This window comes from Trachemys scripta, chromosome 2 (genome assembly GCF_013100865.1).
Source record: "Trachemys scripta elegans isolate TJP31775 chromosome 2, CAS_Tse_1.0, whole genome shotgun sequence".
In the NCBI taxonomy this organism is placed as follows: Eukaryota; Metazoa; Chordata; order Testudines; family Emydidae; genus Trachemys; species Trachemys scripta.
The window spans coordinates 261904574-261976662 of NC_048299.1; the positions used below are offsets into that span (position 1 = coordinate 261904574).

A 72089-nucleotide genomic window follows, 5' to 3' on the forward strand; every position below is an offset into this window, starting at 1 on the left:
ATATGATTTTTTCCATATTTATGGTTGACACATCTAAGCAGAATATTGCTAGAGGTAATTCTGCTGTGCTTTATGGCATAAAGTAACTGCCTGAGGGAACTGCTTAATACTATGTGTATATTGTCCCAATGACTAGGTATATTTTGGGATAATGTTTGTACTCTTTTGAAGACTCATGTTCTGGCAACTGCCAAAGGCTAGAATCCAAGGTAGATCAATCAGTGGTCTGATCTGGTAGGATTAATGCTATGCTATGAATGTAAGTCTTACTATGAACATAAAGGCTTCACAGAAGTCATCCTCAAACAGCTTAATTTTGTAATTAACAGCTTCTTGGCTAGAGCCTCTCTCACTCACAGCGTGCAGATTGACACTGCTCAGCTAGATGCTTCTAAAAGTACTTTCTGGAACAAAAAAAAATAAAAATCTAAGAATGGCAAGCATGCTTTTTTGCCTTGGCTCCTTTTCTCATGTGCCCTTTACTCTCTTTAAAAGTCTAAAGTAATTCAACAGGGTTGGCTACTGGGAGAGAACAAAAATGCTAACAGCCAACTGGTAGAAGCAGCAACATCTGTACAAAATCATTCATACCCCTCTATTAAGCCTGTCAAGAATGAGAGCTAAACAGCAGCAACGCGAATATTTTTTCCTTTGAAATCTTTCAGCCATTCACTGAATACTGAAAACCAAGATTTCTTTTGAGCTGGAAGAATTTTAGAAAATGTCTATAGTATAGAAGCAAAAATAAGAGATCCGCCCATTGATATCAGTGCCTGCGACTGTAAAAATCATGGTAGATGCCATCCATGTAACTGAACTTCTCTGTATTAATTTGTGAAAGCCATTCATTCATTCATTCTTATATAAACTTTAGTGCTCTTACTAGTGGTGCCGGTGAAATGTGTGATTTTTCATATACCAGAGACACTAATACATTTTAAATGAGACCATGTAATTTCCTCAATATATTTATTTTAGTCACTTCTGTTAAAGTGAATGGCATCTGTGGCATTTGTTACTGTGCTTCAATTACTGAGAGCCAAGTAGTAAATCAAGTAAAGAGCCAAAATGACTAACGCAGAGTTCCAAAGGCTCATGAAACTGCATGCTTATGTGTGTATGCAAGTTATCAGGCACAAAGAAGAGTGCAGCTGGACTTTTTGCCTATATATTTGTCAGTTTGGCTGACTTTACTTCCTAAAAATTTTCACATTTAGTACCCATTTAGATACCTCCCCAGAGGTGAGAATGCCCTAACTTGAATGTACTCAACACGCTCACCTGTAGTACCTCATATGAAAGGAACCAAGGTAATCTGTTATAATTTAAGTGCCCAATTCCTGCATTGCTTATTTCAATGGGCATTTTGCCTGAATATTAATGGGCATTTCTCCCAAGGCCTGGACGACGGTCTAGTAAAGGAACACAAAAGAAGTTCACTGTAGCTAAAGCATTACATAAAACTCAGTAGTTTAATCATAGAATCATAAGACTGGAAGGGACCTTGAAAGGCCATCTAGTCCAGTCCCTTGCACTCAAAGCAGGATTAAGTATTATCTAGACCATCCCTGACAGGTGTTTGTCTAACCTGCTCTTGAAAATTTCCAATGATGGCGATTCCACAACCCCCGTAGGCAATTTATTCCAGTGCTTAACTACCCTGACAGTTAGGAAGTTTTTCCTAATGTCCAACCTAAACCTCCCTTGCTGCAATTTAAGCCCATTGCTTCTTGTCCTATCCTCAAAGGTTAAGGAGAACAATTTTTCTCCTTCCTCCTTATAACAACCTTATATGTATTTGAAAACTGTTATTTCCCCAGTCTTCTCTTCTGCAGACTAAACAAACCCAACTTTTTCAATCTTCCCTCAGAGGTCATGTTTTCTACAGCTTTAATCATTTTGTTGCTCTTCTCTGGACTTTTTGTCCAATTTGTCCACATCTTTCCTGAAATATGATGCCCCGAATGGTACACAATACTCCAGTTGAGGCCTAATCAGCGTGGAATAGAGCAGAATTACTTCTTGTGTCTTGCTTACAACACTTCTGCTAATACATCCCAGAATGATGTTTGCCTTTTTTTTTTTTTTTGCAAGTGTTACACCGGGGTGGGCAAACTTTTTGGCCTGAGAGCCACATTGGGTTCCAAAACTGTATGGAGGGCCGGGTAGTGAAAGCTATGCCTCCCAAAACAGCCTGGCCCCCGTCCCCTCTCTGCCCCCTCCCACTTCCTGCCCCCTGACGGTCCCCCTCAGAACCCCCAACCCATCCAACACTCCTGCTCCTTGTCCCCTGACTGCCCCCTCCCAGAATCCCACCCCCTATCCAACCTACCCCCGCTCCCTGTCCCCTGACCCCTATCCACACCTCACATGGTCAGCCTCACCTCAGTCCCTGAAAAAATCCATGAAGCAGGTCCTTAAGGAATCCATTTTGAAGCACTTGGAGGAGAGGAAGGTGATTAGGAACAGTCAACATGGACTCACCGAGGACAAGTCATGCCTGACCAACTTGATTGCCTTCTATGATGAGATAATTGGCTTTGTGGATATGGGGAAAGCGATGGACACGATATATCTTGACTTTAGTAAAGATTTTGATAGAGTATCCCACAGTATTCTTGCCAGGAAGTTAAAGTATGGATTGGATGAATGGACTATAAGGTGGATAGAAAGCTGGCTAGATCGTCGGGCTCAACAGGTAGTGATCAATGGCTTGATGTCTAGTTGGCAGCCGGTATCAAGCGGGGTGCCCCAGAGGTGAGTCCTGGGGCCAGTTTTGTTCAACATCTTCATTAATGATCTGGATGAAGGGATGGATTGCACCCTCAGCAAGTTTGCAGATGGCACTAAGCTGCAGGGAGAGGTAGATACATTGGAGGATAGGGATAGGGTCCAGTGTAACTAGACAAATTGGAGGACTGGGCCAAAAGAAATCTGATGAGGTTCAACAAGGACAAGTGCAGAGTCCTGTACTTAGGACGGAAGAATCCCATGTACTGGTACAGACTGGTGACTGACTGGCTAAGTAGCAGTTCTGCAGAAAAGGACCTGGGGATTACAGTAGACGAAAAGCTGGATATGAGTCAACAGTGTGCCCTTGTTGCCAAGGCTAATGGCATGCTGGACTGGTGATTATTCTCCTCTATTTGGCAATGGTGAGGCCACATCTGGAGTAGTGTGTCCAGTTTTGGGCCCTCCACTACAGTAAGGATGTGGACAAATTGGAGAGAGTCAAGCGGAGGGCAATGGAACGATTAGGGGGCTGGGGAGAGGAGAGACGAGACTGAGGGAACTGGGGTTATTTAGTCTGCAGAAGAGAAGAGCGAGGGGGGATTTGATAGCAGCCTTCAACTACCTGAAGGGGGGTTCCAAAGAGGATGGAGCTAGGCTGTTTTCAGTGGTGGCAGATGACAGAACAAGAAGCAATGGTCTCAAGTTGCAGTGGGGGAGGTCTAGGTTGGATATTAGGAAAAAATATTTCACTGGGAGGGTGGTGAAGCACTGGAATGTGTTAAATAATGAGGTGGTGGAATCTCCATCCTTAGAGGTTTTTAAGGCCTGGCTTGACAAAGCCCTGGCTGGGATGACTTAGTTGAGGTTAGTCCTGTTTTGAGCAGGGGATTGGACTAGATGGCCTCCTGAGGTCTCTTCCAACCCTAATCTTCTATGATTCGATGAATGACAAAAATACGAAGATATGTTTTGGTGATCATGTGTCACGGTTACAGGGTGAGCTGTGCTTTAGAGCCCTTTCAGTCCCTCTTAAGTGCTCCCCTCAGGTGACAGGCCTAGCTTCCAGCACCTCATTCTGGGTGGAACCATGCAGTCTTGCCACTCAGACTGACCTCTGGGCTGCAGCCCCATTTACCAGCTGCGTTAACCTGAGAGGCACCAATTGGGGTTGGCACATGTAAGCCCTCTTCCTCCAGAAGCCTGTGACGTAATAAGTTTGTAGTGACACTGAAACAGCTTCTTCAAAACAAAGTAATATTTATTTGCCAAAGGGAACTCAGCATTTAGGAAAAGGGGTTAAAGCAAAAAAGTGTCCTATATGTATCCTGACTTACCAATGCGCAGCCTTTCTATGCATAGCTGAGATAGGTTCCGCTTATTCCAGACCCCCCTTTTGAGAGTCAGTTCGCATCTTCACAGACCCTCTCAGTCTATCAGCCTGTCAGCCTCAGTCTGCTGACAATCCTCACTCCCCATCTCTTTCAGCAGAGCAAATCCTTTAACTGACCGAGTCTTTTGAGCTCTCTCTCTCTCTCTCTCTCTCTCTCATCAGCCTTGACAAAGCAGCTGTGTAACCTTATTGGCTCCAGATAAGTCGCTTCTTTACAGCTAATAACCTGGCTACTGTGTTTTGCTGGGACATTCCTTATCTAGGTGATTGTTTTCCTTTTCCTGCTTGGTTCCTCTAACAACCCCTTTTGATCTTACCCTATAGCAGGTAATGCATTATAAACACACTGACGTATGCACAATATTAATAAAAAATAAGATCTTTCCCAGTTTGGCACACACCATACTATCAAATGCATGTTCTTCGGTGGTTATTTCTAAAAAATGTCCCTGAATCTATCATGGGCAATGGAAGCAAAAGGAAGAACTCAAACTACAGTAATCACTTGAATCATTTGTTAAAAACATACTGATAATGAAATTTAAAGTTACAATAAAAGACATACCATTTCAGAATATAAAAACAATTTCACGTCTACCAAGTTTTAATGTTAAAGGCCCATTTTACATACAGTACAAAACTGATAGAAATAAATGAATGGAGTAAGAACAAAGTCTCTTAAAAAACTTGTACGGACAACATGGTAGTTCTTGTTATATGCTTGGTCTTTTCAAATCTGTGTTTTTAAGAACAGAGCCAGAGCACTCAGGATTGGCATTGGTCATTTACTAAAAACACATGCTGAGAGATTCACAATACTGAATAGGCACAAATCCCTATTTTCTCACTACTGAGGTACACAAGGGTTAATCCTGTAGCCTTGTTGAGCCATCCCACATACATGGTGACATCTAGCCCCACTGAAAACCGTGAGAGCTTCCCCACTGGTGACAAAGGTGGCAGGATTTCACCCACAGTTTTAACTATTTCTTTCCCAAATCCTGGGAGATTTAGGGGGTCACCTTCACGATCTCCCTGTCCACGGCTGGTCTGAGACACCCAAGACTATTTCCAACCACGGTGTTGCCTGCCCATTATAATTTTTCATGGCCAGCTCAGTAGTTTTAAAACAAAATCACATTAACTTCTTTGAAGATCTTTTAGTTCATCTTTTTTTGTTAAAAACATTGGTTGCAGAACAATAGTTTACCATACAGTATCAACAAAATGCACTCAATTTACATGCACAAGGTAATAAACAATGGTACATGGACTTAATATTGTCATTTTTAAATGACCACTACTACAACAGCTGAATTTAGCTACGTATTTGTTCTTGCAAGCTCTCAAAAATAATGAGAATGAAGTTAGTGTTCCAATTTTAATCAGTCAGTGAAGTACAGAAGCTTGAATATTGCCTAAAAATTTCAATACCAGTATTGTAATGGGAAACACTGCTGAAACTACTCCGTGCAAAGTACCATACGTTAGAGTATGGTACTTATCTTCAGCAACATGTTACACTTTGATAAATATTAATTTGACTGCTATCCAAAATGCATTTTATGTGTTCTCCATCTTAAAAAAAATAATAAATAAAAGGGACTAATTATAGCTTTGTAAAGAAAAAAAATAGGAAAGAACAGTAGTCAAAAGAAGAAAAGCTTCTTGCGAACTGAATACATATGCAGAGGAAGAAAATCAAAGTGTCCTTTCCAGACAAGACAACTACTACTAGGTGATCAATTTTAAAGCATCCAAGCACCACAGAAAACACAAACTTATACTGGAAGGAAGATTATACTATCCTAACAAGGGACATTTGAATTGATACTACAGATTAAGGGGATACTAACAGAAAGTTTATGAAAAGTCATCTTTATCTGGGAAGTGCAATTTTGAGACACAGCTTTATCAGTACTATCTCAAAGCTTATTAACAAGTTGATAGAATTTCTTGGTTCCTTCTTCATCCATTAGGATTAAAGGGCTGGTACTGCTGTGGCAGGGCCTCTGGAAGTGGTCAAGAGGGAGATGAGTTTTACCACCAAGGAGGCGAGCTGCTAATCAAACACGTTAAACAAATAAGGGCTGCAATAATAAAGTCTTTCCAACAGCAAACAAAACACTTAGTTTCATGGGATTTAAGGTAATTGTTACTATCTTTGCACAGATTAGAAAAACTCATCTAAGGATGCAGAGCTGCCAAAATAAAGTGCCCTAGCTCTACCCTGCTTTTGGGATCTTCTTCCATATTGTACATAGAGAGGATCCTCTTCTTTGTAAGCAACTATTAGGAATTTATGATTACAGTACAGATGGGTCATATACTGAAATATTAAAAATATTTAATATGGTAATTGCAACTATAACTCATCACTCACCAAGAAACATAAAAGATTATACAGGGATGCAAATAAGTAAAATTAATAAGGCAAAAAAAGGAAAAAACCCACAAATCTGCTTTTCCAATAAATGCCTTCACAGCTAAAGTAATAAACAAAGGTCTAGTTTTAACTGTGAATTATATTCTGCAAATCAGATCCACTAATCCAGACTGATTTTTTTCCCCAATTTGACTATCAGAGAAACCACCTGTTAAGCATTTTTGACATGAGCACTCATTCATCTTAAGATAGCTTTCAACAGAAAGATTGAGACCACCAGATTGAGTTTCTAAATGAGGAAACCATACCTGCAAACATTTGCAAATAAAAAACCCAGTAGATTTTAATTTAGCTATAGTTGCATGAACATGCATAAATATGCATAAATTCAGATATGTATCCATTTGTTCTACTCATGTCCACTTCATACATTCATTCCATACATCTCAACTAGCATTCATCTCTCACCACTTTCACTCCATCCCATCTTCCTACCCAACGTCGTTACTCATATACTACCCAGACAACTCACTCCTCCACCAACCCCCCCCATTCACTCCAGTCATTCTGCATACACACCCAATACCCACTCATTCTATGTATGCAGCCCCACACCCTCCGACTATACATGCACACCTGCCCACTTCACACACCCATGTATGTTCCACCCACTTGTGCTGAACAATCTCACCCACCCATTACATACACAAACATACCCTTGCACCTCATACCCAATGCAGTCCATGCAGTCATCCCATCACCCACAAAACCCTCTACCAAGCCAGCTCCCACATTACACAAGAGGAGGGAAAGCATACCATAGGCTTCACCGTTCATAGACAGAGCCCAGGGCAAGGATGGGGATTCCAAGCGTGGAAGTTCCATCCCTCCTGATAAACATCCCAGGCCTATGATTCCCTAATTCTTTTCCTTTCTCCCCCATTACTCCCCGTAATGGCCTCCCACACCTATGTGCCTTTGGGAGGACCGGCTACCTACTATCTCCAGTGTTTGGGGGACTGCCGGGGGGGGGGGGGGGGGGAACACTGTCTAATCCACCCCCTGACTCTGCAGGCATTAAGCTCAGCTGGCTCCAGCCCTGGCTGCTGAAGAAAGTTCCACCCCCATAGGAGGAGTTTGCCAGCAACAGTGGGGTATGGAAACCCCACCCACTGAGTAGAGCTACTCCTGAAGTCAGCAGAGCTCAGTGCCTGGGAGGCTATGTCCCTGCCTCTAAAGGCCGTGGGACTCTGTGGGATTTGGGAGGCAATGGGTTCACTGTTTGCAGGTCCCCAAAGACTAGAGATAGGGAGTCAGCCAGGTACCGTATTGAGACCTATGGAGGGGAGGGGCAGGTCATCAGGGCCCGTCCCAGAAGACTCCTAAGGTAAGAGGAAAGCTGGGGCCAGAGTGGATAGGGTGATGTCAGGGGCTAGAGACTCATGGGAGGGCAAATGCACGTAGGCAGATGGGGGAGGTCAAGGGGACATGGGGAGCTGCAGAGCTGGCAGGAAGCAGCAACTCCCCAGCCAGTTCTAAGACCAAAGAGCTGAGCATTTCACCAGCCCTCAAGCCTTTGCTTACCCAGCTAATAGATAGTGGAGCACAGTTCTTGTGCGCTCCGCAGACTGAAGGACCAGACTATCCATCAGCTTGTGTAGCAGCTCCAATTGGCTCTCCTTCCCCATGATGCAGATGAATAGGAAAAGACAAGCAAACAAAGACTATTTCCCATATATTTGAGGTTTTCCCCACAAATCCATATAATGGTTTGAAAATCTGTAGTCTACAGGAAAACATGTAGAACTGGCAGATCTGGAAAGTGTCCAGAGTTGGCACACTGAAATCTGATTTAATTTGACTGAAACCGATCTTCAAGTTATATCCTTCTTGGACAGGACACAGCACTGGTTCATACCCTTTGCACGAAGTGTTCAAAACAATAAGGGAGCAACCTCATTTTTTGTCCTGTGCACTCATCTGGAAGAGACTTCCTGTATCACCATCTCAAAGATAACTCTCCTTTTCCAATTTCATCTTAAGACATCCCTCCCTTGTCTACAGCTCTTCTCAACCTATCTGCTATTCTGTACAAAACAGTTTTATTGTTTTGATCCAGTTGCCAGTAGCACATAATTACTCCATTGGGGCTCAGCTGGAATTCCTGGAGTTTAGTTAAAGTTCAGAAAGAGAGGAAAGTTATGCTTACTGGAAGTAGGTGCTGTAACTTATTTGAGTAGGTGGGTTAGATGAAAGAAGGGATATTCCACAAACTAACTTTAAACTTGATTCTCAAAATACTGCTTCAGGAAAAAAAATAAATGGGTGACTGTGTATAAACTCTGAAGGAAGAACCTGGTAACAAGGCACCACCTATAAACACTTACCTCGTCAAGAAGTGATGGCGTGTAATGGATGGCTTGCAGGCAATATTAGCTAGAATTGTGAAGGAGTGCAAACCAAACAGTGGGGGGTAGCTGAAACAGGTCTATCCTCAGGCAATGTGAAATGGCGGCTCAAAGGAAAAAACTGCAAGAATGCTTTATGACCTCATTCCAAATCACCCGCCAACTGGCCCCATTGATAGTCTGGATTGGAGGACCTGAGCAGCAGCAAAAGGACCCTTTTTGGCATGCATTTACAAGTTAGGCAGCAGCCACGGAAACCCAAAATCTGCACAGTACATCCAGAGCAGGCAATTAAGTAATAATCCTGTTACAGGATGAAGGTGAGAGGGAATCGGTAAACGTCAGTTGCTACTATAAGTGAAAACATTTCAACAATTTACATTAAATAAAAAGCTAAATGGTATCTTATAAAAAGATGTACTGAATAAGACAAAGCTACAATAAATTAGTGTACTCATAAAACATGCTGAATGTTTTGTTCCCAAGTCTATACATTGTTACTGTCAGTTAATTCCTAAATATTCTGACAGCATAATTGAATAATTGAGGTACATTAGTTTACATTTTTATTTGTATTGTAAAAAGGTTAATTTTTCTCTTCCAGTTTTTTTTCTTCATCTCCAAAGAAGAACAAAGGAAACATTCCTAAAAGGCAGCCAATGGTCACTCCAATAGCTTTACCCTAAGGGAAAAAAATGGAGAAAAATTACCAGGGTTTTCACAGTCCAGTTGCTACACATTTGCACAGTGGTAGCACTCCCAATCAGGAAATAGGTCCTATTACACTAGCCACTGCAATAGCACATAATTAGGAACCAACCCTGTTCTGAAGTGCTTACAATACAGGAAGACAAAAAAGATATAAACACGCAAGGACAGCAATCAGGGTAACATGTCAAATTAATTCAATGGGTTTTTGTTTTGTTTTTTGCCCCAAGTCAGGCAACATACAAAGAGTGGTGAAGAGGAATATATATATGCAAGTGGACAAGGCTGGCAGTGGCAAGGCACAAAGAGTTGGATACACACCATAATAAAAGAAGACAGTGTGAATAAGTAGTGGGGGGGAGGGGCAGAACTATTAAGGGGCTTGAACGAGAGCCCAAGAACTTGAATTTCTTGTGATGGAGAAGATGACAACAGTGGAGGGATTCAAAAAAGGGGTGGCATGGTCATAATGACAGGCAAGGAAGATACCTTAGCAGCTGCACTTTGAATGGAATGGGAGGGAGTGAAGGAGGTGTCAGGGAGGCCAGAGAAGAGGAGGTTATTGTAATCAAAATGGGAGATGAGGGCCTGTAAGATTTTGCTGCATGTACACAAAGAAGTAGGTCAGATTTCACAGACGTTATGGAGGAAGAACCCGCAAGATTTGGGCCCACATGTCTAGGTCAAAGGAGAAGTCAAAGGTGATGTGCAGGTTAGATCATTGAGCAAAAAAAATACGGTCATATTGTGAAGTGACAAATAAGGGTGGAGTGGGAAGGTTTTGGGAGGAAATACAGTGAGTTCAATTTTGGCCATGTTAGGTTTAAGTTGATGGTACGAGACCTAGAAGATGTTGTCAAAGAGAGATGCTGGCTAGACGGAGACAGCAGAAAAACAGATTTGAGAGTCATCGGCATGAGAATGGAAGCTGAATCTATGTGAATGAATGAGATCTTACAAAAAGATGTGTAGGAAGAGCAGTAGAGTAGCTCTACAGTTAACTTCGTTTAAAGTTCCAGAAGTCAGACTCTCACAATTTTAACATTTGGGATTAGCAATTAGCATAGGAAAACCCTAAATGCTAGAGGCTGATGAGTGTGCCACTGAAAACATTTAGTAACTGTACATAAGGCTAGAGGATTCATTGCTTCTTTTGCTGCTGGTGGTGTTGCATACAAACACACACCCCTCCATAACTACTTTTCCTAGATAAATGCTGTAATTTTTTTTACCCTAATTTCCATCAAGGTAAACTATTCCTACATTACTTTTTCAGCTCTTGCTGGGATATTTCCTTCATCTTGCAGCTCTAGCCTTTATCTCATCACAATGAAATTTGTCAGTTTATTTCTGTGGCAATTAATTCCCCCCCATTTTAAATGAGTCAATATCAAATACTTCAATTTTTAATAAAATAAAATAGCCAATATTTTCTCTCTGTAAGATGATGAATATCCAGTAATTCTGAAAATGATTTCTATCCTCAGTCTAGGTAGTGGATATTCCTTTAACATGCACATTTTACTTAGAGGAAAGTTTTTTTTTTAACATACAGATTTATACATAAATTAAGGCTTGGAATTAGTTTTGTTCACACTACAGATATATTGCCAGAAAGCATTTAGTAAGTCTGACACGGACAATTAATATAGATACCAAACTTCCTAAAGGACAAGTACTGCCACCCATCACATTGACTGACTACCCACCTAATCTTACCATCACAGCCAGAGTTCACAGACATATGCAGATTGTGCGGCTATTTTCCACCCCATCCCTACTGCAGCCTGCCTCTAATCATCCAGACTCCTCCAGATCTACCGCCCCTCTCCCCCGGCCCGCTCCCTGGCCCAGATCTGCTTCCCCCCAACTTGACACAACAATATTTAGTATTTACCAAATACCAAAAGCTAAGTATTTGATATTTGGGAGGGGGGGGGGAAGGATTCTGCCCATCCCTGCTAATGACCAGTGAAAAGTACACACAAACTATACATAAATATATTTACCAGGTGTGCACTGAGACGTGTTTGCCACATATCTGCTTGCTTGGGTGTCAGATCAGGAATTGACAGGCCCATTCTCGAAGCCAGAGCTTCAACATAGCCTGCAAGACTAAAAAAAGAGCCACATGTTAGTAGTACTCAGGCTTTTGGATTTGAAAATATATTAGCTGGAGTAATGCACAACTGAAGTTAAATTATTTGTGCAAAAGTAGTACTAACTTATACTGAAAAGTTTTTCTTCTTGCATGCTGTACTGCTAACCCGCCAGTTTGGCATATAGAAGAAAATATTCAGACTTGAAAGTTCACATTTACATGGTAAGCGAATACTTTTGACTAATTCACTCCCTAATTAGTCAAACCTTCCAAAAAAACCAAACCTTCACGTAATAAGTCCTGGACATTATTGTAGTTTGGCACATTTTACAGTAACATTTATGAAAAAAATATTTCACCATTTAGCAATGTCTTTTTCAGTACTAGAAAAAAATCCAGAACATAAGAGCTTCCCTCTCAACAGTTATTCATGGAACATTCTATCATATCATATATATTTGTGCTTTAATAATCAGTTGCTGAGGCAGAAATTAATGTTCAATATGTTTTTTTCCTATGGAAAAGAAATCTGAAAAGTCACACACACTAATTTACCACTGATAACTACTCAAGTCTGGAGTCTAAAGACATCTTTCCCCCTCTTATGTACTATTACATTTTAAGAAAAAGGTATAACTGTAAAATAAAAGTTACATTCCATTGTAATTCTGAGTGTTCAGCATATTTACCATAACCCTTATCATACAAGTAACTACATGGCAAACAAAAGTTACCTTTTTTAAAATGGAACTGATAAAATAAGGGTTTCAGATAAAAGTTCTTCACAGAGTTAACTATCTATTTAGCCTTTTGCAGTATTACAGCTGTGTTGGTCCCTGGATACTAGAAAGACAAGCTATGTGAAGTAATATATTTTATTGGACCAACTTCTGTTGGTGAAAGAGACAAGCTTCCGTATTTACACAGATCTTGAAAGCTTGTCTCTTCCACCAACAGAAGTTGGTCCAATAAAAGATATTACCTCACCCACTCTATCACTTTTGTAATTCTCAAGGCACATTAATACTTGCAAAATACATTAAAATTCTATGAGGCACTGTATTTGTAGATTGCCCCTCCCAATACAGGTAAGTCATTCCAAAGAATTACTAGTTTATATGCAATTCTTCAAGTTTTTCAGTTTTCCAAGGGAAAATTGTTATTACCATGAAATTCTCTATGTAGAGATTCTAAAAGCCTGTTACCGCTAGTCAAAGCTTTGGCAATATTCCAAAGCTTGTCTGGAACTTTAGCCACTTGCTGGGAAACACTTGGTATTATCAGTGCAATGTTATCCCACTGAAGAGGAATGCAGGTTAGGAACGTTTTTTTTGCTTTTAACCAACTTATCTATCTGGAGGTTAGTCTCACTTTTATGGTTAGGTGCAGATAGCGGGCTGCTACATAGTAAAGGTGGTGGAAGTGAGTTTAGGAAGCACTTGGCCTGACAAATAAGCCTCAAAGAAAATAGTTATGGAGCTCTAGGTTGCACAAGTCCTCTGGAAATAAACACCATAAAAAGAAGTGTATTCCAAAGATGGAGGCCAGCTGAACAAACCTGCCTGAAAGCAGATTGTTGGGATGTTCCAGTTCACCTGTCTAGGCACACTAGTAAACTACATTAGATGGACTGAAAGATGCAGAGTCTATTCAAACTATAACAAAGTCAAGTTTATAGATTAGGACTGAACAGTTTATAACAGCTTCCATATTTTTTCCTGTATATGAAAAGTTATTTGAAGATACTAACACTAAAGGATTCTCACTGTGGGCTTTGTTCTTCCAGAATGAGACAGCGTTGAACTAACTGAGGGTAAGACAGCACATAATGCTATCCAAAGATCTTGCCCAAAGTCTCAAATACTGACCCTACACACTGCTGATGGCAACTTCATATTCTAGCACAGAATGTATGTCATGCTGAGATGATCAAGGAAATTTTTAAGAAACTGCTCTAAAAAAAGCATAGCATGAAAAATATTAAAATGTTGGATTTATGGCATTTTAGTTATGTTTCTCTTATCTGCACACAGTTTTTCACTTTCTGGCCATTTCATTACATTAATACAACTTGAACATTAACAAACTAACCTTAGGGTCAAGTTTTGAGCTGGTTCTCTACTGAGTCTCCACTTAGACATGCACAAAAACACATATATACATACAAACGTGGGTCCACACTTTGCAGGTACAAACATTTGTGCAAACACAATCCTAACCCTTACCAGTAGGCAATTGTTTCATATTTGCATCTACAGAACACATTGAAATGAATGGGTTTTGTGAACGCAAGTTCTGTTTGCAACAACGGGTGCAAATTCTATTTATCATCTGCAAGGTATGTGAATATACCTTTTAATGGATACAGCAAAACTTTTAAAGCTAAACTTTAGCTACTTTGCTATATTTTCGGAATGGCACAAAGGCTAAAATACATTCCGAAACGGGAAGAGAAATCAATGTGAGTAAAGATATCGTAATTCCAGCTACTGTAAGAAACAGATTAAGAACTTACTTACCTCATAGTAACTGCGGTTCTTCAAGATGTTCTGCACATGTGGATTCTACTTATGGGGTCCATGTGCCCCAGCACAGGAGTTTGGAACATTTTCACTAGCAGTGTCCAGTAGACATCACACATGTGCCCTGCATGCCCTCGTGTTCCTGCCCCCTCCAAAAGGCACAAAGGTCACAGCAACTTCAATCACTATTCAGTTCCTTTTGCCATCCAGAATCCTCATTTATAAGACTCTAAGCTGTGGGTCCGGTGGGTGTGCCATGGGATCCACATGTGCGGAAAATCTCAAAGAACAACAGTTACTATCAGGTAAGTAACCATTCCTCCTTCTTCGTGGTACTGCACATGTGGAGCCCATTTATAGTTATTAGCTAGCAGTTACCTGTAAGAGGTGAGAGCTAGGACTGATCGGAAATGAGACTGCAGAACAGCTCTACCAAAATAGGGATCAAATCTTGAATCAGTAACTAACGAATAACGTTTCGTAAATGTATGAGCTGAAGACATGGTAGCTGTTCTATATATTTCCTATATTAGAACCTGACTTAAGCACACTATCTATGAAGCTTATGCTCTGGTGGAGTGGTTCGAATGCTTGACAAATGTCTCTTCTTGTTAATATCATAAGCAGTTCTAAGACAGGCTATACCCATTTTTAAAGTCTTTGTGATGAAATAGCCATCCCTTTTGATTTAATCATCATAAGCAATGAAAAATCTTGACATTTTATGAAATGATCTGGTGCTATCTAGGCAATATAACAGGGACCTCACATCTAAAATACGTAATTTAGATTCAGCAGGTGAAGAATAAGGCTTTTGTGGGGAGAAACTGGTAAATGCCTGAACTAATTGATATGAAAATCTGATAGTAGTTTGGAAATAAAAGATGGATGCAGTCTCAGTTACTCTACCCACGTGAAAAAATGTGTATGGAGGATGAATCCATATGGCTTGAAATATGCTTCTTCTACCAGCTGATGTTAATTGGCACCAGGAATGCTACCTTCACTGTTAGTAGATAAATTGGACAATTTGATAAAGGTTCAAAGTGGAGATGTCCATAAGTGAAGAAAGCACTACATTTAAGTCCCATATTGAAGCAATCTTTCTCACAGAAGGAAAAAAAGTGTGAACAAGCTGTTTAATAAATCTATTCACTGATTTATGAGAAAAAAATGTATCTCCCTCTTCTGGAGAATGAAATACAGATATCACTGCCAAATGGACTTTGATTGAAGAGATAAATAGTCTTGAGTGCTTTAAAGATAAGAGGTAATCTAATATTATTGGAACTGAACACTGAGATGGAGCATAACCTTTAGACCTTGCCCATAAAGTAAAATGTTTCCATTTGGCTGGGTATTTAGCCCTAGTGGATAATTTTCTATTCTGAAGAAGAATGCTCTGTATGTCTGAAGAATGCTCTCTGTCTGTTGAGGACATCCAGATATCATCCAGGCTGTGAAAGGCAGAGAGGCTGGATTTGAGTGGAGACTCAGACCGTGATTCTATGATAACAGGTCTTCCAGAACTGTGAATGTGATCAATTGATGATATGATAAACTGATGACAGTAGCATTTGATCTGAGAATCAAAACTGGCAAGGTCAAGCCGGAGCCACCTGTATAATTCAAGTCTTTTCTTGCCATATTGTTTAACACTCTCGGAATTAGTGGAAATGGAGAGAAAACATACCTCAAACAGTGTGACCAAAGAAATCATGAATCGTCTGTTAGAGATTTCAGATTCTTTCCTGCTCAAGAGCAAAATATCACACATTTCCTATTTTGAACTGATGGGAAATAAGTCTATCTTGAAAAAATCAGTTTGCTATTGCATTTTTTAAATTCCCATTTGTGAGATAAGTACATTTTCCTGCTCAGTGAGGCCACTAGACCGTTTTTTCTTTTCTGGGAGATGAAGAGCTGTCAGTTTGATGTGATTCTGAATGCACCATTCCCAAAGTTTTATGGCTTCTTGGCAAAGACGACCTGATCTCGTGCCTCCGTCTGTTTAAGTAATAGGCAGCTATGGAATTGTCCACGAGAACTTGGATATAGTAATTCTTTATGACAGGTAGAAATGCTTTGCAAGCTAAGCTTACCACCCTTCATTCAAATACATTTATGTGAACTGTGGATTCTAGATACGTTCAGACTCATGGCCTCTGGTCTTGATTTGCATGTGTTCCCAGCCCATCTTGGATGCATATGTTATCAAAGTTTTGGATGCAATCAGAGGGGCAAATGGAATTCCTGCACATACATTTCCATGTATCAGCCACCATTCCATCGAGAACAAAATCTGATCTAGGATTAGTGTTCTGTTATTTTCTTTGTTGGCCCTGTCTTGTAGGAGGTGACTTCTGGGTACTCGTCTGGCTCTGTCAATCTGTTTTTCACTTCAGCAGGTGGGTATTGTATTCTGACAATCAAATGGCAAATCTTCAATTGTCACTTGCACTTCTTTTGGTAAACCTGATGCAGAGAACCAGGGTGAGCATTGCATCATGATACCTGTAGCCACTGAACAAGCACTCAAATCAGCAGCATCTAACGTAGCTTAAAGAGAGGTTTTAGCAATAAGCTGCTCTTCTTCACAAATAGCTTTAAACTCATCTCTACTCTGAGTGCAATTTGTCCTTAAACTCCGACAGTCTACCCACTGGACATAATCATATTTAGCATGATTTGATAATTTGCTATCCTGATCTATAAAAATGCTGAAGAGTAAATTTTCTTTAAAAAAAATTCAGCCTCCTTAGGGATAGATTTTCCAGTCTGTTTTGATCGTTCATTGGCTGCAGCAAGCACCAGTGGTGATGAAGCGAGATGATGATATGACAGTAAAGATACTCAAATCCTGGAGGGCACCTGATATCTATGATCAGCGTGTTTTGCAATCGCTGAAATGGAAACAGAGGTAGCCCAGAAATCTTTTGTTGGATCCGATATTCCTTCATTAATAGGTAGTGCAAACCTGCTTTGGGATGCTGACTGCAGAATATCAAAAAGTTTATGTTTTTCCTGAACTGTCACCATAGTAACTTCTAGTGTTTTTGTCATATACTTCCTCAAAGATTTAAAAATCATCAGCTGAAAGTGGTGTAGCCTATGAAATGGTTTCATCAGGTAAGAAAAAAGATCAGAAGAATTGTCCTGTTGGGCTGGTATTTCACCATCACTTACAATTTGTTATTTCTCTGCATCTTGAACTTCATGAGGAGAGAGATCAGAATTATAAGAGTTTGTAGCAGATGACTCATGAATAGATTTCATATACTGTGGGAGAACTTGTTCCTCAAAATTGCAACTATTGAGGCCATGAGGGACAAATATGGCCATGGTTGTGGACCATATGGAAAGAAGTGGAGGGAATCAAGGAGCATAGTAATAATTAGCATCCTCAGGCTAAATAGGAAGGTCCTTTCCATATGTCCGTCAAGACTTTTTTCTTTGCGTTCGTGCAATTTCCTTTTTGGTGAAGGATTCCTGTCAGAGTCTGAAGAGGAATCAGAGTCTTTGGATGAAGAAACCTCTAATGCAGAAGCCATAAAAGGGGGTGGAAGGATTTGAGTAGGACTTAAATCCTTAATTGTATCGACATGCTGGTTCAAAGCAATTTTCTTTAGCGGTCCTCTGGCTTCGTTTTGAGGAGGGGATGTGTTTGGTACAAAGATTGGGGAACTTCCAGGATTGGCGATTCCAGGTTTGGCAAAGACACAAAAGAAGCTTTTGGAACTGCAAATTTAGTTGTAAAAAGGTCCCTGCAGTGAGGGTGTTGTAGATGCCTCTCCCTGCTTTGAAGCTTCCTCAGCAGCTGAAACGCTTGCCCAGAAGGGACTTTGATCAATACTGCTGTGCCAACGAGGGAAACACTGCAGAAGACTGTAGTCCTGACCACTCTGATGCTGAAAGAGAGAGTGCTGCTGAAGCCTGTGCCAAAGAGGAGGAAAACAGGTGACTGTCTGAATTCTTCTTCCTTTGAGATCTTTTAGCTGAAGAGGAAGAGGAAGATTTCTGTCACAGCTTTGTGCTCTGCTGCAGCACAACAGAGCGCCACTGCACTCTCAGCACTGGCATAACACTGGCATAAGCTCCTTTGAAGAGCTCCCCTGCCCTCCCAGCCGCAGAGACAGGATTTGGTGCTGCGAAACGGAAACCTGGCCTACACTAAAAAAGCAGGTAAGTTTAACTACACTGGCCAGGGGTGCGACAGCCGCACCCCTGAGCAGTGCTATTAAACTGACCTAAGTCCCTGTGAAGACAGTGCTAGGTCAACAGAAGAATTCTTCCATCAACCTAGCTACCGCCTCTTTGGGAGATAGATTACCTACGCCAATGGGAAAACCCCTTCAGTCAGTGTAGGCAGTGTCTACACTGAAATGCTGCAGCAGTACAGCTGTGCCATGTCATCCCTGGGCTTGTCTACAATTGAAACACTACAGTGGCACAGCTTTAGCACTTCAATGTAGATGCTACCTACTCCATTGGAAGGGGTTCTCCTGTCAGCATACGTAATCCACCTCCACAAGAGGCAGTAGCTACGTCAATGGAAAAATTGAAGGGAAGCACTGTCTATACAGAGACTTAGGTTGGCTCAGCTACATTGCTCGGCAGTGTGGATTGTTCATACCCTGAGCGACATAGACGGATCAATCCCAGTTTTCTAGTGTAGACCAGCCCTTAGGAGTCAGAGTCACTCAGAGCAAGTCTACATTTAAAACGCTGCAGTGAACTGGAGGGCTTCTCCTGTCAGGGTACTTAAACTACCTTCCTAAGAGGCTGTAGTTACGTGAAATGGAGAATACTCCCGTCGACTTAGCGTGGTCTATACCAGGGAGTTAGGCTAATTTAAATGCGTTGCTCAGGGATGTGGATTTTTCACAACCCTAGGCGATGTAGTTATACCAACCTAATTTCCTAGTGTAGACCTGGCCTTAGTCCTCTGACAGCAGGGGTCCCTGGCTGCTCTGATGGACTCCGCTGAGTCTCTTTTGTCTTAATTTCTCCTGCGTTAGGTGCCACATTTCTGCTGACCGGAGCACCGGAAAGGTAAGTTGTGAACATCCAACACAGATCTCATAGATCTTTCCGTAAGAAAAAGTCTGGACTGCCTCTACTTTTCGTGCGCTACTTGAAGGACTTGCAAAAAAATCACACTCAGCGTGGCCATGTTCCTCACTTAGACAGTAAAGGCATTTATCGCAGGTGTCAGTCAGAGGAATGATCCCACCCCAGGAGAGACGTGGCTTGAAGCCTGGAGATCTGGGCTCTGCCATAAGCTGCTGCCTTTAAAAAACAACTACTGCTAACAAGCTAACTGAAAGGATAACCAATATACTCACAAATATAAATAAAGTAACTATAAACAAATTAACCCCCAACTATCAGAGCAATTACTAAATAATAAGATGGTTACAGAGGGACACTATGCGTATGACACGAGGGGTGGTGGGGAGAAGTGTGAAGATCTCTAAAACCTAAAAATGAGACGGAAGTACAGCAAACACTTTGACTATAATATTTAGTGAACAAGTGCATTGCTTTTCCAGTGGTTGTCTTAGATATTTCAGGCAGGAAAAGCCAAAACACAAGCTGACAGTATCTAGAAACAAAAAACTTCAGCCACTTGTTGTACATAATATAAATGATTTCCAGTTGTTATAACAGTCAAAGCATGGAAGGATGTTGACTAGTGAAATGCCTAAATATATGCTGTACCATATGAACTATTTAGAAGGAACTGAGTGGCAGTTGGGATCACTGTGCCCTTTATGTACTTGGGGAATGGGGGGGATGAGGGCATGCCGGGCAACCCCCTCCTGGACACTGCTACTGAAAATGTTCCAAACTCCTGCACTGGGGCACATGAACACCATAATTGAGAGCCACATGTGCAGTAATTCGAAGAACGCAGCTTTATTTCTGAGAAACACCAGGAGAGAAGGGCAATTATTTTGGTATCTTTATGGGTATCTGGTTTGTTAATACACATTTCAAGAATTAGAAACACCCAAAGGGATTTCTACAGTATATTAAGCTTTGTTGGGTGGGGGGGGTTTGTTTTGTTTTTTTTGAGATCAGGCAATAACATACTTCAAGCAAAATCCAGACTTACCCAAGTCCAGCTAAATCTGAAACAAGATTTCCCAAAGCCGCAGCTGAAAGATTGAGAAACAGAAAAGCATTATTTTACAAAACCCACTGACAAAAGAGGTACTAAGATATATAGCATGAGTATCCAGAGTAAGTTTCTTCTCTTACACTAGGATTTCTTTTAGCAGCACAATTTGTAACAGTAGATCTAGCAGAGCTTTAACACCATAGGTGGTGCACTTATTTTCTTGAATTTATTAAATTCAGGAAATTCACTCAGACCTGGGACACGGCATAACAAATTTTCAGTATGTAGTTAACAATGGCCATAGCCATCAGCCAACTTTGTACATCTGACAAGGAGCTAGGAGTCCTTAGTCTGAGTCACACAAAAAGGCTTCCAGTCAGTTAACAGAAACAGCAGCACTCGCACTAGAAGTTGTATAGCTAGGTATGACAGATATTCCAGTAAAGGCAGTGATATCCCATGGACATAGCTTCCGCCTCTCACTGAGGTCGAGTAATTATGCCGACAGGCTAGTGCTCTCCTATAGGCACAGCGAGTCTTCGAGACGCGCTACAGTGGTACAGCTGCATTGGTGCAGCTGTGCCAATGTAGCACGGTCATGTAGACTAGCTCTTATTCTGAGCAAATATATTCTATACATGCCTGAAAGAGTAATGTTTTCCATTACACACATTTAAAACCCTTATGTTGCAAGAGCAGAACTCACAAGCAGGTTTACTTTTTTGTTGTTAGATTTGTTTTTAATTAAATTAACATTAAAAGTCATTCTACCCAAGGCAAACCAATTCCTCTTGCCTTCTGGGCCACTGTCCCACATGTGCAGAGTACACACAACACTGAAAGTAAACCACAGGAAGTACCCCAACTTCAAAACTTATATTATTATTTCTTTATATCAGAAGTAAAAATAAAGGAGATAATTCAGACAGTCGGTGTAACATGTAGTTTGGTGCTGGGGGTATCCGTTAAATCAAACAACAGCTCACTTGGCCAATGTAAAGGCTGTAAGTCTATCCAACACTGAGTGGTCACAAAGCATTCCATGAGGACTGTAAAATACTAAAGACACCACAGTGCCTCCATAAAGCCCAAACCGCCTGTTAGGCTTTACTTGTCTGTTACTAAATGCCATTGGCAATGTCTAGACACAACTTTTTCAGATCTGGTGTAAAAATGTCTAAGACTGGTAATTCAGCCAGTATATACCAACATGCATACTGAATCTTGTATGGACAAGCAGAACAAAAAGCTTTAAATTGCCAAACTAATCTTAAGGATAGTTCTAATTAACTTAGATTTTCTTCCCAGTTAAATGAATGAATAAATAAATAAATTATACATACATACATATATACACACACACACACACAAATCACATAACAAATAAATCAACATGGCATAATCAGACACCACTTCCCTCTCAATCAACAGTTTTTCTTGACGATACAGTATTTCACATTTTAACAGGGACTCAGTAAGGAAAATTACAGAGCATAGCACTATTTTCAGTCACATTTGTGTGTCTTTTATGTTTGACATTTTCCAGCTGAGCACTCTTTCTAGGTCTATACTAGCCACGTCAAGAAAGTCATTCAAAAAGGTCTGCTAATGCTATTGGATTTATAACTAAATTCCTGTTGCTAATGTGTATTTTTCTAAAAACAGACAAGGAAACTACTCATTCTATGTCCTATTAACTAGTATTTGAGGAGAACACCCAGATGGAGAAACTACACTCTGCATTCCAAAATGCTAGAGATCTATAAAATCATGAATGGTGTGGAGAAAGTGAACAGGGAAGTGTTGTTTACTCTTTCACAAAATACTAAAACTAGGGGTTCACCCAATGAAATTAACAGACAGCAGGTTTAAACATAAGGAAGTACTTCTTCATTCGACACATAGTCAATGTGTGGAACTCCTTGCAAGGGGATGCAGTGAAGGTCAAAAGTATAACTGGGTTCAAAAAGAATTACTTGAGTTTATCGATGACAGATCCATCAATGGCTTAGCTAAGATGGTTGGGGATACAATCCCATGCCTTCGGTGTCTCTAAACCTCTGATTGCCAGAAACTGGGACTAGATGACAAGGGATGGATCACTCAATAATTGCCATGTTCTGTTCATTACCACTGAAGCATCTGGCATTGGCCACCGTTAATGAGTTAAACAAAAATAACTTTTGATAATTTTGTAGTAAAGCAGAATTTTGCTAAAGAATTACATCTAGGATTTATACAAGACAAAGTCACCCCTACTTTCATGTCAGCATTTAAGTGCCGTTTTCTCTGCAATTGGAACTTTAGAGTCTTCTTTCAAACAGTATGACAGAATTAAATAACATGTTGCAAATACTGGTAAACAGACAAGATCATTTAAACATACTTAAAAGCTATAGACTGTGGGCCTGATTTTGCAAGGTGAGTTCCCTCAACTCCTGTGTACTTTATTTGGAGTTGCAGGCACATAGCAGCTTGTAGAATCAGGCCCTTGGTGGTTTACAGCTTTCCTACACAAATGCCACTTTTTTAAAAAAAAAAGTAACACAACAACTGCAATCTATCAATATCTTTGGAGGCTATTTCAGCTGAAAATTCCATTACTGTAGATGGAATACTTACTTTTAACAACTGAGAGTTGTTTCTCTATAAACAAGATTCAATTATGGAACAAAGAGCAGCTGCTTCAAATCCATGTGGCTCATTTTCAGTCTAGATTGAAGGAATCTGCCATTTTGGTTTACATTTATTATTGTGTTTATATTACTTGCCTGCCATAGTTGTTATTCCCAGGACAACTCCAATCGATAATTCTATTTGGGTTCCCTGAAAATAAAAGTTTGTCTTGTCATTATTTGAGGCATTAATTGTCAGCAATAAGTTAAGAACATTCATACTTAACATAACAGACTGATGGCTGCTTGCTTCGTTATTTAGAAGTACAGAGGTAGGGAATACCATAGCTTCTACTTGACCAAAACATCTCCTTCCAGCCTTTCCCATTCCCTTAAATCCAGATCCCTGCTTCATATATTTAATACCTCCTATATTCATTTCATACTATATATTTGTTTCACAGTGGCTACCTAATGGACATCAAAAAACAAGAGTCCCAATCTCAGCACACTAATTTCCTATTTTAATTCTCTTTTAATTATCAAATGTAAACCCAATAAATGTTACAATTATTCTAACACTTTTAGATCTTCAAATGCTAATCAAAATAATAAATACTCAGCACCACATGAGCTAGTTAGGGCTTTATCTGTCAGATGAGGAAGATGACACAATGTGATAAAGTAGCATGCCCAACCCCCTAAGGTCAGTGGTAAAAAAATCAAGATTAGAAGAAAGATTTTTTTGGCCTCTACTCCTGTTCCCACCCACTCCACTAGTTTATTTTGCCTTTAGGAATTATTTTGGGGAAGTTCTATGGCCTATGTTATACAGATGTTAAGACAAGATTATCACAATGATCTTTTCTGACCATGGAATCTATGAACTAGGTAGAAATATTTGAAAGTGTTATTCCAATTTAACCCACCTAGATTAATAAAATACTGTAATAAAAAGAAGCAACAGCATTTACAGTGTATCTATTTATCAGCAAGTCACAAACATTCTTTACAAACACTAAGCATCACAACACTCCTGCGTGCTATGATATATTATAACCATTTTATAAGTAAAACATGTTTCATGACATGTCTAATGTCACACGACAAGCCAGTGTCAGTCAACAGAATGAAGGATTCTTCACATACACCTCTACCTCGATATAACGCTGTCCTCGGGAGCCAAAAAATCTTACCGCGTTATAGGTGAAACTGCGTTATATCGAACTTGCTTTGCTCCACTGGAGCGCGCAGCCCCGCCCCCACCCCACCCCGGAGCGCTGCTTTACCGCATTATATCCGAATTCGTGTTATATCGGGTTGCGTTATATGGGGTAGAGGTGTATTAGACTGCTCACACTGCACAGATCTTTAAGAGCAGGGGGAAAAAAAGCAAGTTCTTTTCAAACCAAGCCAAAATAAGATCAGCTCTAATATTGCCCCTTCAGACATGAACATCACTATTCTGAAAAGTAAAAAAAAAAAAATTTGAAAATATTCTGTATAACTAAATAAAATGTGAAAATATTCCCACTGGAAGTACTAAAATGGGACTGACGTTAGCAACATGGTAGAAAAAAGTCTTCTGGAAATCATAATAAATGTGTATTTAATCTGAGACACTACAGTTCTTTTATCAAAATGAGACATAAAAACAAACTTACCGCAGCAATCATAATTGCATTATCCAAGAATCCAAACCCTACAAAAGGTATTGCATTGTGGAAGAACACTGGAAGAAATGAGTAATAAGAGGTAAGAATCTATAGCTGAGTTCACTAATTTAAATAAATCTAAGTTTCAGCTGTTCTTCAATTGCTAGACATCAGATTTAAAAGACAAATTAAGACACACACATGCAGTAGTCTTTCCCCGGCTGCTTTAATATAGCTTGGTCTCGTTGTCCTGATCTTTTTGTTTTCACTGGGTATGCCCACACTGCAATAGAAGACCCATAGCATGGCTGCAACTATCCCGGGCTGTGGGGTTACAAAATATCAGTGTAGACATTTGAGTTGAGGCTGAAGCCCAGGCTCGGAGGCCCTGCAAGCGTCTATAGTTATCACATTATCTTGGCGTCCTTAACATGTTCCTAGAGCTGTTATTTATTTATTTTTAAGACTGTAAACTCCTCAGATCAAGGAGTATGTCTTCCTTTATGTTTCTTGGCCAGTGCTCATATTTTCTACACTTAAATCAGTTCCCCATTTTCCTGCTTGAAGAACTGAGTTTCATCTCCATTTTCTGCATTCCCAACCCTTCCTTTTTTCTCTACCCCTCACCTTTCCTCTGATAGTTCAAGAGAAGAAAATGCCACTTGATATAACTCAATATTGTGGAAACTTGGTATGGGCTATGACACGAGTACCTTCCTTCAATAAGCAGGCTTTCATTACAGCACAATTCTTTCTTTCTGCTATCATTCCCATCTCTTCTGCCCCAATAGTTCTTAGCTTGTGAGCACTTTGGGGAAAGGAATATGTCTTTGTATGTATTTATATACAGCACCTGTCTCAGTGGTGCCACAGTCCTGATTAGAAACTCTGGGTGCTACTCGAATATAAATATTAAATAGGGAATTGAAGAATAATGCATATAACGTAAAAAACAAATGTGGGGAATAGACTCATTTTAACATCTTTTTTGGCATATTCCCAATGTTTCTGCCCTTTGGCACTTTTTCCCAATAGTATCTTAAAATCTATGCTCTTTTAAAATTTACACTATTTTGTAAACATACAGAGGTACAACCACATGTGGAGGGGTAGGAGAGGGAAGAGATAGAGAAAGAAAGAAGGGAAAAATTAAAACCTATGAGTATTGATTTCACACTGAAGGGAAACCGAAAGGATCATAAAAATGTGAATGGTACAGTCAACTCATACTACCCAGTAGAGGCACCTAGATGTAATCCAATTTTTGGAACTAAAATACCATACTTGAAAAAAAAAAAAAAAAAAAAAAATTTTGCCCCCAAATACTTAAGGTTTAGTTTGGAATTTTGGAACTATACTAAATGACAGTAAAAACTCTCTCTCTTCCTATCAGCATTTGAAAATGTGTAGTGGATTGTGATTTGTAAACATCTGGTACATAAGCAAGCTTGAACACTGAGGACATTAAGAAGGCAATAGACAGAAAACACTAAGTGTGACACACTGTATTGCCAACTATGGATCTGTAGCGCAAAGGCCTGATCAAACTCTTAAATTAAGTCAATGAGATTCTAATAACTTCAATAGGGTTTAGATTGGTCCCTGAATGAGTAACTCTACAAACAATTTACACAACTAAAGAAGAGAAAAGGGTGTAGTAGTGTGTTTGTCCATTGATGTACAAGAAAAAGGTACTTACATTCTTTCTGATAATAAATAGAGCTGAACACATAATTTGTCAAGAATAATTTGGACTGGGGTGGGTTTTTTCCCTGTTCATTTTGATCACAGATAATTAAAGTTTTTATGTATTTGTTCCCTGTTTCAAGTACTCAATTTGGTCACGGCATGCGAGTAACTCTTTCCAGGCTAACAGCATGAATACTTTTGATAATCTGAAATTTCCTTTCCATGAATATTCTGCAATATTTGCTTAAATATAAATTGCTTTGGCAAACATTTCTGCCAGTAAATCTGTTTGCTAAAGTGTTTATGGAAGATCAACACTAAGCAGATGTAAGTGCAGTTAAAAAATTAAAATATTTCAACCCAGTATATACAAATAGTTTTTATTTTCTAGTCCCCCACCACCGCTCCACACACAGATGATAATCTACTTCTGTGGGATAAGAAATAAATTTACTCAGACACCACTTCCTGCCAAAAAAGAGATTCACTGAATCTTAACACCTAAAACTTTTAGCCTAACCCCAAACCTACATCTATAGGAGAGAACACTGTGTTATAACCAGGCTGACTTGGATAAAATTTCTGAGAATTTAGTAGTCAAATCAGCCTGGTTATAGCACAGTTCTCTCCTATAGATGTAGGTTTGGGATTAGGCTAAAAATGTTACGTGTTAAGATTCAGTGAATCTCTTTTTTGGCAGGAAGTGGTATCTGAGTAAATTATTTCTTAACCCACAGAAGTAGATTATCATCTGTGTGTGGAGTGGTGGTGGTGGTGGACTATAAAATAAAAATTATAAATATAAGTGTTGGATAAAATTTCTGAGAATTTAGTAGTCAACACCTATATTTATAGTTTTTATTTTCTAGTCCCCCACCACCGCTCCACACGCAGATGATAATTTACTTCTGTGGGATGCAAAATAAATAAATAAATGCTACCATATCAACACAGCTCGGAACCAATACACTGTTCTGTACTGGCTCTGAATTTCTTTTCCTCTAAAGTAATAATTTGTATTTGGGGTGTGGGTAAACTAGACATTAGGGACAATAAGACACACCAAAGATATCTGGTCATTTCCCCAATTAGAGTATTATGATACAACAGCACGGTGATTGCAGATACTTTTTTAATACTTCAGTCCATTCCAGATGTAGGTTCTCTCACTAGTCACTAAGGAAAATATGTAGATAGCTCCCATTAATGAAAGGAGGAGTTAGAATAAATCTGCACAGTTTTGAGAATAAGACAAAGTATTTCAAGTATGAGGAATCAAAAAATATATACAACTACATTCAATAAGTATTTTTTTTCTTTTACCATGTTTCAGCTGTCCTGGGGATGGTGGTGCAACTTCCAACTTCTCTAGATAGGTCAAAAAGAAATTAGAAAGTTAGTCTAATCATACTTCCATTTCATTGCAATATAAAACCTTTACTGTATCTCTCTATTTTCTGCCTTCTAGGGTATATAAAGGAATGTGGTTGTAGTGGAGTAATAAAAATACAGGGATAGATCAATATATTATACAAGGATACATCTAAATTGGATTCAAGATAACATTATCATCATGACTAACATGCTCTCTAGTAATTTTTAAATATAGAATAGGGAAGCCTCAGACTAGTTCCATATCATTATTAAACTGAAAAAATATCAAAATTATGCAAAGTAAGTTGCCTATATTCAAAAAATTTGATGAGCACCTTTGTTTTAAAATTGGGGGAGGAAAGTTCTGGGAAACAGCAATAAGGCAGTAATAGGTCTACATAAACAAATAACAGTACATTTCACGGTGCACAGGTGAAGCCCTTACAGAAGTATGTTTAAAAAAAAAAAGATACTCTAAGTATATAGCAGATAGCATTATGTATACGGATACTGAAAAGAAGGTTCTCTCTCTAATTAGCATGGTTTTTTCATTGTTGATGCAAGATTAAAAGTAAACAATACTATAGTGGCAGAGGCAGCAGCAATTGAGTTCCTGAAGCATGAGCAAATCGTTTAGGTATCCTGGGCCCAAACCATTAAGAGCCTTGAAGAGAAGGACCAGGATAATAAGGCGATGAAAAGAAATCTAACCTTAATTGCGGGGACCAAAGGAAACTGGTGGAGGTATTTGACAGGCGTTATGTGGGCTTGAGACCAGGAAATTAAGTACAGGTCAGCCACCACTGACCCTCAGAATATGCAGGCACTGCCACCCTGATGTTACCTTTGCCAGGATCAGGGACACAACCTGAAACTAAGCATGTTATGCAGGCATTGGACATTAAAACTCTCTCCTACAGGTTGCTGCAGTAAGCCTGCAGGAATTGCATTTCATAGGAAAGCACAAGGGAACTCTTGATTGATCACCCAATCATGCTCCAACATGCACACCTGTACTTTGGCTAAAGCCTGCAGTACCTTTATTACAGGTGATTATGCTTGAGAAGGAAAAAACCCAGCTTTATTCTCAGAGCCCAAGTCTGAGTTTAAGGCTGGCAGAAAAAAAATATTCTTTTAACAATGAGCAAGTTTGAACTAGAATAATTGAGACACAACCATGAAACTTCAGAATACCATTTTTGCAGAGTCACTCTGTAGTGTATAAAACCACTGCTTTAAAGCACAGAAATTGTAAGACTGTAACCACATTAATGTCACTATCTTATCAGCAAGATAGTCCACAACAGTTGAAAGACGGAAATTCTAGATGTAATTAAAAACTTGAAATACATTTCGCAGTACATTCATACACAAAAGCTGTTTTTGATCTTTTGAATTTTCAGGGCTTAGCACAATGGATACAAGCTGTGGTTTCTTTGATTTTTTTAAAAACTAGAAAGGGACAAATTGAAACCTTATATATCAATACTAAAGGAAAAACAAGCAAAGGGTCCTTAATTTTTCCCATTTAAAAAAAAAAAAAAAAAAGGCAGTAACCCCTGGAACCTCAATAGAACGTTTATGCAGAAGCTTCAGTTTTAAGAGTTATCATCATACTATAAATTCAATACACAAATAGGGAGTATTTGTGTCTCAAAAATGAAAGCAGTCCTGGCCTCGGGTCTCAAGAGAGCATCTCACCAGACCTTCTGGCTAAGGCGTACATCTGAAGGAGACACCAGAGTGTGTCTTGCAGCAGGAGGAATGAAATGGAAAGAGAACCTTACTAGCATGCCATTGGAATAACCTGTAGAAGTGGAAGTGGAAGGCATTCTATATTTTCTAATAACTGAGGCCCAGCAATCAACTAGGGAAGTGTTTTTTTCCAATAACTTCTCAAATCTAAATTCTTTACATGTTTATAATTGATAAATTGTTTTAAAACAAAGTTCGATTTATCGCAAAAGGATTAAGCTTGAGGGACATAAATCTGAATGCTAATACAGCACCGTTTTTCCAATTTGTTCCTAGTTCAGCAAAATGACAAAATCTGCTGACTGTCTATGATTTATACTCCATCAAGCAATATTCAGGAGTTTAGACCCAGGTTTTTCCTTCAATCTGAAAGGAAAATTATTAGATAAGTGATAGCTGGGGATATTCAGGAAATTAGTCAAGTGTACTAAAGAAGCACTAGTGCTAGTTTGTGAGTGAACAAACTATTAAGAAATAAGGATACAATGAAACTGGCAGCCTTGAAGAAATACACAGGGTGTACTGGTAATCCAAGTCATAACTTGTTACAATTTTATACAAAAAAAATTAGAATCAATCTCTAATATTATAATCCTGCAATCGGCTATTGGCGATACTTGATATGGGGATGGATGCTCCCATAAATACATAAGATACAGCTGGGCAAGATCAAGTAATGTAAAAGTGTTAAAAATCAAAATATGCTATTTAGTAAGAAAGAATAATTTTAGATGCTGTACAAGTCATATTTTAATTGTTTCCTCCAAAGCAGAGCAGAAAAGAAATCATTGTCAGCAGTTTAACAGTGGATGCTGGGAAAGGGTGAGGCAATAATATGAACAGTCAAGGAAAATACTAATACTCTTGATCTAGTACCCCTACCATACACAGATTGAAGGATAATTTCTTACCTGGAAGTTAGTTTCTGTGCCTCAGATCCATCAATCCAGAACATAAGTTTCTCTCCGACCTGCCTGTCAAGGCAAAGCCAGCAAATCACTTGCCAAGATAATCATCATCAGGACAGTGAGGGCTTTAAACACACAAAACAAAGGAACTAAAAATATTTTCCACGTCTATCAGAAAGACAATCTAATCTAAAGTCCTTTATAGGAATATCCATGAAGAGGAAAGGGACTATGCTAGGGAAAAATTCTGGACTGGTGGATAAGATGCACAGAAACCAGATAACACTTACTTGAGAATCCTGAAGAAAGTGGACTCTATACAATAACTGCTAAGCATAGGGCAAGACAGCTAAACAGTTGTCGATTTTACTCACTGAGATAGCCTCATGAGACAGTAAAAGTGTGCAGATCTCTGAAACCTAAAAATCAGACGGAAGTACAGCAAACACTTTGACTATAATGTTTAGTGAACAAGTGCATTGCTTTTCCAGTGGTTGTATTAGATATTTCAGGCAGGAAAAGCCAAAACACAAGCTGACAGTATCTAGAAACAAAACTTCAGCCACTTGTTGTACATAATATAAATGATTTCCAGTTGTTATAACAGTCAAAGCATGGAAGGATGTTGACTAGTGAAATGCCTAAATATATGCTGTACCATATGAACTATTTAGTTAGCGCCCGCCCCCCACCCAAAAAAAAGCTTAGCAAAGTATTCACATGATATGCAGAACATAAGAAAATATGTGATTCCACATCATCACTGGAAAAAGATATTTACGTCCATAAAATACTCTGCATATTTGAGGTGCTGTTCAGATAAAGGCAAACATAAAACAATATTTTTAAGCACAAGCAGGGATCCCCAAGCTGTTTGGCTTGGGTTAGCCCTAAAAGACATATAGATCTTCCATATTGTAGCAGCTATTATTACCTTTTGGAACCTAAGACTATCTCATGTGTGTGTATATATTTATCTGCTTTACTTCTGTAAATAACTCATTTCTTTTTCTTAGTTAATAAATCTTTAGTTAGTATTATATGATTGGCTACAAACTTTGTCTTTGGTTTGAGATCAGAGGTACAATTGACCTGGGATAAGTGACTGATCCTTTGGGACTGGGGTAACCTGAATATTGTGATTTTTGGTGCAAGGGACCATCTATCACAAAAGGCAGGCTTGCCTGGGTGGCAAGATAGACCAGAGTTCCCAAGGGACTCGTCTGTGAGCCCAAGTAAAGGCTGTTATTGTACTTTAGGACAGTTGTTCTCAACCAGGGATACATGTACCCCTGGGGGTACACAGAAGTGTTCCAGAGGGTACATCAACTCATCTAAGTATTTGCCTAGTTTTACAACAGGCTACATAAAAAGCATTAGGGAAGTCAGTACAAACTAAAATTGCATACAGACAATGACTTGTTTATACCGCTCTATGTACTATATACTGAAATGTAAGTACAGTATTTATATTCCAATTGATTTACACCTCTACCCCGATATAATGCTGTCCTCGGGAGCCAAAAATTCTTACTGCGTTATAGGTGAAACCGCGTTATATCGAACTTGCTTTGACCCGCCGGAGTGTACAGCCCCGCCCCCCCGGAGCACTGCTTTACTGCATTATATCCGAATTCATGTTATATCGGGTCGTGTTATATTGGGGTAGAGGTGTATTTTATAATTGTATAGTAAAAATGAGAAAGTAAGCAATTTTGAGTAACAGTGTGCTGTGACACTTCTGTATTTTATATCTGACTTTGTAAACTAGTCGTTTTTAAATGAGGTGAAACTGGGGGGTACGCAAGACAAGTCAGACTCCCAAAAGGGGTACAGTAGTCTGGAAAGGTTGAGAGGCACTGCTTTACGAGATCACACTTGTTACTTGGTTGATGAAATCTAATTATAGAATATATAACCAGTTTGTGGTTTGTGCCCTGTTCTTTGGCAGTCTGCCCTGAGATTAGCACTCATGTTTATGAGCTACTCTAAACAGCTTGACTGTAATGTCAAAATGAAGGCACCAGGTTATAGTCATTTTCGCTCTCTTCCCCTGACCCAATGACTAGTCCTTATCAATCGTGGTGGCAATTCATAATTAACCAGGGATAATTACTGGGCCAGGGAAAGAATGAAAATGACTACAGCCTGATGTTTAGGGTACTCACCTGGGATGTGGGAGAACCATGTTGAAGTCCCTGCTTCAATGACCGACTATTTATACACAGTAGAACAGCTTCAGCAAGTCCAGTAATTAAAACATATTCAGACAACCATATTTCATCAATGTAATGTACAAATTTCAGATAAAGATTTACATGCATAAAAATTCTACATGAATTAAAGAAAACTGGCTGGCATTCAATGGTGGATGGGGTATTTATAATTTTGAGTATAGCCAAAAAGCTATAAAAAGTGAACTTAAACGAGGGTTTGTCATATTAAACATATAGACCTGCAGCGGTGCAGCTGCACCGACCACTGCAGTACGTCTGGTGAAGACACACTATGCCAGTGATTCTCAACCCATTTACTACTGTGGGTCGCATATGCAGCTCTCGGTGTGTTATGTGGGCCACATACACACACACACACCCTGTGTTTGGCACTGAGGACGTCACATGGGCTGCAGCTGTGTGCTGATTGGGCCACAAGCGGCCCGTGGGCCACAGGTTGAGAACCATTGCTCTGTGCCAATGGGAGAGCTCTCTTCATGAGAGGCGGTAGCTTTGCTATGCTAGCTAGCTAAGCTCTGCCACCAACAAAGCGCTGTCCACACTGGCACTTATGTCGGCGTAACATATGTCACTCGGGGGGGTGGTTTATTCACACCCGTGAGCGACAAATTATGCCGACATAACCTGTAGTGTAGACAGCCCTAATGGAAGTAAAGCAGCAAAAAACAAGGGTTGTTTTAAATATGCAAATAAACTGGAACTGGGTGATCTAAATAAGCAAAAGCATTTAGGCTTTTGTTTTTAATTTTAAGCTTTTAGTCCCTATGGCCACAAAGATGACCATCCAATTATGAAGAGGTAGTGTTGTTTTAGGCCCAATCCACACTGCAGTAATAACTATACCAGCACATGCTTAGAAACATCACTGTTCAAACAAGTGTTTGTAGTTTGGACAAGACAATTCTTCATGACCTAGGTTGTAACATGATTGTAACAGTTATAGAGCTGTGGTGGCTCCTTACATTACAAACAAACAAACTTCATATTGGAATACAAATACCCATGTCAGATTACAGATCTGGCTCTGCAGGCACACAGTTATGTATAGGGCACGTTACCAAATCTGCAGATAGACTAAAAACAATAGGCCAATAAATAGAGTTAAACCTACTGTACAACCATCACTGCTGAAAGATAGGTGAAAACTGCCCCATTTAGATCAGCTGAGTGGGCATTCTGAAAGCTGATGACTCTAGTGTCGATGTTAACTATTAGTCATTTAGTAGAAAGCCAGCTATTCAGATTGCAAACAAAGTTAGAATACTACTACACCACCTGTATCCTGAAACCTGACTTCTGCACATGAGTAAGTACACTTTGAATTTTATATCTTTAATTTAAGGGTTTCAAAATACTTTTCAATTTTCCCTTGAGACAAATTACAGGAGAGAAACTGAGGCACTACAATTATCTTGCCTGTGGTTGCATCGAGTAGATGGCAACGCTGGGAACAGAAACCAGAATTCTCAATTCCCAGTCCTCTACTCCAATCATTTGTCAAAACATTACGAGTAGGTCTACACTTCTAGCTGAGGGTGCAAGTCCCAGCTCAAGGAGACATACCCATGGTAGTTTTGATTGAACGAGCACGCTAAAAAAAACAAACAGTGAAAGTAACCTCAAAGATGCGAGCAATTAGCCACCCCAAGTATGTATCCATCCAAAATGCTAGGCAAGTACTTGGGACTACTAGACTCTCCTGACATTCCTGCTGTTCTGGCTACAGCAATCTGCAAAGATCAATGTGGGGAAATGTACTAGAGCATGGATCATTTTAGGTGACATGCACATGGAACAGGCATCCAATGCTGTGCTCAGGAAAAGTATTTGGGGTTATTGTGCAAATAAATCATTAAATCACCATATATCACTGTGTAAGGGGGGGGGGGGGGGGCCAGGGGGGGCAAAAGAGCTATTAGATTTACAAAATACAGAATACAAAGCTAGAGAAGACACTTTTGATAGACTAACAGATAATGTATCTGGAATCCTGTTTATATATATTTTCCATGACAGGTGTGACGGGTTGGATCACAGAAACCCCCTTGGGAGCTGCCACCCGATGTGCAAAGACTACCCCTGCTTCTGTTTTCCCTGCCAGCTCAGGACTCCAGCACCCTGTCTTGCTGAGCCAGACACTCCCATCTGGCTCCAGACACAAACCCAAGGTCTGAATCACTTGTCCCAAAGCTGCAAGTTTACCTGAAAACAGCTCGCAGTAGCGTGCTTGTCTTTAGCACTCAGATGCCCAACTCCCAATGGGGTCTAAACCCAGATAAATCCGTTTTACCCTGCATAAAGCTTATGCAGGGCAAACTCATAAATTGTTCGCCCTCTATGACACTGATAGAGAGATATGCACAGTTGTTTGCTCCCCCAGGTATTAATACATACTCTGAGTGAATTACTAAATAGAAAGTGATTTTATTAAATACAGACAGTAGGATTTAAGTGGTTCAAAGTAGTAACAGACAGAACAAAGTAAGTCACCAAGCAAAATAAAATAAAATGCGCAAATCTATGCCTAATCAAACTGAATACAGATAATCTCACCCTCAGAGATGCTTCAGTAAGTTTTTCTCAGACTGGACACCTTCCAGGCCTGGACACAATTCTTTCCCCTGGTGCAGCTCTTGTTGCAGCTCAGGTGATAGCTAGGGGATTCTTCATGATGGCTTCTCTCTTCTCTTCCCCCCTTTATATATCTTTTGCATAAGGCGGGAACTCTTTGTCTCTCTGGGTTTCCACCCCCCCTCACTGGAAAAGCACCAGGTTAAAGATGGATTCCAGTTCAGGTGACATGATCACATGTCACTGCAAGACTTCATTACTCACTTGCCAGCACACACATATACACAGGAAGACTCACAGGTAAATACAGCCATCTGCAGACAATGGGAGTCATCAAGATTCCAAACCATCATTAATGGTCCACACTTTACACAATTACAATAGGCCCTCAGAGTTACATTTTATATTTCTAGTTTTAGATACAAGAGTGGTACATTTATACAAATCAGATGATCATACTCAGTAGATTATAAGCTTTGTAATGATACCTTACAAGAGACCTTTTGCATGAGGCATACCCCAGTTACTTACATTCACTTATTACCGTATTTTCTCTAAAACTATCTCAGTTACATTATATTGACTTATTATCAAGTTTTTATAAAACCATATAGACTGCACAACGTCACAACAGGATAATAATTTGGAGAGCAAACAGAGAGGGGCAAAGAAGTCCAAGTAGTCTAAAACAGTGGTTCTCAAACTTTTGTATCGGTGACCCCTTTCACACAGCAAGCCTCTCAATGCGACCCCCCTTATATTTTTTTTTATATTTAACACTATTATAAATGCTGGCGGCAAAGCGGGAGCTTGGCGGTGGAGGCTGAGAACTCGCGACCCCCAAGTAATAGCCTCACGACCCCCAGTTTGAGAACCTCTGGTCTAAAAGGAATTTGTCGTAATTCAACCAGGAGAAATGATGAACGTCAGCGTGACTCAAAATTTGGGAAACCTTATTTAAAGTGGTTAGCAGATGTTATTTCAACACAGTAAGGCACTCAATAAAATTATAATCAAAAAGGTCAGAGACTGGAAATAGAAGAGGAAACTCAAACAATAGCTACAAATAAAGGATGAGCATATGGTGAAAAACTTACTAAGAAAGATATCTGAATCAAACAGCATAGATGAGTTGGAGACCCTACATTTATTTTGGAAAAGGAAGCAATTAAAGGGTAGGTTGAGAAAGCTGGAAGGTAAATTAAGGGGGTGGGGGTTGGTTTTTTGGTTTTTTTTAAGGTCAGGTTTGGCCTGATGGCATTTCAGTTCTTAAGACATATGCGCTTAATGCATGGTTTCACTATGACAAGTAACTAAAGTGGCATCATATGCTTCCATTTTCACGTCTCCAAAGCCAGAGCACATCTGCTAGTTTTAAATATAAACAGGGGTTGTTGGTTTGTTTTTGTTTTTTTTCTAACCACCAGTGCTACAGACAACCTGGACTCTGAAAAATCAAGTTTTTCTTTCTGCATCATGCATCATTATAAATTAAGTTTCTGTGGTATATATGGGGTTCGCACAAATAAGAGGGCAAATTTTGGCATGGCAATTGGAAATTAGTTAATGATTCTGTTGATGCTTCATGAGAAGGAGCTGGATTCTATTCTCTCTCTCGTAGCCCTTGAGCATCAGGAGTAAATCTTACATTTGTCACTAAGGGAAGCAAATATTACTCTAAACGCAAACTGGAAACTGTTATCAAGTCAGAAGATGTCATTTCATTTTCAGTGCAGAACCACACTTTGAATATTCTTTGAAAAATTAGTTTTAAAGGCCAGCCTATTGGACACCAGCTTTGATATGCAATATCTCATTTTTTAGTCTTAAAATTATACAGGTTCTTAGATAGCCTATTTTATATGTTCAATAGAATATGGTCATACAGAAGTATGTAAAACAATTTCCTTGGCGCCTTGAGAGAAGCGAAGCCTAATAAAATAGAATGCAGTATGCAACCATGAAGAAAGAAGCTCTCAACACTGAAATCCATAACAAATATGTTGGATTTTTATAGCAAAATTCAAAGCGCCCTTTACTTACGCAATAGGTTCTTCAAGTTGTGTTGTCCATATGTACTCCACTTCTGGTGCACATGAGCCCCATGCATTTGCAATGGGAATCTTTTAGTCAACAGCATCCACTCGAGCTGTGCCCTCACGCTCCCATACTGAGGGGAAAGAGGTCCCAATCGCTTCTCAGTTTCCTTTGCCAATACAGAATCCAGGTGCAATAAAGGTCATGGAATACATATGGACAACATCTCAATAAAAAACAAAAGCAAAAAAACACTTTTTTTTGTTATTGTAGGGTAAGTAACAGTTTTCTTCTTGGAGCAACTGTCCATATGTATTCCATTTCTGGTGCCTCACAATCAGTAATTTGATGTGTACGAGGAGGGTGCTCAGAGTCAATTTATAGAAGGATTGCCATCCAGCTCTGCAAAAACAACCATCAAATCTCAAAACTTCAACCAAGAAATAACGTCTCAAAGGTTTGGACTAATCCCCACATCGCCACTGTATAAATCTCAGAAACAGATACGCTTCTCAGGGAAGCTGCAGAAGCTGCCTGAGCTCTAGTGGAATAAATCCTAATCTGCACCAAAGGATCTAAACTGGATTATTTCTAATTAGTGTTAATGCAATTAGACACCTACTTAGATAACCTCTGGATAGATACAGCCTGGCCTTTTAACATGTCTGGCCATGATGTTAAGTGAGTAGGTATGTGATCCCAAAAAGCCCGACAGGCATTGTATATCCCCCAAAGTTTCAGCAAGCTATATGAGAGGGAGAGGGAGCTTCCTCTTCTGAACACAAGCCCCGAATTTTTTATGTTCCCAGATGCACTCCCCACCCTATTGCACTGGCATTCGGTAACCACTGCTTTGATTGACGGAGGGCAGGAAAAGGGGACTCCCTGACACACATTGTTGTATTCCATCCACCGTTGTAAAGAGTGAAGTATTTCTGGAGGCACCTCAACAAGGGTGCCCCATGTCTGCAACTTGGGCAACAGACTAACTTCAGCCACCACTGAAGAGAGCAAAGGCACAACTTCACATATTGCATTATGTATGTGCACACAGCCATATGGTCCAGTATCCTCAAGCATACTCAGATTGTGGTCAAAGGGTGCAACTGGAGAGGCCAACAAAGTTGCTGAATTGTCTGGAACCATTCAGATGGAAGAAGGATTCTATGAATTTGGGGGCCTATCAGGCTCCAATGAACATGATTTTCTGAGTTGGGTGCAAAGCTGATTTGCCCTTTTAAGAATAGACCTAGACGATCAAAACGGTCTAGCATGAAAAGAAGACCAAACTGAGGACCTGTTCCTTGGATAGTCTCTCAGTAACCAATCGTCCAGGTACAGGAAGATTAGAAGTCCCCTACTCCTGAGGAAGGCCATCAGCACCATTCATGCATTTGGTAATATCGCATGATGGGGGCTGATGATAGGCTAAAGGGGAGGGACCATATACTGGTAGTGGTAAGAACGTACCGGGTCAGACCAAAGATCCATCTAGCCCAGTATCCTGTCTACCGAGAGTGGCCAATGCCAGGTGCCCCAGAGGGAGTGAACGTAACAGGCAATGATCAAGTGATCTCTCTCCTGCCATCCATCTCCACCCTCTGACAGACAGAGGCTAGGGACACCATTCCTTACCTGTCCTGGCTAACAGCCATTAATGGACTTAACCACCATGAATTTATCCAGTTCTCTTTTAAACTCTGTTATAGTCCTAGCCTTCACAACCTCCTCAGGTAAGGAGTTCCACAAGTTGACTGTGCGCTGCGTGAAGAAGAACTTCCTTGTATTTGTTTTAAACCTGCTGCCTATTAATTTCATTTGGTGACCCCTAGTTCTTGTATTATGGGAATAAGTAAATAACTTTTCCTTATCCACTTTCTCCACATCACTCATGATTTTATATACCTCTATCATATTCCCCCCTTAGTCTCCTCTTTTCCAAGCTGAAGAGTCCTAGCCTCTTTAATCTCTCCTCATACGGGACCTGTTCCAAACCCTTAATCATTTTAGTTGCCCTTTTCTAGTGCCAGTATATCTTTTTTGAGATGAGGACACCACATCTGTACGCAGTATTCGAGATGAAGGCGTACCATCGATTTATATAAGGGCAATAATATATTCTCAGTCTTATTCTCTATCCCCTTTTTAATGATTCCTAACATCCTGTTTGCTTTTTTGACCGCCTCTGCACACTGCATGGACATTTTCAGAGAACTATCTACGATGACTCCAAGATCTTTTTCCTGACTTGTTGTAGCTAAATTAGCCCCCATCATATTGTATGTATAGTTGGGGTTATTTTTTCCAATGTGCATTACTTTACATTTATCCACATTAAATTTCATTTGCCATTTTGTCGCCCAATCACTTAGTTTTGTGAGATCTTTTTGAAGTTCTTCACAGTCTGCTTTGGACTTAACTATCTTTAGCAGTTTAGTATCATCTGCAAACTTTGACACCTCACTGTTTACCCCTTTCTCCAGATCATTTATGAATAAGTTGAATAGGATCGATCCGAGGACTGACCCTTGGGGAACACCACTAGTTACCCCTCTCCATTCTGAGAATTTACCATTAATTCCTACCCTTTGTTCCCTGTCTTTTAAACCAGTTCTCAATTCATAAAAGGACCTTCCCTTTTATCCCATGGCAGCTTAATTTACATAAGAGCCTTTGGTGAGGGACCTTGTCAAAGGCTTTCTGGAAATCTAAGTACACTATGTCCACTGGATCCCCCTTGTCCACATGTTTGTTGACCCCTTCAAAGAATTCTAATAGATTAGTAAGACACGATTTCCCTTTACAGAAACCATGTTGACTATTGCTCAACAGTTTATGTTTTTCTATGTGTCGGACAATTTTATTCTTAACTATTGTTTCGACTAATTTGCCCGGTACAGATGTTAGACTTACTGGTCTGTAATTGCCAGGATCACCTCTAGAGCCCTTTTTAAATATTGGCGTTACATTAGCTAACTTCCAGTCATTGGGTACAGAAGCCAATTTAAAGGACAGGTTACAAACCTTAGTTAACAGTTCCGCAACTTCACATTTGAGTTCTTTCAGAACTCTTGGGTGAATGCCATCTGGTCCCAGTGACTTGTTAATGTTAAGTTTATCAATTAATTCCAATCTTCCTCTCGTGACACTTCAATCCGTGACAGTTCCTCAGATTTGTCACCTACAAAAGCCAGCTCAGGTTTGGGAATCTCCCCTAACATCCTCAGCCGTGAAGACTGAAGCAAAGAATCCATTTAATTTCTCCGCAATGACTTTATCGTCTTTAGGCGCTCCTTTTGTATCTCGATCATCAAGGGGCCCCACTGGTTGCTTAGCAGGCTTCCTGCTTCTGATGTACTTAAACATTTTGTTATTACCTTTGGAGTTTTTGGCTAGCCGTTCTTCAAACTCCTCTTTGGCTTTTCTTATTACATTCTTGCACTTAATTTGGCAGCGTTTATGCTCCTTTCTATTTGCCTCATTAGGATTTGATTTCCACTTTTTAAAGGAAGTCTTTATCTCTCACTGCTTTTTTTACACGGTTGTTAAGCCACGGTGGCTCTTTTTTAGTTCTTTTACTGTGTTTCTTAATTTGGGGGATATATTGAAGTTGGGCCTCTATTATGGTGTTTTTAAAAAGCGCCCATGCAGCTTGCAGGGATTTCACTTTAGTCACTGTACCTTTTAACTTCTGTTTAACTAGCCCCCTCATTTTTGCATAGTTCCCCCTGTTGGGCTGTTGAGATGTTCTTCCCACCACAGGGATGTTGAATGCTATTGTATTATGGTCACTATTTCCAAGCGATCCTGCTATAGTTACCTCTTGGACCAGCTCCTGCACTCCACTCAGGACTAAATCTAGAGTTGCCTCTCCCCTTGTGGGTTCCCGTACCAGTTGCTCCATGAAGCAGCCATTTAAAGTATCGAGAAATTTTCTCTCTGCATTTCATCCTGAAGTGAAATGTTCCCAGTCAATATGGGGATAACTGAAATCCCCCACTATTATTGAGTTCTTAATTTTGATAGCCTCTCTAATTTCCCTTAGCATTTCATCATCACTATCACCGTCCTGGTCAGGTGGTCGATAACAGATCCCTAATGTTATATTCTTATTAGAGCATGAAATTTCTATCCATAGAGATTCTATGGAACATGCGGATTTGCTTAAGATTTTTACTTCATTTGATTGTACATTTTCTTTTACATATAGTGCCACTCCCCCCCCACACACACACACACGACCTGTTCTGTCCTTCCGATATATTTTGTACCCTGGAATGATTGTGTCCCATTGATTGCTCTCAGTCCACCAGGTTTCTGTGATGCCTATTATATCAATATCCTCCTTTATCACAAGGCACTCTAGTTCACCCATCTTATTATTTAGACTTCTAGCATTTGTGTACAAGCACTTTAAAAACTTGTCACTGTTTATTTGTCTGCCCTTTTCGGTTGTATTAGATTCTTTTTTATGTGAATGTTTATCATCTGATCTGGCCCCTACTTTATCCTCTTCCATCCTCTGCTCCTGACTATAACCTGGAGATTCTCTATCATTAGACTCTCCTCTAAGAGAAGTCTCTGTCCGATCCACATGCTCCTCTGCAGCAGTCAGCTTTCCCCCATCTCCTAGTTTAAAAACTGCTCTACAACCTTTTTAATGTTTAGTGCCAGCAGTCTGGTTCCACTTTGGTTTAGGTGGAGCCCATCTTTCCTGTATAGGCTCCCCCCATTCCAGAAGTTTCCCAAGTTCCTAATGAATGTAAACCCTTCCTCTCTACACCATCGTCTCATCCACGCATTGAGACTCTGAAGCTCTGCCTGCCTATCTAACCCTGCGCGTGGAACTGGGAGCATTTCTGAGAATGCCACCATAGAGGTCCTGGATTTCAGTCTCTTCCCTAGCAGCCTAAATTTGGCCTCCAGGACATCTCTCCTACCCTTCCCTATGTCATTGGTACCCACATGTACCACGACCACCGACTCCTCCCCAGCACTACACATAAGTCTGTCTAGATGCCTCGAGAGATTCGCAACCTTCGCACCAGGCAGGCAAGTCACCATACGGTTCTCCCGGTCATCACAAACCCAGCTATCTACGTTTCTAATGATCAAATCTCCCAATACTAATACCTGCCTTTTCCTAGCAACTGGTGGCCAGCAATGAAGAATCTGAGGAACTTTCTGTGGCCTGGGAAAACTGCCATGTGAAAATAAGCATCCTGGATGTCGAGGGCAGCAAACAGGTCGTGATTCAAAGCTGGGAGAATGGTAACGGGAGTACCCAGGCAAAATCTAATGTACTTGATGTGTCTTGAGAGCACAGAGATCCAGGATAGGTCTCATTCCCCCCTTTGGATATTGGGATTAAGAAGTACCGGGAGTAAAAGCTCTTTCTGTGAAGGTGATGAGGAAACTCCTTGATACCCACCACAGTACACAGGATTCATACCTGCTGTGACAGAAGTGAGTTCTGAGAGGGATCCCTGAAGACAGATGGGGTAGTGGGATGGGAGCGGGGAATTGAGAAGAACTGAATGATATAACCCAATCTCATGGTACTCAGGACCCATCTCTCCATAGTTACTGTCCCCCAAGCACCGTAGAAGTGAGACAGCCTGTCCCCGCATAGCTGGGGCGTGGATATGACACTGACAACTGAGGCACTGATCTCAAAATGCCCCAACAACGTGTCTAGCCAAAAGAGTAAGAGGATGGGCCATTTGAGAAAAACTAGACCCAGAAGGTTTCCTTCTCCTAGATTTGTACCCCTTTCTGGGGAAATTTTGATGCCTCCAGGGTGAGAGGACTGCTGGAAATATCACTGAGGATGATATTGCTGTTGGTTCCCAAAATGACATCTCTTTGAGGCCTGGGTGTAAATCCCCAATGGTATAGGGTGGCCCGGGAGTCCATGAAAGAATGTAATGTCTCATCAGTTTTCTCCAAAAATAGGAAGCAACCAATTGGCAAGTCCTTTATGGTTTGCTGGACCTCAGGAGCTATGCCAGAGTTTTGTTACCATGAAATTCTTCTCATTGTTACGGTGTAACAATGCGGTTCTGGTGGGACCCAACTGAGAGTGCCAATTCATGACAAATCGCTTAAAACAGGGCAGTTACAGCCCAAGACTGGGGTTTTTCCATCTTTAAGGCAAACCAAACCAGCCAAAGAGGACTTCAGTCTCACCCCACTGGCTAACCACAAGTCACACAAGCAATTCCCTTAGACACTCCAATTTCCCAGTATCACCACCAGTGCCACTCGTTATGGGGACAAATGGTTACGAAAACCAATACCCCAATAAAAGAAAAAAGGTTCTCCTGATCCCAAAGGACCAAGCCCCAGATCCAGGTCAATATACGAATCAGATCTTACCCACAAATCACGCAGTTGCCAATCCTTTAGAATCTAAAATCTAAAGGTTTATTCGTAAAAGGAAAAAGATATAGATGAGAGTTAGAATTTGTTAAATGGAATCAATTACATACAGTAATGGCAAAGTTCTTGGTTCAGGCTTGCAGCAGAGACAGAATAAACTGCAGGTTCAAATCAAGTCTCTGCAATACATCCCCAGCTGGGATGGGTCATCAGTCCTTTGTTCAGAGCTTCAGTTTGTAGCAAAGTTCCTCCAGAGGTAAGAAGCAGGATTGAAGACAAGGCTGATGCCTCATCTCCATCTTATATAGTCTTTTCCAGGTGTAAGAACACCTCTTTGTTCTTACTGTGAAAAATTACAGCAAAATGGAGTCTGGAGTCACATGGGCAAGTTCCTGCATACTTTGCTGAGTTACAAGGCATATTTGCCTTCTCTCAATGGGTCAATTGTATAGCTGATGGTCCTTAATGGGCCATCAAGCAGGCTAGGCAGAGCTAACACCAGCTTGTCTGGGATGTCACCCAGAAGCATAGCATAAGTTTGAAATACAGACAGTAGAGAGCCAATATTCATAACTTCAACTACAAAATTGATACACACATATAGAGAGCATAATCATAACCAGCAAACAATAACCTTGTCTTAGACACCTCATTTGACCCCCTTTATACAAGATTTGGTGCCACTACAGGACTTTGGTTGCAACCATGTTCTATATGGTCCCAGATTATGTCAATAACGTCACATACGGCCAAGACCCTGAGCCTGGATGAAGCACCAACTACATCCAGCGCTGACTGCAAGAATGTCTTGGCCACTAAATGGCCCTCCGTAACAAAGGCCTTGAACTCCTGCCTGGAAGATTCTGGCAACTTGTCCACAAAACTGGACATAGCATCCCAGTTCACAAAATTATATTTTGATAATACAGCTTGCTTGTTTGTAATGTGCATCTGCAAAGTGGGAGTCAAGTAGATCTTTCTCCCCATCAAATCTAGCCTTTTGGACTCTTTCTGTAGGCACCGATTTATATCTTCCCTGTCTTACTTTCTCATATGCCACTATCTCAATCAGAGAATTTGGAGCTGGATGAGAAAAAAGAGACTCAAAGCCCTGCATTGGCACACAGTATCTTCTGACAGTGAGCTCTGCTGTGTGCATTAACAGAGCCCAGGCATTACACAGGGATTTACCAGGCTCTAGTATTGCTTTGTTTATAGGGAGAGCAACTATCCAAGGAACCGATGGAGAATAACCACCAACGTGTAGGTATTTTCCTGTACAAACTCAGCCTGAATTCCTAAGGCCGATGCCATGCACCTAAGCCGATCATGATACAATCTGAAGTCATCCAGCACTGAAGATGAGGACTCGGTATTCCTGTGTCATTTGGTGATAAGAAGAAAAATATAGTTGGAACCAATGGAATCCCTTGAGGAATGACATCTGACTGCCGTAATGGTTCAGGATACCCCATGGCAGAGGGAGCCGATGGCTTCAGGCCTGGTAGTTCTGGCAAGGAGCCCATTGTGGGTACAGGTGAACTCACTCTACAGTGAACAGACAACCAACATTTCTCCAAAGGACTTCTATAGAGGCCACTGTGAATAAGGATATTGCATTGCCAACCAGAAAGAACTAAGCCAAGGTCTCATGTGTCTACTGCAGGAACGGTACCGATCCCAGTACCGACTGTGTTTCCTGCTGTGTCTCGATGACCTTTGAGATAGAGAGCAATGGGAAAGGGGAGGGAGATGCTTTGAGCTTGACTGCGAGGATCCCTCCAAATAGCTTGATCGTGTCGGTAGGGTCACTCAACGGGGCCACCAAACATCCAATATTATCCATAGCCCAACCCAAGCCATTGGTACCAAAGGAACAGTCAACAGGACCTTGGATATTGGTACTGGCCTTAACCTCACACTGGGTCCCAAAAGAGGCATCGGTACCAAAAACGAAGATGGTCCAAGGACAGCAGATGCAGGCTGCATTGTAGAGAGAATCAGTACCGAAGATTCTATGCACGTCAACGATGATTTTTATGCCAAGCAGGAAGTCAACAACCCTGCACCAAGGGTGAACTGCAGTACGGAGGATGGTGTGACGGGTTGGATCACAGAAACGACCCTGGGACTGCCATCTGATGTGCCAAGACTACTTCTGTCCCTGCTTTCCCTGCCAGCGTGGGACTTCAGCACCATCTTGTTGAGCCAGACATGCCAGTCTACTCCAACACAGACCCAGGGTCTGAACCATATGCCCCAAAGCTGCAGACTTAACTGAAAGCAACTTACAGAAGTGTTCCTGTCTTTAACACTCAGATGCCCAACTCCCAATGGGGTCTAAACCCCAAATAAATCCATTTTACCCTGTATAAAGCTCAAATTGTTCGCCCTCTATAACAGAGAGATATGCACAGCTGTTTGTCCCCTCCCCAGGTATTAACACATACGCTGGGTTAATAAATAAGTAAAAAGTAATTTTATTAAATACAGAAAGTAGGATTTAAGTAGTTCCAAGTAATAGCAGACAGAACAAAGTCAATTACCAAGTAAAATAAAATAAAATAAAACACGCAAATCTAAGCCTAATACAATAATAAACTGAACACAGATAAAATCTCACCCTCAGAGATGTTTCAATAAGATTATTTCACAGACTGGACGTCTTTCTAGTCTGGGCACAAACCTTTCCCCTGGTACAGCCCTTGTTCCAGCTCAGGTGGTAGCTAGGAGATTTCTCATGATGGCTGCCCCTTTTTGTTCTGTTCCACCCACTTATATATCTTTTGCATAAGGCGGGAATGCTCTGTCCCTCTCTGGGTTCCCACCGCCTCCTTCTCAATGGAAAAGCACCAGGTGAAAGATGGATTCCAGTTCAGGTGACATGATCACCTGAAGACTTTAAGACTTCATTACCCATTTGCCAGCACACACATATACAGGAAGACTTACAAGTAAAACAGAGCCATCTACAGTCAATTGTCCTGGATAATGGGAGCCATCAAGATTCCAAACCACCATTAATGACCCACACTTTGCATAATTGCAAAGTCCTCATCTTTCATATTTCTAGTTTCTGATACAAGAGTGATACATTTATACGAATAGGATGACCACACTCAGTAGATTATGAGCTTTGTAATGATACCTTACAAGAGACCTTTTGCATGACGCATATTCCAGTTACATTATATTCACATCATCAGCATATTTTTATAAAATCATATAGAGTGCAACATCACAGATGGCATCAGCAACAACAGTAAGTTTGCCACCAAACCAAGGGGATCCGAGGATGCCAAGGATGATAGCACTGTAGTCAACTGGTCCTGAATGAGCGGCGAGTCAGAGATAGAAAGGCACAGAAAATCAGCTGTTGCTTGATATACAGTCAAGAAGGAGACTGACAGTCTCAACGGGTGCCTGAGGCAGTACTGAGTCAACAGTACAGGCTCTCTTTGCTCCCACCTCAGTACTGGAGAGCGGGCTGACAGTCCCACGCTAACCTGTGGACCGGGAGACTCTCAGTGCTGTTCAGTACTATTCTTAGGCAGAGAAGTCAAGTCCAACCTCTGGAAAGGCCCTGGGCTGTCTTATGAGGGTTTTTCTCAGCTAGCCCAATGAAAGGGAGCGGTCCCTCTTTCTTCTGCTTGAGTAATTTGAGCTTGGCTGAGAAGTCCCAGCTCTGGTGCTCTTTGAGGGGCCTAACTTCCCAAAGCAGTCCCCAGTGTCCAGGCAGGCTTCATTGCCTGCTCGAGAAGGCGCTCCTTCAATCTTAAGTCTCTAACCATCTGGTTCCTCTTCTTAAAGGACTACAAACGGAGTGCCTTTCCTTAGTGCGTCCTTCCCCAAGGCACAATAAACATCTATCCTCACCATTTTAAAAACAAGAAGTACAAAATGAATAATTCAAACAACAAGTCTTCCAAAGGAATCCAAAGAACAGAGTGTAAACATACTATCAGAGATAAATGGAATGTGGCAGACAGGCTGAGGAAACACCATTTAATAAACTAGAAAGAAGAGAAACAGCAAATGCTGACATGTGCCATGACTCTGCTAAAGTTTAGCAAAACCTGGGCTATACATTAAAAAACACATATGTCTATCTCAAGAATATAGTATACAATGAACACTGCAGAAGTACCTTCAACTTCTTTCAGATAGTATTGAGAGAGTTTTTGGATGAAAAAAATCACATCCATTGGATAAAACATTTTTCTGAACTTCTGCCTTCAAAGCCAAGTAAATATAATTCATGGGGACAAAAACTGAAAATTTCAAAAAACCATCAGAAATGAAAGAACAAGTTTAATTGCAAGCGTTGTTAGTACATGTCCCAAGACTCAAGCAAGATGTTATTTGTTATGAAGGAAAGTTTCATGCAGAATAAGAATAAACTAAAAGAAGATATTTTTTGTTGTTGGAAATAGTTCCATTATATTTTTAAAAACAAGTGATCTCCAACTGTCTCTTAATCTAGCCATTTCTATATATATTTTTAAAATGGAACTAACTTAACAAGATTTGAGACATTTGCCCTGACTACTCTGCTTGTATACCTTATCTAGCTGCATCCCATTGTCTACTTAGTCTTTTTATACTTGAAATTCCTAAGGGCACAGACTATTTCTTCATATTTCTGTACAGCACCTAGTACACTTTGGCTAAATAAAACTGGAAGTGGCTAAGAGCTGGCAATTCAGGGTAAACTTTTCTCCTTGCTTAATTAGAATATAGAATGTCAGGGTTGGAAGGGACCTCAGGAGGTCATCTAGTCCAACCCCCTGCTCAAAGCAGGATCAATCCCCAGACAGATTTTTTGCCCCCACTCCCTAAATGGCGCCCTCAAGGATTGAACTCACAACCCTGGGTTTAGCAGGCCAATGCTCAAACCCCTGAGCTATCCCTCCCCCCATAAGTAAAACCCCACATTTTATTTTATTTTATATTATGTAAGCAGGGGAATGGTCCCACTATTGTGGGGAACTTTCCTGGCTTCTGCACTACCCCAGTGAAGTGGGCTAGCGAAAGGATCTGAGTCCTCGCTCCCACTTCCTTTACCCAGAGGCCTCCCTGCCCTTGAGGTCTCCCCTTCCACTCTCCTGTCTGGCAGAGTCCTCGTAAACCCCGACAAGGCTGGGCCCAGGATTCCTGGGGGGCTCAACCCCCAACCCTGCTGTGGTCACCCAGGACAGGGGCTAGGGTGTCCCCACTCCAGGGTACTCTCTTTGCACTGGGCACCTCCCTGACCCACTAATCATTTCATACAATTTAAAGCAAATACAAGTTGTTTAATTAACAATTAATTTAAAAAAAGAATAAGGAAAAATGGGAAAAGTTAAAGGAAAACATCACCCTGCTCTGCAGCAGAGAACATTACAAACAATGTTTCTGGAACGTCAGGGCAGTTCACAATCTGTTCCTTGTAGGTCCCAGGCCTCCTTTTCAGGCCCTGGCTGTGCTGCAGGTATGCTGCGGGTTAGACACTTGCAATGGTGGTGGCCACACACCTCCGGGCTTTGAGTGGTGGGACCCTTCTTCCCAGCGTCAGCCCCCCGTCAGGTTATGGTCCCCCTCCCGGTCTGGCCTGCAAGGGCCCTTGGCTAGGGGTGTCTTTCTGTGCTGGGCCCTTTGCCCAAGGTCCCCCCTTGGCTGGCCCCACTTGTTCACCACAGCTGGCTCTGTGGCTGTGTCTCTGCTCCCAGCACAGGATCTGCTCTCCCTGGGCTGCGTCTCTGGCTCTGTGGCTGCGCCTCTGGTCCCTCTGGATCTGGCATGGTTCTGCTCTCCACCTCAGCTTGGGCCCCTGCTTTGTCCTTAGCTCGGCCCCACTCAGTCTGACCCAGGCAATTCCAACTCACACGGAGGACGGGACCCACCCTGGCCTCCTGTCTCGCTGATTAGCCTGCCTGCCCTGTCAATCAGGCTGACCTGGAGCATTGGCCTCTCGCCATTGTTCCTGGGGACTGTCAGTCTCAGGGTCCTGATTTCCCATCGACCCCTCCCCTTTTAGTGCTGGGAGCTAACCAACCAAAACACGCCCCCTTACTAACATTCAGTGGGGAACAATCCCCTTGCATTTAGATGACACACCAGAACTAAGCCTCTGATGGAGAACATAAAGGAACTAAGCATATGCACACTTTGAATACCGCTTATGGCTGCTAAAGTGTTTTTAACTAGGATAGTAATATGAACCATAAAAATCAAACTACACATTTAGTGTTAGCAGAATGTTGATCTCTCCTAAAAGTCTTACTATATCAAAAAGTAGCATATTTTCCTCTAGAAAGGTTAGTTTAAAATCTAACTTCTTACAGGCATAAATGTATTCCTTTTACAGATATAAGATTACTACTTTTACATATATTTTCAAACTTAGACCCCACTCCTGCAAATACTTATGCATATACTGAACTTCAAGTATGTAAGTAAGTAATCCCATTAACTTCAACATGACTACTCACGTACTTGAAGTTAAAACACGAGTAAGCATATGCAGGACCAGGCCTTAAGGTTCAAATTTGTAAAGACATGCATGTAAAAGTGTGCAAACATAATTTATGAAGTAACTTGGCACAAAATATATATGCAAAATTGCACATGCACAATTTTGAAAATGTAGGCCTAAATGTAAATTAGAATATTCCATTTCATTTCACCTATGAACAGTAATTACTGCTTTGTTTTTTTTTAAATGAGTAACACAATATTTTTAGTGGTGAAAGTATTTCAGTACTAGGGTACTGAACATTTAGTGTACCAGCTGTAGCTCTTTTCTAGTAAAGTGATGCTGATGGTATAAGGTACAGGTTGCCAATGCTTTCAGAGTGAAACAGAGCTATTTCAAAGAAGCATGCCTGTTTCAGCATTAACTAAAAGTTAAGATATAGTTCATAAGCCTCTCCACAAGGAGAAGGAAAAGAACAACTTTCTACAATTGAGCTAAAAAAACTCCCATAATAATTTTTGGGCTTAGCTGACATTCTTGAATTATAAACAGAACTGCAAACTTTATTCCTGCTAACAAAACATGCCAACTGCTTCAAAACAAGCAAGCAGAAGTATGTCAAACTGATAATTTCCTACATTTTTCGTGCTGCATAAAGCCAGCAAACATAAGAGATTTTACCATACCAGAAGTACTGGTTGACTCTGGTGATGTTACCCGCTTCGTTGCCTTCTCAAAGGGTACCAGTGGTTTTGGGTATCTGGATGCTAAACGTTTTAAAAAGCAAAAACAGGAACAAGTCATTCTCTAGTAGCTTGTATTTAAAACCATTCCAGCTACCATAATTTACCTGCCAGAAAGGATAGGGCTTTATAACTGATGGAGAGGCCTAATCCTGTATACAAAACTACCACTGATTGCAGCATCATTGTCTTTAATAAGATGTTTTTGTGACAGTAAAGTCTGCAGCATCAGGCTCTGAGAATTTCTAGATGCAAATAGAAAACTATTGAGAATAGAGAAATAGATGCAATATCAAATTAAAGAAGTGGTCTCATAAAAACAGACAGATAGAACACTGCAGAATGGAGCACAAAGCGAAATCAGGTGAATGAGTCATAAAAGGAGTTAAATTGCACCAAACAGTTTGTTGCTGAATCTAGTGTAAAAATGGACAGCTATATGTTTAGACATTTTCTGAGACAAATTTCAGGCTAATTCTGTTTTAAATGATTAAATGCTTCCTTTGTAATTTAGGCTATTAAACCCTATCCCACTTTTGGTACTCTAACACTATCTCAACAGCCTCAACCTGGAGTGCTTTCTATAAGAAGCTCCTGTTTTCACAGGTTATACACAAGGAACCAGTATCAAGTCCTAAACAAAAATCAACACTATGTTAGGTTTGCAAGTTTAAACACAAAACAAGTCAGGAAATTTTAACTTGCCTATATGGCACATAACATATGTATTAAAATAAACATTTAATCTAGCAAAAATACTATATGTATAAAGAGGGCAAGATACCATTCCTATAAGAAATTTAAAATTGAGTTTCCAAACTATTTAAATTTGCAATTTTATTGTTGGATTGACAGAGGGTTTTGTATTTTTTTTAAATAACATGTAAAAATGCAGAGGAATATAGGAATAAAGAAAACTAGGTGAAGAACTGCTGTGCAGCTCTGTAGTGCAACCAAAGGTAGTTATGCAACTAGAAACTAAGATTTTTTTCAACTCCTCAAGAGCAGTACATGTTAATCTGCAAAGTTAAAAAAGCTTTAACATTTTTCAAGTTCTCAGCTCAGAAGGCTCATAACTGAGGTATCCACTGAAATGCCTAGTCTTCAATCTTTTCTCTCTGTTCCACCTGCATCTGGTGCTGATTGTTTTGCAGGCTACCAGAGGTGCTATAACCTTAGTGCCAACCACATTTGTGGAGGGGGAAAATTAGTATGAAAGCTAATCCAGACTATTTTTTACAAGACAAAATAGTTTCATCTAGGGATGAGGAGAGTGAAGAAATCCAACTTTTGACCCTATTTACTTAGTGGGGTAGTTGTGGTGTTCGCAGATAAGAGAGGTCTGACCCAGGCCTCTATATACTAATACAGTTACCTGTGGAGTTTTTAAGCCCAATTGGGCATTCAGTTCTCCCTGGCTAAACTCCATAATAGAGTTCTTATCTGAACAAGGCAGAATCCACAGTTCCAGCCATCAGAAAGGGGCGTGGCTGGGTCAGACCAACAAAGCCAAATCTGCTTTGCACAGCAACTTACTTCATTGAATACTTTTACTCAAAAACTGCTGTGACAATTTTGTGGATGAACAGGCTCATGATTCTGACAAAGAAAACGCATTTTTCCCCTCAGGCCAAGTATTGTACCAAAGCAAATAAAGCAAGACTTAACTCTGAATGTCCCCTGGTTGGACTAGTTTGTATGTATTACACACACACTCACACACTCTTTTGCCAAGAAAGCCATGTATATTATTCACACCTTATCACCTACAACTTCTGCTATTTGAACAAATTATCAAAGAATGTATTTAAACATAAAACTGAACAAACTTTTTAAAGTTAATATGATTTATTGCTGATAATTGAGCTAATTGCTGTACATGTCAACAGAAAATAGCAATGAAAGGCTTCTGATTTTCTACTGTGGTGTAAATGCTTACCAATTATATTGTCTACCACAAAAGACTATTAGCATTAATGTATGTTGCTTAGCTTCTACACAGAAATATTAACATAAACTATCATAAACAGTAATTCTTATATTCCCATAAATTGATGCTTTGTGTAAAATACAAAGTGTAAGATTGACCAAAGTTCAAACTCAATATTGTTTGTATTTTCTTTTAACATTCTAGTCAAGCTATACAGCAGTTGCTGTACATGCCTCCTTTATACAGAAACTTGACATCAGTCTGAAATATCTTAGTCTCATTCATTCTGTGAATTAACCTTTTGCACTCACTAGTGGGTTTTGCAAACATACCAGCTGAAAGAGCTTGCTGTCATATTGGATAAGAACTGTCTGCACTAGTCAAAGCAGCTTACTCTTGCAAAATTGTTATGAATGTTTAGCAGCACAGGCACAAAATCTGCACAACCACCAATTATCAAAATAATGATGAATCTAACCATTTGGTTCTCCCACTGGAAAAAAAAATTGCTTGCCTAGAGCAAGCACAAACTATGTAAGAGTTAGCCAGAAGGCAGATGGTTCCATCTATGCATAGCTCAAAATCCACTTGCACATATATACAATAGCCATAAAGGGATGCCAGAAGAATCTTCCCTCAGCTTCAACTATTATCTGCCATATCACACTGTTTGTCAGGAATATTCCCCACAGTAGACCAATTAGTCTACCCAAAATATGCACACACACATACCCAGTGCAAGGAAGCTTATTTTGCAGAGGGAATGATCCCAGCAGAATCATGTAAGTGGTCACTGGGCCAAAGAGTGACGCTCAACCCACTGATCTTGGTATGCCTTAGTACATTGCGCAGGGGTGTTTTCATAAAAGTCACTTTAGAAATGCAAGTTTGATCAAACTGAAAGTAGAAAACTTGAATGTAACAATCTTTTCACTGAAAACAAATTCTTTCTACAAAGACTTCTTAATTTTCATCAAAAGATGGTTTTGTTACATAAAAGGAAATTTAGAAGTGTAAATGATTCTCTGTGTAAAGAACTTTTCGACAGTAACTAAGTTTTTCCACTACTGTGGAATCAGTGACACCTTCCTTTTCTGACCATGTTTAAAAAAGTGGGGGGGGGGGGCAGGGGGAGGAAATAATCACTGTCCCACTGCTAAGCAAAACTTATCAGGGGCACCACTTTTATTCAGAAAATAAAGCGAAGTTGGAAGCATTTCAGATATATCCAAAACAGAAAAAAGAGGAATTTGTCAGCCCCACCACTTAGTGCTTTTACAATTATAAAGAGGGAGGAAGTAAAACATGATGCAAGTGCAGTCCATCTGTGTGATTTTGAGATGTTTGTAAGGGACAGACATCCCATTTACAAACTGCATTTTCCAGGAAGAATGGAAACTCTGGAACATAATCCTCAAGCTTCTCTGTTTGAGAACAACTTGCAAAGGATTTCCATGTTACAAGAAAAAATATAAAATTAATGTTGTAGATACATCACTAGATAGTGTGATGTACTGTCAAAATTTTAACATGGAATGCTTTAAAAAAATGTAGTCTACCTCAATTGGCAGGACATATCGTAAGGTAAAATAGTATCTTGACAACACTCCCTAAAAATCCAATTCTTTACTTTTTCCTCCTCCCAGTCTTCCCACCCAGAGCTACATGCTCCTGTGAGAGGTTCCTCCGTGTCAGTGGTTCTCAACCAGGAGTACATGTACCCCTGGGAGTACACACAAGTCTTCCAGGGGGTACTCAACTCATCTAGAGCAGTGTTTTTCAACCTTAGGGTTGCAGTCATCGCGGGGGGGGAGGGGGGGGTGTCCACAGGACGGTTTTAGGAGGATTGCAAGTGCAGGGCCGGCATTAAGGAGTGACAAGCAGGGCAATTGCCCAGGGCCCCACACCACAGGAATCCCTGCACAGCTAAGTAGCATGCTTCAGACCCACTGCCTGGGGCTCAGGCTTCTGACAAGGCTCACAAGTGAAAAACAGAAGAACAGGAGGACTTGTGGCACCTTAGAGACTAACAAATTTATTAGAGCATAAGCTTTCGTGGACTACAGCCCACTTCTTCGGATCACAATGAAATATAAGTACAATATTCATATTCCAAATCGATTTTATAATTATGTGATAAAAATGAGAAAGTAAGCAATTTTTCAATAATAGTGTGATGTGACACTTTTGTAAGCAAGTAGTTTTTAAGTGAGGTGAAACTTGGAGTACGCAAGACAAATCAGACTCCTGAAAGGGGTACAGTAGTCTGGAGAGGTTGAGAATCACAGCACTATGTGGCTTCCTTCAGGGCACTGCCAAGCACACAGACACAGGCCTTCTGATTGAGGACTAAAAGTATAAAGGAGAACTTCTGTTTTTATTTTTTTTAAGTACATTTCTAGCCCTTAGATAGATAGGCCTGATAACATCAACCAGTGTAAACCAATCAGTAGCACTGGGGAAAGAAAACAGAACTTGGGATCCACTTCTGCAACAGGGAGCCGACACCAACACCTAATATAAAACAAATCAGTTATATTTGGAATGCATCCCAAGGAATTATCCTATACACTTGTACATAGCTGCATGATCACAGTGGACAGGAACGTGTTACATTTTGGAATAGTAATGATACAAACGTTTTTCACAGGCCAACATGTTCGGATTGGTGGCCTCTAAATGTTAAGGGTGGTGACTCTGGCTCACCTATCTGACAACTGTTCTTCAGTGCAGCAGTGGTGACAATAGTAGGTTATTCCTCGGCCTCTGATGTTAGTGGAAGCTGCAGGCAAGACGTCCCGCCCTATCTAGCTGTAAGGCAGTTGGTAGACGTAGACGGCGGGACTATATTCTTCTGGTCATGGGCTTGGTAATTAGTTGGGAAACAGGCCCCCTTTGGTTCTTGATGTGAACAAGTCTCCTGTCTGCTTACAGTCTCCCCTAACTAATGAGAGTCTCTGTGAGGGCACAAAAGAGGTAGTGAAGGAAGGGAATCAAAAACTTATTCTAACTAGGAATTCTTGGTCAAGCGGGGCACATACTAAAAGCTTTTCTTCCATAAAGGTGTATTGTGTCAAGAGCTGAAGCTTCAGTACACATCAGAAGACCACAGACATGAACCAAGCTTAAGTGTATACGGTGACAGAACTATGCACACCTTTTATTATTTTCTCATCAAGGAGGAGAAAGTTTGTTAGTTGCAGCAGGCATGGCAAGTTAAACAAAAATTTTGATGGCTGAATTCCTAGTAGCCTTTTAACCAAGTGACCCCGAAGCAATACCAAACAAACTAATTCAAATATGATTCCAGGCAGTCAATTCCTTATAGTGTCTTGCTTTTCAATGAGAAGCCAGAATGAATGCACTATATTACCAAATTCATGTTGACAAATACTAGGCTCAATTAGGGTGACCAGATGTCCCAATTTTATAGGGACAGTCCCGATTTTGAGGTCTTTTTCTTATACAGACTCCTATTATTGCCCACCCCCGTCCCAATTTTTCACATTTGCTGTCTGGTCACCCTAGGCTCAGTCCAGAAAAAAAATAAAAATAAAGGTGAGGTTAATAGATCAGGGAAAGTAACTGGAAGATGTGGTGACAATATATGTCCCTCAAAGGGTATGTCTGCATAGCAAAGGAAAACCCATTGCTGGCCCATGCCAGACAACTCGGAGTTATGGGGCTCAGTCTACAGGGCTGTTTCATTACTATGCAGACTTCTGGGCTCTGTCTGGAGCCCAAACTCTGGGACCCTCCCACCCCACAGGATCCTAGAGCCTGGGCTTCAGCCCGAGCCCACAATTCTACACAGCAATGAAACAGCCCCGCAACCTGAGTCAGCTGGCACGGGCCAGTCGTGGGGTTTTCTTTGCTGTCTAGACATACCCTTTGAGGATATCTTCTCCATGTGGGATCAAGTTAGAGTCTCAATTATCCCCAGTAACCTTTCAACAAGTAGCTAAGATCACTTGAACCCTTTCTCCCACCTTACAGCATTCTCTTTCCAATGCTGAGCTTGTAACAATAATTCGTACTTCTGTCACATCAAGACTGGGCTACGCTCTACTTGGGGCTGCATTTTAAATCCATTGGGAAGCTAACATTAATGCAAAATGTAGTAACCCACTCAGCAAGTAGAGCATCCCATTATGAGATTCTTCTATCAGTACTCCCAGATCTGTCCTGGCTGCCTGCAGATTTCCAGGTGGAGTTGAAGGTACTAGTATAGATATACAAATCCCTAAATGACTCGAGTCCTGCCTCTCTCTACATGCCACATTGTTAAAGTTGAGACCTGTGGAGACACTCTAGCCAGAGATCCCTCTCACTAAATTGGCAGGGCATTCTACATGAGGGACCCTTTCCTCTGGAATACATACATACGCATACACATACACACACCGAACTCGAATTAGCCTGGATATGTTGACCTGCAGGGGAGTCTCCAAAAATTTTTAGAGGGATTTTTGGAGACAAATGCTATTTGAAGAGTAATGTTTACCGAGGATGGAGTAGCTATTTTATTTATACTGTGTGGTCCATTTATTTTTTTTGTCATACTGTGTAAGGTTCCTGCTGAGTCTTCTGTTCATGTTAATTGTGCTATTAACTAATTTTCATGAGTGCCAAGAGTATAAGAGAGGTGTCGCTGGTAATTTTACAGATCTGCAATAAAGAAGTCATAATTCAAATACAATAAAGATTAATATGGCCCGACTGTTTTGTTCCTGTTTAGTCTTCTAAATACTCAGTTAACAAGTATGCAGACTATGGATTTTATAGAAATGCAGTTATAGAGGAATGCATCTAGCAGTAGTTTAGCAAACTACTTAATGCAATCTGTTTATCTCTGTATCAATCCTCAAACATTATGTTGAAATAAAAACATTTCTTCTTGTCCCATTTATCATTGAATAAGGAGCTTTGGCAACTATGCTAAAGAATATAACTATTCACACCTCATGTATTGCTTTGTCAAAAGCTAGCAGTAAAGCTCCACAAAAGCTTGAATTTTCTCAAGAGATAGTCACATAGTAATCTTTTAAAATGTCACTTGCTTTCTATCACAGAATAGTATACTATAAATATAGAATTCATTTACACATTTACATAACAAAAATAAGAAAAGCACATTATTTCTTCAGTGAAACAGTGCTTCTAGGGCTGAATGTTGTAGCTGTTTTCCATTTACTTCAATGTCTCCTCGAGACTTGCACTGTACATCTACAGGCCATAAAAGTGCCCTTTCCAAGGACATACATTACAGTACTACCGAAGCCACAAAGAGGCCTACCTCAAATATGAGTGGATTTCTTTAAGTTACAGAATCTTGAATATTTTAATTTAAAAAATTTTATGGTACCTAATACAGTTAAATTATAAGAGTCAGAATTTCAAATTCAGTACTCCGCTTAATAGGTTGTTTGTGTTACATCAAGTTCTGAAACAAAAGCTAGGTGAAATTTTTAAAAACTGACCACCTGCATGGTATCTTCGGAAGCTTATGAACTCTAGCTGCGTAACACTTTGACAAACACAAAGGTTATGCTGCCCAAGAATTGCCGAGCTACGGGTGTTGAAGGCAGAGGACATTGTCCCTATGCACTGATACTGCACAACAAAGACAAATTTACTTTTATATATACATATCTTTAGTACATTTTTTAAGTCACATTTTACATGAGTCTCCTACTTACTCTATTGCTTTTTAAGGATTCAATTGGCTGAATGCATAGGAAGGAGAAAAGGCTGAATTCTTACGAAGTAAGACCTGAATGCTTCACTGAATCAATAAATTATATCAACATCCAGAAAAACTCATACAAGCTGAGTAACAAGAGTGTGAAAAGGGTTCCTTGGAATCATTTTATTCCTTTTCCCCACAGTCTAGCATTTTGCTTCCATCTCTTTTCCTGGAGTTCCGAGAAGCCTCCCTAAAATCTGACATGCCAAATCTATAAATACCACAATTTTAAAAGCTCAAAATAGACAATTTAGTCTAGAATGAAATAGAAAGCCCTAGTTTTAACATTTTGTTTTCTGCTTCTATTTTCATTGTTTGTTTTTCTAATATGGTAAAGAGTTCACTTTTTCTCCCTGTCCCTCTTTACCAACAACCTAAAGCTAGTATTAATTTAATTGGTCAGCATACAGCCCTCTTTCATCTTTATTTCACTGTATCCTTCCCCAATTTGATGCTAGACTGTTTTCAAGTTATTCACAGATCTTGTCTACTTGTATAACCCGCCCCCCCTCTACTCTTCTGCTTCCTAATGCCTACTGGAGAGTCTTTCCTTCCCGTTCCTAAAGCTCTTCAAACACACCTTCCTCCACCAAAATATGTTTTATTCTTCAATGAACAGAAATAGGCAAGAGAGGAATCATTTCACTAGGCGTGTCGTTCCTACTTTTTTTTTTTTTTTTTTACGGAAAACTTTTCATGAGTAACATTGGGCCCTGAGCAGCATCCCATTTCACCGCACAGCCTAGCTCATCAAAGGCACCCTGAAGTACGTGACACAGCCACAGCCACCCCAGCCCGGCTGCTCAGGACACCTGGCTGGGGGAGCAGGCGATGGGGAACCCTACCTATGTCACTTACTTTGGGGGCAGGGTGTCACGCTACCAAAGCGTTAGCGGCGGCGGTGGCAGCCTGGCCCCCGTGGCTAATGCAGCTGCAGAACCAGATGCAAGGTGCATTGGCAGGACGCGGCACGGGCCGTGTACAGGATGACTTTAGCAGAGGACAGCGCGTCGGCGTCTCCCTGCCTCCCCCGAGCGCAGGGGGGAACAGGACACGCTCCGAGCTGGAGGGAGGGAGGGTCGCAGCCCGGGCGCGGCGATGCCAGGCTGGGCCCCGACACGGGCAGGACAGGGAGGGGAGGCGCTGGCCGCTCACCTTGCGCGATGGCGATGGACTCGAAGCGGTGCAGCTCCCGCAGCAGGCAGCTCCGCTCGGTGGAGTGCAGGCTGTAGATGAAGTCGCGGGCGCCTTGCGCCGTGTTCAGCGCCTCAATCGGCTCCTTCTTGGGGTGGGTGCCCAGCGCCCGCGGGCGGCCGGGCGGCGCCAGCCCCGAGGCCGGGGAGGACGAAGCCGGGGGAAGGCGCAGCCCCTCGGACCCGCCGCGCAGGGTGGCCAGGCGGCGGCAGCAGCGAGGGGCCCGTAAGGAGCCCAGGCAGAAGGGGGTGGCGGCGGGGCCCCCCGGCCGCCCCAGCAGCAGCGCCGCCCGGCTCAGCCACGCCGACATCAGCAGGCAGGGAGCGGCGCTAGGGAGCTACAATCCCCGTCCGGGAGCCCCAAGCGCGGCAGGGCCGGGCACCATCCAGGGCAGAGCCCGGGAGCCGGGAAACGAGCAGCCGCGGCCGAGCTCCGCTCCTTCCTGCGCCGGTGACCGAAAGTGGGGAGCGGGACGCGCTGCTCATGGGCTGCCGGCCGGGGAGCGGGGGGGTCCTCTCTGCCTCTCTCCGCAGCCGCCTCCTGCGGCTGGGCTCCGGGCTGGGGAAGGGCGAGTCAGTCACGGCTCCCTGCGCCGCCCCATGGAGGCTCCTGGCAGCGGCACTAGCCCACGGCCCCCGGGCCGGCTGCGAAGGGAACACCCCAGCCGCTCCGCACAGACGCGGCAAACACCGGCGGCGCCCGCGGACAGCCGAGGGGGCGGCTCCGCGCAGGCGCCCGGCCGCTGCCTGAGCGACAGCGGGAGAGATGGAGGGTCCCGCCCAGCCGAGTGGCAGGCGCCCTGCCCAGCCAGGCGGTGCGGGACACGGCCCAGCCCCCGAGGAGGCCGAGCACCGGCCCCACCCCCCGTGTATGTCCGACCCCCAGGCCTTGCTCCGGAGCGCATGAGTGGGGGCGCTCAGCCCCGCGCCCCAAGGGGCTCCTCCTGCCGTGCTCAGCAGCACCACCGGGGCACGCTCCCCTCCGGTCCCAGTGCTCCCGGCTCCCTTGGTTCGAGCCCTTGCGAGGAGCGGGTTAGTGCCCGGTTCTACCACTGTCATCTCCCGGGGGGAACTGGGCGCGGCCCGCGGTATTTCCCCGGCCCGCAAGTGCCAGGGGAGCCCGCGTGTGGCTCAGCAGCGAGCCTGGACTCAGTGGGAGCGGGGCTTTGTTTGTGCAGGGCGAGCTTTGCCAGCATTTAAAGCTACAAAGCTCGGGTCCGGAAAACAGAACACAGCCCAGAGCTTCTTAGTGCAGCTTGGGGCCATTACCCCATGTCAGTTGGCCCCGGATTGTCATCGCATGGAGTCATCCCCGCAGCCCCGTTCCTTTCCCCCGGAATTCTGAGTGGGTTCGCATCTCTTTTTAGTGGGTGGGGCTGTCCCACAGTGGAGGGTAGGGATCTGCGTGACCTGACACGTGCTCTGAGGGGGACAAAGGTCTGCATGCATGCTCTCCCAGCGGGCTGAGTTAAGATGCTATTTACACATCATATTCATGGGGTGCCTCTCTCTCCCTCAGGGGAGGGAGTCTGGAGAACTAGTTTCAGGCAGTGAAGCTCAGAGAGCTGTCCTCTCTGTTTTCTATAGATCACACAGAGAGAGGGTGTGCCAGGCTTAGGCACGTGGTTTCTGAATTTCCGAAACCCATGCTACTGGGCAAGCACGAATCATCTCAGAAGAGTGTCATCGTTGTAACTAAAACTGGCAGATACAAACCAGATTTTTTTAAAACAAGTTCTTTCCTGTTATTACTAATAAATTTGATAAGTAGTAGCTTAACATTGATATCGCGATTTACATAATCAAAACATGTTACAAACATCAGCAAACCAATACCCTGTCATTTTTAGGCAGTGGAAAACAAACTATGTTTCACTTTGGTTTTTTCATCCCTTTTCTCTTCTCTTCTCTCCACCTCATCTCCCCCCTCCCCCCCAATGCAACAGGACAATGCTGTGCAACATTTGGATTGCAATCACTGCAGGGGAATTCTTTTTAAATTAAAAGACAGTTGCTCTTTTTTATAAACGCAAATATTTCAGATTTCTAATTAGGTTTTGCATTAAAAATGAGTACTAACTATCCCATATGATCCTAAAGTGCAATCTTTTTCAACAGAACACTCTAGGATAATTATGTTTTTAAAAAAAAATTTAAAGGAATTGGGAAGCTTTTTAAATACATTAACATGCAACCTGATATTTTTATTGTCCTGGGAATTAATTTATGTGCAAAGAAAGTGCCAGGCCTAAATTCATAGTCAGGAGTGTCCAGTCCCTGACAGGTGGCAACCCAGTTGTTTAGCTTGCTTTAAAAAGAAAAGGCACACTTATTGGTTTTTACATTTTAGCTGTGCAGAATCTCAAGCATCTCTGCTACAAGGGGTCAAGTATCAGAGGGGTAGCCGTGTTAGTCTGGATCTGTAAAAAGCAACAGAGAGTCCTGTGGCACCTTTAAGATTAACAGATATATTGGAGCATAAGCTTTCGTGGGTGAATGCCCACTTCGTCGGATGCACATCCCTCGGCCCACGCCGCTTCCCGCAGCCCCCATTGGGCTGGAGCGGCAAACCGCGGCCAGTGAGAGCTGTGATCGGCCGAACCTGCGGGCGCTGCAGGTAAACAAGTTGGCCCAACCCACCAGCGGATTTCTCTGATGGGCCGTGTGCCAAAGGTTGCCAATCCCTGCTATAGAATGACCTACCAGAGAAGATTGATTAGATTTTGGGCTCAGTCCTTTTTATAGTGTGTCGCAAAACTCCTAGTATTGCTCAAGCTTTCCTGCAATTATTATTTATGATGGTTGGGTGTGGTGTGACAGAGCTTAAATCTGGCTGAGGCTTTCCAAACATTCAAGAAGTGTCGGTTCTCATCAGAAGGCGCTCACAATCTAGGGCCCTGATCCTGGAAAAAGCCACACACAGGCAGATCCCTGTGCGGCACCACAGTGAAATCAATGGAGGTTCAATCGTGGAACTCATTGCAGGATTGGGATCTTAAGGAGATAGACATAACAGCCTAAAGGTAGTTGAGATATATAAACACAACACCAGGAGACAAAAGAGAGGTTAAGGGGATTAAACTAGTTATGTTATAATAACATTAGGAAAACAAAAATCTTCTGTTGAGTATCAAGTTATAGCTCAAAGTCAGAAAGCATAGTAAATTGTGGAGTCTCTCAAGGGAATAGCAGTGGTTCCATACAGAACTGCATAGGATAAATTCAGTATAAAAACATTGAAGACAACAATCCTTCACTGGCAAGGAATGGGCCAAATGATCTAACATCTTTCATTGCTATTACTTTTATTTAAAGAGAAAATGGAACTGAAGCCTTTGGCAAGCAGACATTTTGATTAATCAGACCTTATTTTTAACCTGATTCATCACGTGATGTATAGTAACTCCGATTAACCTTTGAGACTCCAGCAGGATCTGTGAGCTTGCTAAAAAGGTAAATTCTCACACAGGGTTGCCAACTTGGTAATATTTAAAAACCAGACACTCCAGCACGAGCACCAGAACCAATTCTGCCTGGCCTCTTCCCTGAGGCCCCACCCCTGCCCCGCCTCTTCTCCTACCCCACCTCCTCCCCCCCCCAAGGCCCCATGCTGCTGTCCGCCCCTCTTTCACCCTCCCCTCTATTGCTCATCGTTTTTCCCCTCCCACTAGGGTTGCCAGCTGTCTGGTTTTCAACCAGAACACCCAGTTGAAAAGGGACCCTGGCAGCTCCGGTCAGTACTGCTGACTGGGCCATTAAAAGTCTGGTCAGCGGCACAGCAGTCCTAAGGCAGGCTCCCTGCCTGCCCTGACTCCGCGCAGTTCCTGGAAACAGCCGGCACGTCCCTATGACCCCCTAGGCTGAGGGGTGGCCCAGGAAGATCTGTGCACTGCCCCCACCTCGAGCGCCGGCTCCATAGCTCCCATTGGCTGGTTACAGTGGCCAATGGGATCTGTGGGGGAAGTGCCAGCGGGGACTGTGCCTCCGCCTAGGGGCCGGACATGCTGACCACTTCCGGGAGCAACGCGGAGCCAGGGCAGGCAGGGAGCCTGCCTTAGCCCTGCTGCGCTGCCAACTGGGAGCTGCCTGAGGTAAGTGCCACCCAGCTGGAGCCCACATTCCTACCCCAAGTCAGAACCCCCTCCTGCACCCAAACCCCACCCCAGAGCCCACACCCCCAGCTGGAGCCCACACCCCCTCCCACACCCCAACCTCCTGCCCCAACCCTGAGCCTGCTCCTGCACTCCAAACTCCTTGTCCCCAGCCCTGCGCCCTCTCCCGCACCGCACCCCTCTGCCCCAGCCCAGAGCCCCCTCCTACACCCCAAACTCCTCAGCCCCACCCCAGAGCCTGCACACCCAGCTGGACCTCTCATCCCCTCCTGCACCCCAAGCCCAGTGAAAGTGAGTGAGGGTGGGGTAGAGTGAGCAACAGAGGGATGGGGGCTGGAGTGAGTGGGGACGGGATCTCAGAGAAGGGGCGGGGCCTCAGGTAAGGGGCGGGACAGGGCAGAGCAAGGGTGTTCAGTTTTGTGCAATTAAAAAGTTGGCAACCCTATCTCCCATCCACCCCCCCGCCTGGGTCAACCTGCGGACTGAGGGCTAGGAGCTGCAGCTGCCCGACACTGGTAGGAGGCAGCCTAGGCTGAGTAGAGGCAGGTGTGGGTGATGACTCGGCGCTTCCCTGCCTCCCCTGGCCGCAATAACCAGACATTGGGAGTCCGGTCAATAGATCTGACCGGACACCGTCGGGTCCCCTTTTCGACTGGACTTTCCATCCTATTCTCACAGCCATCCTAGTCTCACAGCCTTTTGAAAGGTGGAGAAGTTTATTTCCTTTTTCCTTTCTGATAGTTTAATTTTCTCATAACAGGGAAAAACTGATGAATGACCAACGCAATGAAAGCTGATTTACATAACAGTTGACATAATTAGTGGAGATGTTTTAAAATAATGCAGCTGAAAAAGCAGTGTCCAGGCCTAACACCTAGAAAAAAATGTGTATGTAGGAAGCAAATGAGAACTGATAAAGCAGTGTCAATAATTTACCTTTCATCACTCGGAAAAGGTCTGAAGACTATTTTAAAATATATTGGAAAGTTCAAAAAAACTTCCATAGAATGCCAGCATGAAAGTACTACAGCTTTGACATATAGCCAACTCTTAAAGGTACAGCTAAAAGAAGTGCTTCTTTTGTGACTCTGAGCTGGGGTTTGGGGCAGGACAGGATTGGTTCCTCTTCTTAGCCTCCCCATGTCCCATCCAGAAGTTTGTAGGGCCTTTTATTTTGAGCAGCAGTAGTAGTCTGGACAGTGCTGGCTACACTTACAAAATTTAATTCCTGGGTGGTATCATGCCTACTGTAGGTAAAGGTAAGCCATGTTGGATGAAAAGAGACCAAGACCCTAAACTGTAACATAACTTCATAAAGTAGTTTATAACACCATAACTTGAAATTATGTATATTATGGGTACATTTTTCTGATTCAGTACTGAATGTATCTGTAAATATAATAGAATCTCTATTGTTGTTTTTGATATTTAAACTTGTGTACATCTAGCTTGCAAGAAATTACACATTATGAAAATAATTAAAGGTCTTCTGGTGAGGCATACACAACTGTCTTTCTTTGCACCACATCCCCAGAGAGGATCTTGCTCATTTAACAAACTTGGACCCAATCCTGCCATTAGTTTAGTGTGGGCAAACTGCTGCATCTGCACAGAGCCCAGCAGTCTGCTCTCATACCACAAATTGCAGGATCAGGGCCTTAATGTGTATAGTCTTTCAGAAGTGGAAAGGTTTTATGTACATCTCTATGTACATTGACAGGGATGTAACCATGTGAAGTAAGAACAGGGTCCTAGCAATAAATTTTAAAATATTTGGGGTAGTTTAAGGTGTCAGAGTTCGTACCTTGGTATGAACAATATACTTATAAGCACTAAAAGGGGAATGAGATATTAGAGTAGCCTTGCTCAGTTGTCTAAACATTTAGCAACCCAGGCACAAAACATACTTGCCCATTCTTTACTATGATGAGAAAGAGTGATATTTTATTCACCCTGAACAATAATGAAATAAGGAGACTTCTAATGGCAACCTGGATTGTTGCAGACTCCTAAGGTAAAAACTCTCTTGAAATCTTGAAAACTTCCCATTTATAGAAATTTATTAATATTTTCATGTTTGTGACTGTACAATGCCAATGCATGCAACAAAGGAAATGACACTCAGGAAGCTCTTCTGCCTTTATGCATTGTGCACTCTTTGGGTTCTATACTCTTTCTACACTATGGCCAATATGTCCCAAAACTTCCATTTATTTTGGGTGTCTCTGTCTTTGGGTACCCAGCTTGAAAGACCTTGCATCTGATTTTTCAGAGCAGTTGAGCACTCAGCTCCTATTGAAATCAGCAAGATATGTGGATGCACAGTGTCTCTGAAACAATCAGATTTAAGGTCTCTCAAGTTAGACCCACCGCTCAATCAGTGGCCACTTTGAAAAATTGAAATATCCATCAATTTTGCATGTGCAACATAAGAGAAAACAGTACTGCAATGTTTCCTTTTACTTTGAAAAGTATTTTGCTAGTAAGCTGGAGGGTTTTTTTTGTTTTTGTGTGTGTTTTTTTTGGGCAGGGGGAGGGTTTGTAATGCCAGGCACCATTACAAATCTTCAAGTAAATAACTGACAAATTTGGTAAGCTCCCTCTTTGAAATACTGTGATCGAATGCACCCTGTATTCACGCCCTACACACTATTGTAATAATCTTTGTACAAAATATGCTTTCAAGGGTACCATTTAAAAATTAATAACTCACTGGTTAATAATACCACGGTGAAAAGGTATGTAGCAATATTCTGTGCAAAGTTATGAAATCCCCCTGTATGATGATAAAGGCACATGTTCAAACTCAAGTAGCCTTGATTAGGTAAAACTGATCAAGCATGTCTTAAACAAAGGGATGTGTGTTCACCTCCATTTGCATATAAGCTGTAAACAGAGACCTGACAGCAAAAAGAAGGAAGAAGACAAAGAAAATCTGCTTCTCAGCCAACAGAGGAGAGAGAGGGGACAGTATCAAATCTACAACCCACGAGACTCCATGTCTCCTTGCTGTCAGCTAGAAAGAACTTTATCTAGGGGTCATTTTCAGGGAATGCATTTCAAAGGGTGACAGCTATAAAAGTGAGTGGCAAAAACACCTCAAGTTTTCTCTCCCTACCCATCTCTCTTGAATGTAAGATGACAACAGAATCCATCTCTTTGACTTTGGGAGGGATCCTGACCTGAAGATTGGTCAGTAATGCTGTTGAGAGCATGTGGTAAAAATTTTACTTTGAACCAAGTCTAGTTTGTTAAGTTAAGTACTAGGAAGTGTTTTATCTTTATGTTTCTTGTAACCATTTCTGACTTTAATGCTTTAATACTTGTACTCACTGAAAATCTCTATGTAGTCAAATAAACTTTTTTGTTCTTTAATCAAAATGCATTCAGTGTTGTGTACTGTGTGGGTAACTCCATTTAAGGTAACTTTAACCACCCGAATATGGTCTCCTCTGTACACATCTCCTAATAACACTATATGTCTCTAAGTGGAAGCTTGATGGCTCTTTTAACAATGTTGGTTCCCACAAAAAGAATATTTTGAAACATCGCTTTAGTGCATACAAACAGGAAGTAAAGATAAAAAATTTTTAATGCATCTCAAATTTCACTTCAGCCTCCAGACAGGAGTAATTAAAGTTATGAAAAGATGCTGAAAACTTTTAAAATCATTCCCTAAAGACTGTGTCACTGAGCTTGGCAAGGACAAATTTCACATTGAGGGTAATGTGCTGTTCTGTATGCAGCAAGGCTGTAGATGGTTAGTGTTGTCAGATGCTACCGGCGTTGTGCTCTGCTTTCTCCTGTTGATATCACTCGGCTGCGTGCGTGTGTTCCCTCTGTGTGCTGCCCCAGCTCTGCGCAGATAGCTGACACAGCAAACCCGACGAGAACCCCCAATAACCACAGAGTCTAGTAAGGTACGAAGGCACCTCGGCCAGGTTTATTGCAACCCTTACACAATTTCAGTTCCCCATAGATTACTTAGTCTACCGGGCATACTACTAGAAAGTGCCGCTCGGCAATGGACTCAGCTCAGTCAGTGGCAGGACTTTCCACTGCCCCTTCGGCTGGACAAAGACACCACCCCAGGGATACATTCTTATACACAGGTACAAACAAGTTACACATCACTCCTGACGTATTGAGGTGCAACCCCTCTACGCAGCAAGGTACAACCCCTCTACGTAGTAAGGTGCTGCCTCTCACCTTGTACGTGTTGGTTCGATCAAAACAACTCTATCCATCATTTTACCCTTTTGCCCCTGTCATTGGGATGGGTCGGCCTGTTCCATGTTATCTGTGGAATGTTCCAGTATAGAATGTGTTCTGTACTTTAACTTTGCTAGGTGAATATATATTTATGCAACATCAGCCCTTTTCCTGCCAGCTTCTGTGAGCAGGGCCTGCCTCTGGCTCACAGCTTAACTTTACTTTATGTTAGCAAAGTCTTGACCATTACTTTAGTTTAGGCCTCAGGCCTCATACTGGGCTTCTAATACCAAGGTTTATATCTCAGGGCCTCCTCTTACTACAGTTAGAAGGCAGACAATTGTAGAAAACATGAAAAGTGCTAAACAAACTGAATGAAAAGAAATGAAAACAAGAGGCTGAAACAGTGGGGTTAACTGATACCTATATATAATGTGGCTAGAGACACTAAAATTCAGCATTTCATTTTAATCGCAGAAAAACGTGGATTTGTGCATTTTTTAATTGGTGAATTTGGGTTTTTTTTATCATGGAAAATGCGTATCCCTGCTTATAACATCTGTATTCCATATTGTAAGCTAATATTTGAGCATTTGTATTGTAAGCCTCTGTAAATCATCATCAGACAGGAGAGAGACATTAACTATTGTGAAGTGCTGATCTCCAACAGAATGTGTTACATCCTGCTGAACAGGGAAGGTCCTTCGACAGGATGATGGATTATTGTGGGACATTAAAGAGGACAAAAGACTTCGTTGTTCTTCTATCACCGCCCCATAAAGATGAGTCATGCAAGTGGATTCCTCCCATCAGCTGAATTTGCATCTCAGAATACAAGGGAGGAGGAGAATAAAAACCCCTAACCAGAAGAAACTGTATCTCTATGCTGCTTAGACTCTGGAGAGCAAGGTATTCTAAGCATAAGCAAGAGGTCCCTAGTTGTTTAGCCTGGGTTAGCCCTAAAGAACATACAGAGCTTGCTTATTATAGAAGCTTCTATTATCTTCAGAACTTAATATTGTAACTCATTTGTGTATATACGTTTACCAGCTTTAACCTTGTAAATAACTCTCGTTTCCTTTTCCTGTTAATAAATCTATATATAGTTATGATAGGATTAGCTACCAACATTGTCTTTGGTGTGAGATCTAAGGTGCGATAGACCTGTGATAAGTGTAAGGCATCATCTATCACAAGTCCTGTGATTCTTGGTGTAAGGCATCATCTATCACAAGACAGATTGGAGAATCCAAGAGGACTATCTGTGACTCCATGTTAAAGCAGTTAGAGTGCCTGAGGAGTTTACACTTGATAATTGGTTGGTGAAGTCTAAGTATAGAACTCACAGCCAATTTGGGGTTTGTTGCTCCCTAACAGTCTGTCCTGAGGTTGGTACTCACACTCTTGAGTCACTGTAGACAGCTTGACAAGCGGCCTGTGTGAAATCTGTTCTGTTGGGTTTATCATCCCAGTATCTGAACTGACAGTCTCAGCTCATGCCTAGCGGACACAATGGCATCCTAGCTGAGTGTTGCAACTGAATGGACATGGAGATAGAAACTTGAAGTATTATTTCACCCTCAGATGTGGCTTCCTGAGGTCATGTTAAGGCACACTGAAGAAGTGTCCATGCTGTACCAATTCTGTGTATAAAAAGGGAACTCCAAAAATGTGCATCTGAAATCTTTTATGAGCACCAACTTTAAAGAGACCTTAGGGAAGTTGATATTAAAATGTTCACTACCCGTTACAAAATACTTACACTAATTGCACTTATTTTATACTGTTCATAGCATATTTTACAGGGTTTAATTTTAAAAACTGCATTTTCAAAATATACAATGGGCAAAATCCAGTCCAATTTACAAACTGGGAGTGAACAGCCTTTATATAGGAGACCAATGCTGGCGGCTGGGATTGGAGGATATGAAATCTTCCTCAATTCAAAGGTGGGGTGGAGCATTGCCAGTGTTCTATGTCAGGGGTTCTCAACCAGGGGTACACGTACCCTGGGGATACACAGAGGTCTTCCAAGGGGTACATCAATTCAGCTAGGTATTTGCCTAGTTTTACAACAGGGTACACAAAAAGCACTAGAAAAGTCAGTACTAACTAAAATGTCTTACAATGATTTGTTTATACTGCTCTATGTACTATACACTGAAATGTAAGTACAATATTTATATGCCAAATTATTTATTTTATAATTATATGGTAAAAATGAGAAAGTAAGAAATTTTTCAGTAATAGAGGGTTGTGACACTTTTGTATTTTTATGTCTGATTTTGTAAGCAAGTAGTTTTTAAGTGAGGTGAAACTTGGAGGTCCGCAAGCAAAATCAGACTCCTGAAAGGGATACAGTAGTCTGGAAAGGTTGAGAGCCACTGTTCTATGTATGCTGCTAAATATGCGTTTCAGCCAGTGAATCCTGAATTCACTGGCCACACTGCTCTATGCTGCTGTGGAGAGTGCCACCAGAGGGCATTGCAGGGGTTATGAAGCCTATCCACCATAAACTCCCAAGGCCATGCTACAGAACTCACCAAGCCCACCCAAGAGTCAGAAGAGGATTAGACATTCAATTGGACAGATAATTAATTATAACAAATTTTGGAAAGACTATGAAACGTTATGTTTCAGGTCTGAAACCATTCTATTAGAGACCAGGCAGTGGACTAATGATGGGGGCAGATTAGGCCACATTTGCCGACTGCGGGATTCTCACACCTTTCTCTGGAGTACCTGGCAGTGGCCATTAGTGCAGGATCCTGTCTGTAGCAGAGCACCTTAGGTCTACTCCAGTATGGCAGTTCCATTGTTTCCAATGCCTTCAGTAAGGGATTCTCTCCATTCAGGTGAACAAACTGATAGACAATTCTGTGTGATAGAGTGGAAGGCTTGCTGCTCTTCCTTTCCATCTCCCCTGTGAAGTCTGAGCATTTTGTCTTTGTTTGTAACCTGCCTACATTTCAACACATCAGTAACATGTGGGATAGCGGTACTGAAAAAAGTAATCTGTTTTCTTTGAAACTGAAAGCTGTCACCATTTGTTGTAGTTGTTTATTAGTGAAGAAATGGCAGATCAAGTTTTAGTCTATCTATTCCACGTGTAGCACAGCACTGTTGTGCTTTTGTATTTTTCTCTCTCTACATTGAACATTCATTTTCATTCCCTTCTTTTCAAACATGGAGTGAAGAGACCTACTGAATATGCATGTGGGCAAATTATTCATTTCGCCGAAAGTACTATAAAAACACTAAAAGCATTTCGATTGCTTTATGGCCTATTTTCCCAATGTACTATAATGCCACACAAGGATTATTTCATGAAGAGCTTTGCTAGTCAAGAGAAAAGACAGCCAACAAAAAACCCAAACAACCAAAAAAAACCCCACATCCACCCACACTCATAAAAGCATTTTTTTCCTTTTAAGTATTACTTATAAATTTTATTTAGTGAATAAGTAGAATAAGTGTGACACTCTGTACCCCAAATCAACACCTCGTACTCCCAAACTCACCACTGTCATATAATTGTGATATATTTTGTACAGAGTATGCCTTGTAAGTATCATTTTAAAAGTGTTAATCTGTTGAACATTACTATCCTGTTAAGTTATATGTGCTATCATTGTATGTGAAGTTATGGCAGGGGTGGGGCCTGTCGCTGAGTGGGGCCTGAGCACCCCTGGGGAAAGTAGGAAGCCAGCGCCTGTGTTATCTAGTACCATAAAAATGTGTTTTGAGAACATCCTGAACCACAAAAACAACTTACTCAAATCCAAATGTAATACATTCAGGTAGCTCTTGCATGATGCCCTGTAGCTCAACCAGTTTAAGCTTAGATAAACCATTGGGAAGCAAATAACAGCAATCAGGGCCCCTGTTCTGCAAAAGTCTTGTCTCCAACCTGCACCATTTAAATCTGACCACTTTTACCAAGATTAAGAACAGCCATATTCTGCCCTTCCTGTAGAATTTACAACCAGGGATTACAATGATTTTTGTCTTTTCATCAAGTGTTAATATTGCCTATTATGTCATGGTCCTCTTCTGTTTCCAGGCATTCTAGATCATCTAGTTTTGCTTGTAAGCTTCTGGCACA

The 72089-nt window shown here is 41.5% G+C and overlaps 1 protein-coding gene across 1 annotated transcript; it reads right to left on the reverse strand.

Moving 5' to 3' along the window:
* Window positions 1-4690: 4690 nt before the first annotated feature.
* On the reverse strand, window positions 4691-60431 carry TMEM65 (transmembrane protein 65). The gene is made up of 7 exons (XM_034763576.1): window positions 59623-60431; window positions 27655-27699; window positions 24652-24719; window positions 23144-23198; window positions 20367-20409; window positions 11635-11740; window positions 4691-9599 (listed from the first exon to the last, which is right to left on the reverse strand). Exons 1-7 carry the CDS (start codon window positions 59969-59971, stop codon window positions 9504-9506), a joined length of 762 nt encoding a protein of 253 aa, XP_034619467.1. The 5' UTR covers window positions 59972-60431; the 3' UTR covers window positions 4691-9503.
* Between the last annotated feature and the right edge of the window lie 11658 nt (window positions 60432-72089).

What these genes read in the sequence shown, in the direction of transcription:
- TMEM65 (XM_034763576.1), bottom strand. Translation starts at nt 59,971, where the DNA reads ATGTCGGCGTGGCTGAGCCGGGCGGCGCTGCTGCTGGGGCGGCCGGGG. An exon ending in GTCCATCGCCATCGCGCAAG is followed by an intron (nt 27,700 to 59,622) that starts GTGAGCGGCCAG and finishes TGACCTATCTAG; the next exon opens with AGAAGTTGGAAGTTGCACCA. An exon ending in TCAGATTTAGCTGGACTTGG is followed by an intron (nt 11,741 to 20,366) that starts GTAAGTCTGGAT and finishes CTCTTTTTTTAG; the next exon opens with TCTTGCAGGCTATGTTGAAG.